Source organism: Urocampus carinirostris, chromosome 13 (genome assembly GCF_059441175.1).
Source record: "Urocampus carinirostris isolate Australia breed hairy pipefish chromosome 13, RoL_Ucar_1.0, whole genome shotgun sequence".
In the NCBI taxonomy this organism is placed as follows: domain Eukaryota; kingdom Metazoa; phylum Chordata; class Actinopteri; order Syngnathiformes; family Syngnathidae; genus Urocampus; species Urocampus carinirostris.
In genome coordinates, this window is record NC_142361.1 from 20,936,121 (window position 1) to 21,006,175 (window position 70,055).

General features: G+C 38.4%; 1 protein-coding gene across 2 annotated transcripts; it reads right to left on the minus strand.

Annotated features, from left to right (window-relative positions):
- Positions 1-13,355: 13,355 nt before the first annotated feature.
- Positions 13,356-48,442, minus strand: fam204a (family with sequence similarity 204 member A). Of its 2 annotated transcripts, none has more exons than XM_088351861.1 (7): positions 48,257-48,442; positions 47,960-48,050; positions 46,446-46,509; positions 45,476-45,575; positions 42,661-42,750; positions 18,900-19,009; positions 13,356-15,671 (listed from the first exon to the last, which is right to left on the minus strand). In XM_088351861.1, the coding sequence occupies exons 1-7, from the start codon at positions 48,347-48,349 to the stop codon at positions 15,620-15,622; spliced, it is 600 nt and encodes a 199-aa protein (XP_088207987.1). In that variant the 5' UTR covers positions 48,350-48,442; the 3' UTR covers positions 13,356-15,619. The 2 variants fall into 2 exon arrangements, with proteins under 2 accessions (XP_088207987.1, XP_088207986.1); XM_088351860.1 differs by having other exon boundaries at positions 48,167-48,442.
- Positions 48,443-70,055: the final 21,613 nt, after the last annotated feature.

Below are 70,055 nucleotides of genomic sequence, written 5' to 3' on the forward strand. Positions count from 1 at the left end.
CACATGCAAATTGTTTCGCAAAGTTGCTATCGGGACAGTTTTGGTAATACCCTATCTCGCAACATGATGATTAAGACTCAACAGAAGGTTCTGCTCTTTAAGAAATTCAGTAAATAAAAATATTGCTATTCGTTAAACAGGGTTGGGTAGGGTTACTTTAACTTGATTACTTTCAATTACTTTTGAATTACTCCATTACCAAATATGCTAATAAAAGACAAAAGAAACTAAATATGAATACAATTATGGCTCACAACACGTGGTAAGCTATCTCTCCTGGCTTTGATTACTTTGATCTCCGGCAAAACTAACATAAAATGCGACAGAAACAAAATGAAAACAAATCCAAACAGCTTGCCAACATCATTTTTGCCGTTCCATGTATTCCGTTACTCCCCAAGCCTGCACAAAATTTAGTAATTTTGTTCATATTTAGTTTATTTTGTCTTTTATTAGCATATTTGGTATTGGAGTAATCCAAAAGTAATTGAAAGTAATCAAGTTAAAGTAACCCTACCCAACCCTGTCGTTAAAATGCTACATTTTGAGAACTTCATTTACTGTGCACAGTTGAAGCTTATTTATAAATGCTTGCATCAACAGGCCCCTCAGGGTCTTAGTGAGAGCATAGTTCCCCTCAGGGCTCTAGGCTCCAGAACCAGAGGAGCTCGGAGTGGGAACTGACAAGTCCCGAGGCGGAAAATTACTTTTGAAAAATAGCTTTTACTATACAATGCACTAAAGCCTGGAACTGTTAACCCACTGAACTAAACACATAATCAAAATGGGTCCTTTTTTTTTTTAAAGAAACTCAAATATTTTTTAATCTGAGGTCAGATATGTGACCACCTGTAGCCTCTGCATTTGTGCTGCTTCATAAAATTGTGTATTTTATCCATGTTTTTTTCTGTTAAAGCCCTTCTGGGGACAGACATTGAGAATTAGCTGTGGCTAAAATGTTATAGTATGTGACATAGGTTTATGGAGCATACCTGTCCCTTTTCTAGAAAACTAAACCTGAAACTTGCTGCTCTGGAGTTGCATCAATGATTTGCAGTCACATGTTGCGTAACATCGTTGTATACCGTCAAGAACAGGATCAGGACTCAAATGCATGACGTTTCTTACACAAGCTTTTATTTTACAGGAAATGGGGAATCATGCACGTTAGGCAGCGGTCTGGCGTGGAAAGACAGGAAGCCAGACGAGATCGATAACATTTGGCCGAGCAGATATCGGAAAGATGGGTTCGATGTCGTACAGGACGGGACAGACAGGATTGATATTGAAACAGGATATTGAAATTAAACAGAAAAAAATAAACGGGAACGAAACTGGAAACAGATATTAAACATCCATCCATCCATCCATTATCTGCACCGCTTATCCTCAGTAGAGTCGCAGGGATGCTGGAGCCCATCCCAGCTATCTTCGGGAAGTGGGCAGGGGACACCCTAAACTGGTTTCCAGCCAGTCGCAGGGCACACAGAGACAACTCACTCGCTCATTCACACCCAGGGACAATTTGGACCGGCCAATTGACATAACATGCATGTTTTTGGAATGTGGGAGGAAAACGGAGTGCCCACGCAAGCGCGGAGAGAACATGCAAACTCCACACTGCGCCGCCGTGCTGTCCGATATTAAACATGACAAAACAAAAAGGGGACAATACCCGACAGGAAATACCAACAGGAAACAGGATGGAGTCAGAACCCACGTCTTGCGGGGCAGAGTTTCGTTGATGAACTGACAAAGGTTGCGTGAGAGCACTGAGCTTAAATAGAAGGAAAGCCTATCTATCAACGAGCCGCAGCTGGCGCCACATGGGCGGGGCCAACTGGGCGCCATGGCAACCGTGACAATACACCATGTCCTATTCCGAAGTACACCTGCCAATGTTCACAAAAACGCTAACTATCTCCTTTTCGTAAAGCTTTTATAAAAGGCCGATATCTTGTCCAATAGAATTTGAACCTCTTACTGTACTTAGCTTTCAACTTTTTCTGTTCTGGTGTCATCCTGCAGAGTGCGTTCACTTGTGTGCGATCATATCAACATTACAACGTGTGTTTCTTTGAAACCAGATGTGGCGAACTTTTAGCAAAACAGAATCTAATCCAATGTTTGAAGGTTTGTTCCACGCAAAGACTTAGTTTCACTTCAAGATTAAGTAGCCGCAGACTAAAATGCTGGTCTCTTTGTCTCATCTCAACTCATCTCATTAGCCATACCGCTTATCCTCATTAGGGTCGCGGGGGGGCTGGAGCCCATCCCAGCCATCTCCGGGCAGTGGGCAGGGGACACCCTGAACTGGTTGCCAGCCAGTCGCAGGGCACACAGGGACAGACAGCTCATTCGCTCATTCACACCTAGGGACAATTCGGACCGGCCAATCCACCTGAAATGCATGTCTTTGGAATGTGGGAGGAAACCGGAGTGCCCGGAGGAAACCCACGCAAGCACGGGGAGAACATACAAACTCCGCACAGGAAGTCTGGAGCTGGATTTGAACCCACGACAGGTTCCCGAGACATGAACTGTGCCGCACAAGCGCTAACCACTGCGCCGCCGTGCTTGGTCTCTTTGTTGTTGTGTGAATTTGAAAAAACTACAAAAAAATGGCTTTTTAGGGGAGAAGAGAGGAACTCTAACCCATTAAATGGGAGTGATGGTGAATATGCAGTTCCCGCCTAAAGCAAACTCAAAGGACCGAATAAGAGATAAGAGAGGGCCACACAACCCATCGCCGACTTAAATGACAATCCGCTGTCACAAGGCAAAGACAGTGAAGTGCTGGTGATAAAACACAGGCATAATTTAAGCAGTGCTAAGTGGGCTATTGTCATTCAAATGACGAATTATACTTGGCAGAGGTTTTAGCATCACTTTTACAAAGCGCCTCCATTGTTTGTGTCGACGAAAGGTACTGAGTCTGAATGGAGGGAATTACTTGCAAGAGTTTGGAGTTCCTTGGGGTTTGCACTCAAATTAGTTCCTCGCTCAACTGGCCTGAGAGTCAGATGAGCCTCAACCAATGCAGCATAAGAGCTTACAATGGACCACAGTGCTACTGTTATTTCTGTTAAGAATTAGCAGGATCAAAACAGAAATAACGAGTTTCTTCTGCATTTTAATTAAGACACCACTATATAATTGCCTGCTTAACACTAGGCAAGTGGACTAAATTTTGGCACGCGGCAATTCATTTCCACATGAGCTAGTCTTTGCAGGGATAAACCAAGAAAACATGGTCTATTCCTCATGCATACACAAATACATCACACTTTGCTACAATTATAAACATGTTTGTAAACTCTAGTTGAAAATACAAACTTTCCTGATAGTATTTCATAATTGGTACTACTGTTAGGATCCAGCACTACACGTCTGCCAGAGAGCATCAACTGGCAGACAAGCTGGAGGACCCCACACTTGTTTCTCACCCGCAGCTGAGTCTAATCAGAAACCCAATATTTAAGGACTGTGCAAAGAGCAAAAGTTGTTGGATTGTTGTTTGTCCTTGATATGCCTGATCTTCTGTTTGAGTATACTTTTTGTCAATTGATTCTGAGTTTTGCCAGCCATTACTGTTTTCAGGACTGAGTGTTACCCGTTTTCTCCCCCTTCTATATGCCAAGCGCCCCTAAAATAACCTCTGGTCATTCAGCTCGTGTGTCTGCAATTGAGTCTGCCCCACCAAATCATAACAAATATAAATAAAGTTTTACATTCCAATGCTACTCTTGGCTAACACAAGAGAAGCAATTCTCGCATTTTAAGGCTGAGCATGTGATGATATATACAGATAATATACGGTACCATCACATAGGCCTGGGTGATATCGCCCCAAAGTAAAATCCTCATTGAATCAGTCTTGCTTGGTATTTACCATTATAATGAATGAATGAATGAAAACTTTATTTCGAACATAAAAATAAAAACAGGACAAAAACAATGAGTCAACAACGAAATAATGTCACACAACATGTTCGAAAAGGGGTAGTCAGAAGCAGATGCTTATTTTTCCTACCCCTTTATCTTCCCTATTAAATACATTTTATAGATAGCTCCTCTTGTGTCCAATACAACTAAATCTCATGGATATACTTATTACATAGGTCATAATTGATTTTAAACTATAATTCAAACTATAATTTCAAACACCACACATTTATTCAAAGTATGTTTGTTCAATTAGAAAACTACAACCTTTGCAAAAAGAACAATTTATTTCTTATATGATTTAAAAGCTTTAACACTTGAGTTAACAACTATCCATCCATCCATCCATTATCTGCAACTCTTATCCTCAGAAGGATCGCGGGGGTGCTGGAGTCCATCCCAGCCATCTTCGGGCAGTGGGCAAGGAACACCCTGAACTGGTTGCCAGACAATCGCAGGGCAAACAGAGACAGACAACTCACTCGCTCATTCACACCAAAAAAAAATTTGGACCGGCCAATTTACCTGACATGCATGTTTTGGGGACATGCAGGCACGGGGAGAACATGCAATCTCCACACGGGGAGGCTGCAGTAGCTGAACTTGAATCCTGAACCTTCGCACCGTGGGGCAGCGCGCTAACCACCCAGAAATCAGAGTTAAAAATCTTAAATTGCTATTCTTAATTCATGATTTAGCAGATTTTCAATGTTTCGATTTTTTTTAAACTACAAATATAGTCATATTAATTTGATGAATTGGGCAGCCCTGTTACCACAATACAATATATACAGTATGATAGTTATTTTGGAGCGGCAGTGGCTCAGGAGGTAGAGCGCTCGTCTTGGGATCAAGAGATCGCAGTTCGTATCCCGGCTCCTCCGTGTTACATGTCGAAGTGTCCTTGGGTAAGACACTGAACCCCAAATACCCCCAATAAGCAATTAGCGCCTTACATGGCTGCACGGCCGCTATTGGGAAATGTGAAGCACTCTGTAAAGCGCTTTGGGAAGTCTTGACTTGAAAAGCGCTATATAAATGCAGATCATTTCATTTCATTAAAATATTGTGCCAAGCAGAGTAATAACTAGGGCCTCCTATAGTGGTTTAAATACATTAATTCATTAAAAATATGTACTAATATATATTGATTTTAGTAATGATCCAAAATACTTGTTTTTAGGTCAACAAATTAGCATGTATTTTGCGTAACATGAACCTTACCTAGCAGCACGGCCGTGCAGTGGCTAGCGCGTGTGCGGCACAGTTCTGAGGTCATGAGATCGAACCTTCCCGTGTGGAGTTTGCATGTTCTCCCCGTGCTTGTGTGGGTTTCCTCCGACATTCCAAAAACATGCATATCAGGTTAATTGGCCGATCTATATTGTCCTTAGGTGTGAATGAGCGAGTGAGTTGTATGTCTCTGTGTGCCCTGCGACTGGCTGGCAACCAGTTCAGGGTGTCCCCCTCCCCACTGCCCGAAGGCGGCTGGGATGGGCTCCAGCACCCCCGCGATCCTACTGAGGATAAGCGGTGCAGATAATGGATGGATGGATGAACCTTACCTGGAGGGAACTGGGATAATTGTTCACCATCTATCCAAAAACCTCAAATAGGCTCGGTAAAAAATGGTATGATTTGCTCACTTTGAGTCTACATAGTTTGTATTCTTCCTTGTGCTTTTAATTTTTCGCTTTTGCTTGCACTACACTATACAGTGACATCTGGTGATCAGAAAATACACTCTTTCCCTTTTGTTATGATGTATATGTTATATGTTATGATAATAAAAACAACAATCACAATATTATGGTTTTAAATAGTAGGTTACCTAGTAGTTATGTTTTAAATGCTGATTATTATAAATATATTGTTGCAATAGTACAGGTGTCATTAACCTCAACAGAGATAATCAATGTCATTAATTACATTCATCATTGAGTCACTTGCTAATGCATGGTTAGCATTATGAATCGAGTCAATTTGTTATGACCTACTGCATCTGGAACAAGTGTGTCTTAAATGTAGTTGACCAAAACATTCCTATTTAAAACTGTACTGTAATAGTAAATGGACCACCAAAATTCAAATAAACCAAGACATGTTTTAATACTAAGACACATAAACAATAGAGTGGTGAACATTTTAATTGTGATGCGGTCTTATTCTAAAATACAGTTCTAGCTGATCACACAGTTATATTTTAAGGTCAAGATATTTGTGTTCCCAAATTGTTTATTACCATACGCAGAAAGATACGACTTCAGAAGCGAGCTTGGTACAAAGTACTTTTCAGCTGTGTAGCACTTCTCAAAATGTGATTACCTCTATTGGAACTATTAAATGGTTCCATAAAGAAAAAAATGAAAGATTAATTAACTATAATAATTCATCTGATGAATTGCAATATACGGTCTGAGACTAGAATATGAGTGCATGCTCAGCATATTCGATCATTGAACTGCTTTTTGTCCATGAGAGCAAAGAAAATAATTAATTAAAAGTTGGTTTTAATTTTGTCTGTTCTTGGAAGACACCATACGATAAAACCGATGCTTTCCAAGCAATTTCTAACAAATGCAATCTAATATATGGGTGACTTTAAGTATAAACTCAAGGATTTTCTTTTAATTAGAGATCACGTAAATGTTTGATTTGACCTAGTTTCACAGTTTGCAGGAATTAAATGCCATTTTGCTCAGGACTTTATCATTTCAACTTGGAGCCATACATTCACTTTACAAAACAGCAGAATGAAACGTAATGAGCTTAACCAGGAATGAAAATATCTATGATTCTCCAGATGTCAAATCAAAGATAGTCAGTCAATATTGCTACAGTTACCACCGCGGTACTCGTGTTTAGCATCGCAAGAGACGTATTGCTCATACAAAACACTGACAAACTAATTTACGCACAGCGCGGCGGTTCCTTTTTGGCTTTCACATGATCCGGTCTTTTCTGTAATTATCAGTTGTGACACCCATAATTACTGTAAGACTGCTGCATTGCATGAATGACACATCTTTTGTGTGATAATTTTGTGCATCTTGACAAACAGGACCCACTAAACAACCCTGTGGCCTTTTCTCGAGCGGTGATTACGCTAATTAAACCTGCAAAACATTAGAGAGCCGCAGACGTGCCAGAATTAAACGGGTCATTAAATCAGCCGGGTATGTCAACATCCACACATCTTGTCACTTCTCCAATTTGCTATCGCCAGGAGAAGGAATCGTATTTTATATGACACACAAAATTGAAGAGCCAACCAATCCCGTGTCAACATACACAAAAAGTGTCTGTGAGTATTTGAGCAGCGAATCAATTTGCCAGACTGCTCTTATCCATCCATCTATTATTTTCACTGCTTATCCTCACTAGGGTCGCGGGGTGCTGGAGCCCATCCCTGCAATCTTCGGGCAGTGGGCAGGGGACACCCTGAACTGGTTGCCAGCCAGTCGCAGGGCACACAGAGACAAAGAACTCACTCGCTCAATCACAGCTAGGGACAATTTTAACCTGACATGATGGGTTCTCAATTTTAAATAATTTTCCAGGCATTCACTACAGCCTCTTTCAGTTCGTTAAAGTTTGAGGATGGCTCTACATATGATTCTCCCTGCCCATCCTGGAAGACATTCTCAGCTCTCTGTGCCTAAGCAGTGCTAAACACATCCTGAAAGACTCCTTACACCCCAGCAATCACCTTTTCAAACTGTTACCATCGAGCCAACGGTTCAGGTCCCCCAACGCCCGATCGACAAGACTGAAGAATAGCTTTGTCATGTCCTGCACAGTCGTCATGGCACCCAGCTGGCCCCGCCCCTTGACACCTGCTGAGACGCATTGAATTGATTGCTTGTGGAGTACTTAAACGCTCCTTTTGGGACTGCCCGTTGCCAGACCATTGCTTAACTTTGAGGAAAACCTGTTCATGCCTGTTTGTTCTGAGTAAATGTCTAGTTTGTAATTTTGATTGCCTTTAAGCCTGTTTTGTTTTGTCTTTGGTCCGTTTGTGTTGGACAACTTTTCTTTCCTAAATTAAAGTGACGGATCGTTTACACATTGTAGTTCACACTTCCTGCTTCCTGGCCTGTTACTTGTCAAGCTTCTTCAACAGAGCTATTAACACACTAAACCAGTTTTGGAACACAGTCTTGAGTGCAATATCCCAGTTTTAAGTGCAATATCAGTTTTAAGTGCTGCAATATCCTGGTCTCAAGGGTAGATTTTGGCGGCAGTAGCTCAGGAAATAAAGTGCTCGTTTTGGGATCAAGAGGTAGATTCAATTCCTGACGCTTTATATGTCAAAGTGTCCTTGAGCAAGAGCCTGAATCCTTAATGCCACCGATTAGCAGGTAGTTGCCTTGCATGGCTGACACCTGCTATCAGTGTGTGAGTGTGTGTGAATGGGTAAGTGTGAAGCACTATGTAAAGCGCTTTGGGAGGTCTTCAAAGGGGTTATTTAAATGCAGACATTTACATTTGAATACTTTATACTTATCTTTCAATTTATTGTTCTGTAAAACTGGAGTGCAACACTAATTTCATTATAGCAACATAATTAAAAATGTGATTCTAATTCTCACCTCAATGTTTCTTCAGAAGGTAATACGCGTAGTCTGTTGGGTTAAATTCTGGTAACTGACCGGGGCAATCACAGGCATTTTATCAGATTTACTCACCAGACAAAACCTAAAATCGAATGGTAATGTTTAGTTTTTTTTTTAAATGACAAAAGGAAACCTAGTTGGATGACTACTGAATTCAATTTGCTCCAACATTGATGATGTATGCTACCAATAATGCAGTTTCTAAGCAATCTGAACAAGGGGGCAAGCACAAGCGACGTCATTACACAAACCGAGGGTCAGCCGTTTTTGAGTTGCGGGCCGCATTGGTTCGAAAAAATTTGCAAAGGAGCTGAGCCAAAGAAAAAAATTGCTGATTTATGTGTATATACTGATAGACAGTCTTAAATCGGATACCTTGGCAATACATGAGGACAGTAGATAACATAAGCCAATCCATTTTTTTCTTGTTTACTTTTATCTGCACAAGTTGTGAATGATTGCCTTTTTGTTTATAAAGGGAACCTTCAATCCAATTGGTTTTGTGACACACAAAAAACAAATAATTATATTCATTTATCAAAAAAACAACAACTCTATATTAAGAGCAATAGCAAAGTAATATCTGCGTTTCTTTAAACACTAAATTTGATCATTTGCATTGAAAAACATGCAAGAGAAGTGTTTTAGTGCATGCTTCTCTCAGCATCATGGGCCGGATTGAATCTGCGGTCCTGGTACAACCCGCAAGCCGTAGTTTGGTGACCCCTCACACGAATAGACGTCATCTCTGTATTTATCTTCTGACTTTAAATTAAGGATGATTTATTTACGTCAATCACAAAAATCAACAAAGTATTTTGCACTCAAATGCTGCGTAACGTCCCGTCTCTGTACAAGTTTTGCTCATGCGTGGCTTGCCAGAAGCATAAGCTTACACTATATATGGATGGATGCAACTGGGTTATCAACGATATACTCTGTGAATCTGTACGACTGGCAATTTCGCTGTTGCCGTGGGAAGAAAGTTCAATGGAAATGACTAAAAAAAACTAATACACATTAGGCTTTTTTAGCGAGTATGTTTAAGTTTGTGTAGCCTAAAATTTGTCTGTGTACAACAAGGTCAGAGTTCTTTGCGGCTCAATATTATAATGGATGATGAATATTCTAATACGAGTAAACTTATAGGGTTATGCCATAATACAGGGGTCTCCAGCATGGAACCCCCTGAGAACCCCTGAGTAACCAGCGGACGGGTTCTGAAAATAGCCCCCCAGTGGTGAGTCATTGTAATTTTCTAGTAAATATTGTTTATAACTGATATGTCTTTGTGGTTGGCTTAACTGGGCATGCTCACTATGAGATTTGAGAATTGCAACGGCGGATACTGCGCTGCCAATTACAGACATGAATTCTGGGATATGTGCCTTGTATGAATTCTGGGATTTGTGTCCTGTCTCCTGCATCTTTTCACTGGCAGCGCCGTCTATTTTTAATACTTGGGCATTTGTGAGTTCTACTCCTCTGTATGTTCTCTCTCTCCAGCTCTCTTGCTCGACCTTACTTTATTTGATCACTTACTTCCCTGGGCTGATTTCTTCACAGCTATTGGCACTTGTTTTGATTTGTTTGTTCCCTTTATTAGTACTTTGTTCCCTTTGGTTCCTTGCTAGTTTGATGTCTTCTATGTCATGTACCTAGCACTGGTGTCACAGCCTTTTGTTATTGAAGTGTACCTATACTTGCCCGCCCTTCCGAATCTTAAGTGAGACCTGACGAAGACTTGAATTGCCGTCTTCGCTATTTAAAATTACTGGAACCGACCCCTCACCTGCCTCTTGTATTTCAATTTTGACTCGCTGCCTGACTTCCTGCGGAAAGAAACCTGGTAGAATAAAAGACTGTTCTGTGTTTCAACACTTTGCTTCAAAACCAAGATGCACTGTGGTACAAAACACGAAATGGCGAGGGATTGTAGTATTTTGAAATACAACAGATTTATTTACCTTGCGTTTTCACGCTTACTCAGTCTGGTCCGTGTAATGTGTTCGCATTTACGGTAATCCGTATTCGACGTCCTGAATAAATAGTATCTTCACGTAGAGCAGGATCAGATGCCCACCGCATTTATATTCCCACTGATTTAACACTTTCCTCTTGCAGGTTTGCGCTCCACTTTGTGTGAGGTGTTTGGCGACCCAACGATATCTTTGACATCTTCCCTATGAGTTAATCCTATTCCAGCTGCTGATAGCAGCAAACGATAGCGCCGATGTCTTATTATCACCGACATATGTTCCCCTTTCATACCAGAGAAGCCTCCCAACCATTTAATAGGATTGTTGTTGTTTTCTTTTCCTCTGCACCGCACAACAAACACGTTTCCCTCGAAGACGTACTACAAGGATTTTTTCTCGACAAATCAGCCTAGGTCAGGGGCTAAGATTGGCCTCCAGTTAAAGACTACAGAAAACATCTCCTCCACATGACAAGGGAGAAAAGTGGATTTTCCAGCTTAAAAGCAGAATCATCTCTGCTCAAGGCATTATCTTGTGTTCAAAGAGATTAATAACGAGTGATGCTATGGATAGGGGGTGGCACGCTGTTCTTGAATCGGCGGTCATAGTTCCCCGCAAAACACTGCTTTGAATAGTACATAGCAGGCTTATTTTTAATGTATACCTTTTCAGTTAGAAACAAAAAACAATGTTTTGTGTTACATGGTACACGCTTCGACAATGGAATTAGCAGGTGTAAAATGATTTAAATAATCAGATTACAAATTGTATCTGTTCCATGACTCTCCACTACATTACAGATCAGAATTTGCACTCCTTTATGCCGCAATTTTTCAACTTTTTGACATGTTTTATGATAATATCTCCAACAAAAAGATGTTTGTGCCAACAAAGTGAGAAGCGTATCTGTGAGTGTATTAGGTTTAAACTTTAGTAGATGCTCAAAATAAGGCGCAAAGACATTAATGGATTTTGAACTTGCAAGGACTGAGAGAAGCGCTCTCAGATAAGAAACATTCCATCCCTTCCTAAAGCTCTCCTCTGAGTTTGCTCTTTTTATTAAATCCTCATGGTTACAAAAAACAGACCAAGCCTTGAGGTTGTGGTAAACAAGGAACAGCAACACGATTGGCTAATAGCGCCAAGAATGAAATAGTGAGAACGAGTCCAAATAAGGAACTGGCTTACCAAGAATTCTCCTTTGCACTCGTCCAATAGTAACAAACCTTTCAGAGTGATAAATATAACTTGTACAGTAAATCAGTTGAAAACAAGTCAAACATGGTCACACTTTTTGTTTGTTTAGGCATGTCTGAGCACAAATAAACATTTCTTAGAAATTTCCAAGCTTTTAGTGGTTTATCCCAGTGATACTGTCCTTTTTTCAAATTATTATTGTTTTTATTGTTGGTGATAGGATAGAATTTGTTCTAATTTGAAGGATACCATTCTATTTTTAAGTCATGATAAAAGACATTTTTGGGCCGTGGACATGAGTAAAAAAATCTTTATTAAAAACAAATATGGCTTGCATGTTTCACTTGTCCTCAGAGAACAATTGTGTTAAGTAGTTAATAGCAATTAATGGTTTTTGGGTTTCAATTTTTTTAGTTTTTTTTTGATAATTGCTGAATTTTCACATTATATTATGAATATTATTATTAAAATTAGTATGTAACAAATTTCTGTGCTGAGCGTCTGCATGTGCTCATTGAGGCATGCAATTCTCTTGCCTCATGGCAGAGTGCGATAGTGAGACAAAAGATTCCGATTTAGCTCAGTGCAAAACAAGAAGTAATGACAGTTTTTGTAAGCTAGCAACAAAGTTAAGCCATCCAGTAATGGTTTTCTAATTGCAGGGACTTTTTCATAATGAAGGATTACATATTTATCGATACTTTTATTCAAAAGGAGCAGCGTCTAGACTTCATTTATAAGTCAAACGATAAAATGTTTTTTTTCTATTCTACAATTTAGATTGCTTTCTTGCTTAGCCAATTAAATGATGAATAAAATGTAGGTTTATTTGTAAATGTGACTTCATTAGACAGAACCTCGCTGCATGTGGTCATAATCCAAATCCAGCATTCGGACACTTTTGTAAAAAAAATGTTAAAAATAAGCTCTAGCTTTGCTTGATTCAAAAATCAACTGTCAAATTATTTCTCCTATTTCAACAAAAGGTTCAAATTTGAATTAATTGAATATGATGCTTAACCGTACCCTAAATATGAAAATAAATGGTACACATGAAATAAAGAAGCATTGCTGTGGGTTTGTATGTCGCCCAAAATTGAATTGAGTCTCCGTACTTCCTTTAATTGAAATTCATCCAATGGAGTCAATTCAGCCCTGATCCATAACTTTTGAAGTCTTGAAAACTGAGCGCTGAGCTGCCTCACTTCTAGTTTTTTTTAAGCTAGTCATCAAAGTGAAGAAATCCCATGTTGTACTTTGATGTGCTTAGCAAGAGTTTTGACTCGCGTCTCATTACAGAGATAATTAATAGTTTAATTAGCACACATTCAAAGCAATTCGCAGCATCGCACCCACGCACACCCAAAAAAAAAATTAACGAGATTCTCTTGAATTATCAAATCGATTCAGCGTAATTCAGTTCTAAAGACCTGATGGATCATCATCAAAAGCCACAAAACTGCTGATGTTCTGTTCCGAACCACTCTTAGTGATTGAGCTAACGCAGCATTGCACTTAAAGACGCAATGGCAAATATGTGGAAATTGCAATTACATAGCGAAATTCATTTAATTTCCTTAAACCTAAGGGACAGTGTGTATTATTTGACCAGTAGATGTCACTGTATGGTGCAGTGCAGAGGTCGGTTACCTATTGGAAGCGGAGAAGTTATTTTTGTTACTAATTCGATAGATAGGTAGATACTTTATTCATTACTTTATTTAATTAGCACGAAAGGCTACCAGTTGGCTATGCATTACTAAAATTGCATGTTATTACTATGTTAGTACTATGTTATTACTATGTTATTACCGGGTTGTCATTATTAGAAGTTGAACAAAGCTCAGTCAACCACAATACATCATGTGAGTTAGAAATCAAATTTCCAAGAAAATCACAATGACCCATGACATATTTTCTAGGACCAGTCTTCAAGATACTCATGTGCCCCTGGGCAAAATCAAACTGTTTTCTATTTGTTCTCTCTCTCTCTCTCAGTCAGTAAGTCTGCAAGTCCGCTCTAATGAAGGCTGCCAAAAACAAGAGGGAAAAAAAAAGGTTTCACGTTTCGCAGGTGGTCCTGGGACCCAATAACTGCATAAACCAAAAGACCTCTGTACGTTCATTTCTTAGACGCCATCCAACAAACTTCTTTATCTTCTCTCATTTTTAAGCAGGCTTATTTTATCTTTCTTCGTTTGAGGCGAGGTCTATCAAGTCGGACTACCCAAAAACATTGCAACAATTGCAAGCATTAACAAGCACTTCATGTAAAATTCAAGCATTTTTCAAACGTTGAAAAAGCAACATTGAAATTCAAGCATTTTCAAGGATTTTAGGCAGCCATACAAATCCTATGCAGAAGTGGAAATATTTTCTTGATTTGAGTTGCTGCTTGTAATTAAGGCGTGATGGTGGGTCCTATAGGCAGACGCTCCTCTAATTACAAGCACCGGCACATACGAACATTTTTTTGGGATGCCGAAAAAAATCTGGACATTGCAAGTTAGATTTCACATTGTACACCTTTTTCCGAGTACAGGACAGTACTGAAGTGCTTTTTTCCGCCGCTACCGGCATGTGAAGCTGTGAGAGGTCACCCAGCATCCACCCCGAAGAAGAAATCAGGCTTTCTCTTCCTAGTTCATGTGTAAACATTCTATCCTGTATCTCCAGCGCACTAAGAACTTTGACATTATTATTGTTTCATATCTCGTGCATACATTCAATATGGTTGGTGTAAAGTGTAAAGAAGAGGCGAGCCGTTTCATTTGAAATTAAAGTGGAATAAGGAAGTTTGATGCGGTTGAGAAAATGGTTGGATCGCTTTTTTTCGGCCACTTTCTACCACAGAGGAGGAAGTCGCCTCACTGTTAAAGCTCATCTTCCAAAAGTAAGTTAAACTTAACTTTTTATCTTTATGGAGCATATTATTTTATCAAATGTTTATTTTTTTGTACAAAACAATACAGGTTGCTTATACAAGCCTTAAGAATCCTTGTGTAAACCTTAAACGTACAGAATATAGCACCGAAGCAACTTACGAACAAATTCAAATCGTTTGTAAGTAGGGGAGTGTCTGTACTGTCTTAAAGCAAGCAATTGTTCCCAGTGGTTAGAGAAAAAAAAACCACATTAGCATTATGAAGACAAGCAATTATCACCCCAAAGCTGTTCAGCATTTCCATCCGGCAGAATCTGAGGGATCGTTTAAAAGCGGCTTCGTAGGCGAAAGCGTTAAGACAGAAGATCAAAGTCTTGGAATGTTTAACACGCTGAAGAGTGGAAGCTTCGAACCGATGCCTGTTGTTCTTATCCTGAAACAATAGTATGTCTTTCAGCATGGGAGACGGCCAACAGCAAAGTAAAGCCTCTGTTTCATGCCCCCACCTCCTCCTTCTCACTCAGCCGCTCTCTCAACTTGCAGTTTTATGTTCGCGAACAACAATTTACAGCAGGCAAATTTCATTTCCCTCACGCAAATCCGATCGCCTGTTATCCTGTACATTGCATTAGGGGCCTAATCTTTCTTTTCTCTTCCCCGGGAGAAGAAAGGAGCGCCTTCATGATTAACCCACTTTACAGCAATAAATAAACGCATCATCCCGTAATGTACAGCAGATTTAATTTGAAGGCCAGAACGCTCAAATCGCTGAAATGTAATGGAAAACTAACACAATGCCGACTCCGACGGACGCCTCGGGATTTAATTTGAATGCACCGGGTTTTTTTTTTTCTTCTCGTCTTTTAGATGGATTTTTTCCCCAATTCGCCCTCAGAAAACACACGAAAAGTGAAAACTAAACCATATCAGTTTGTGCTAATGGAAAAGAATAGTTTGATTTAATTAGCATAAAAAACATCCCTTTTGTACTAGCTTGGTCACATGTAGCCCATGTTGCTTTTGGTTTCCCAGCGTTGTTTTGCTTCGAACCTGAAAAACAGACACAAATGAAAATACATTTCAAAACAAACAATTTGCAGATTCAATGGAAATATCAGACAGAGCAGGGCGGTATAGTTCCCCCCAAAATCTTGATATTTATCAGCCAGTCTAGGTAATTACGATGTATTACTGCTGTATACAATACTGTTTATTAAAAAACAAACACACAATCACAATTTTTAATTAAATGCCACAAGTGAATTCCCTCCCTAAATTTTACGAATTAGCAAATTTTCAAAATAATGAATTAATCGTAGTGTCGCGAGGCTGCTGCAGCCCATCCCAGCCATCCCAGGCAGTGGGCAGGGGACACCCTGAACTGGTTGCCAGCCAGTTGCAGGGCACACAGGGACAGACAACTCACTCATTCACACCTAGGGGCAATTTGGACCAGCCAATTTACCTGCCATGCATGTTTTTGGAAAGTGGGAGGAAAACGGAGTGCCCGGAGGAAACCCACGTAAGCACAAGGAGAACATGCAAACTCCACACAGGAAGGTTCAATATCATGACCTCAGAATTGCGCTGTACACAAGCTAACCACTGCCCCGCCATGCTGCTAAATTAATCATATTAATTAGATTAATTGAGGACCCCTACAAACTCATTATATACTCAAACACCACAAAAACTGGTTAAAATGAATGAAATTAAAATCCAAAATTCTTAGCCCAAATTTCACAATTCAGAAGATTTTCAACTTGACATTTTTTAGATTCATTGCGAAGCCCCACTGTCATTTATAATTAGATTTAACATAAAGTTGTGCAGCTACCCATAACTTGTATTTATTTAACTGTATTTACCTGACTAAAAGGCACATTGTTATATCTTAGATGCAGCTTATAGTCTGGAAAATATGGAAAATATATTCCAATGATCTTGCTAAAATAGAGATTAATGTTCTGTGAAATGAAAGAGTTGATCACTTATGTAAATAAGATAATTCTGTGTTGTTGCTTGAATTTTCAAAAATTTAAGACATTAATTCCTACACTGAATTTTCCATTTTTTTAAAATGTTCAAATTGACACTTATTAAAATGATAAATTAATTTTATTAGATGATTCAGAGCCCTCATTTTGATCTGTTTTAATGGACATGCTGTACTACTCAGCCACACTTTGATTGAATAAGTATTTGAACACCGTGCTATTTCTCCCACATAAAAATCATGGAGGGGTCTGAAATTGTCATCATAGGTGCATGTCCACTGTGAGAGAGATAAACTAAAAAGAAACATCCAGAAATCACAATGCATGATTTTTTTAACGATTTGTTGTCATGTCCTGCACGGTTGTATTGGCGCCCAGATGGCCCCACCCCTTGACACCGGCTGACCTGCATTTCCTGACTACTCCTATGGGTACTTTGGAACTGCCCTTTGCCAGATCGTTGTTTACCCTTGTTGAAAACCTGTTCATGCCTGTTTGATACCTGTTTATTCTTGTTGTGCTTCTTGGACTTTGTTGCACTTCAGTGTAACATTCTGAGAGATTCCTGCAAGTTCTGTTTAATCCCGTTAAATGCCTATTCTGTAGTTTTGCCCGCATTTGAGCCTGCTTTGTTTTGTTTTTGGTCCGTTTGTGTGTTTGACAACTTTTCTTTCTCAATTAAAGTGACAGATCGTCTACGCAAATGAGTTCCTACTTCCTGCTTCCCGACCCGCTTCGTGACAGTCCCGTTCCGTTTCATGACATTTGTTTGTGTGATACAGCTGCAAATAAGTATTCAAACACCTGTGGATCATTTAGAATTCTAACCCTGAAAGACCTGTTAGTCCGCCCATTAGAAGTCCACGTGCACTCCATGTATCATTCTGAAACAGATGCACCTGTTTGAGGTTGTTACAATCAGTACAATCCGTAAGACTTTAGCTTGTAACATGGCGGAGACCAAAGAGCTGCCCAAAGACACCAGAGACAAAATTGTACACCTCCACAAGGCTGGAAAGGGTTACGGAGCAATTGCCAAATAGCTTGGTGAAAAAAGGTCCACTGTTGGAGCAATTATTATAAAATGGAAGAAGCTAAACAAGACGGTCAATCTCAATCGGGCTGGAGCCCCATGCGAGATTTCACCTCTTGGGGTCTCAATGATTCTAAGAAATGAGAGGAATTAGCCCGGAACTATATGACAGGAGAGGGTCACTGACTTGAAAAGAGCTGGGACCACCGTTTCCAGGGTTACCATAGGTAGTACGCTAAAACGTCATGATTTAAAAGCATGCATGTCACGAAGAAGTGGCTCTGTGAGAAGCATATTAGGGTTCTAGCACGGCCCAGCCAGTCTCCAGAACTGAACCCAATTGAAAACCTTTGCAAGGATCTTAAACTCTGTGTTTCTCAGCGACAGCCCATAAACCTGACTGATCTAGAGAAGATCTGTGTGGAGGAGTGGGCTAAGATCCCTTCTGCATTGTGTGCAAACCTAGTGAAATACTACAGGAAACGTTTGACCTCTGTAATAACAAACAAAGGCTGCTGTACCAAATAATAACATTCATTTTCTCAGGTGTCCAAATACTTATTTACAGCTATATCACACAAATAAATCGTTAGAAAATTATGCATTGTGATTTCTGGATTTTTCTTTTTAGTTTATCTCTCTTACAGTGGACATGCATCCACGATAAAAACTTTAGACCCCTCCATGATTTTTAAGTGGGACAAATAGCAAAAAAAGCAGGGTGTTCAAATTCTTAGCTATATATATATATATATATATATATATATATATATATATATATATATATATATATATATATACATACATACAGTATATTACCTCCCATTTCTAAACACAAGGACGTGGGGGCATCACAGATGTGTGGAAAATGATCTGATCAAAGCCACTCCTGCCATCTAGGAGGGATTTTTTAAACTGAAATCATTCACCAAGGCGTGATACTTTCCGATGACCCGTGCCAAATCCTTTACAATAGGTTTTTAAAATAAAACACATTTTGACACTGAGGGACAACCCTTCCGAAGACGTATTTATACATTATGGCATTGATGAATTAAGCAAATTTACAAATTGATGATTTTAAATGAATAAAATGTAATTTATTTATTTTCCAGCCATACTGTCAGCCTATACATGACAGTGACAAATGACTCAAAGGATCCTAACTTCGGCAACTTCCCCCTAACTGCACTTGACACCATAAAAGATGTGATGGCAGACACAAAGACGAGGACAGCTAAGTCGTACCCCCAAGCGATCTGCTTCTTCCTTTTCTTCGCAGCCCTCAAAGCGTCCTCTTCCTGTTTGTGCTGCACATAGTCACGGCAATCAGTGGCTCCGGCAATTTTCACAGCCAGCTAGATAGAAACAGAGGAGAGGCCTGTTGGAGAATCATTCGAAAATAAAAGATGTCTGACTGGAAACTTGCATGTCGCGGTCTCTGCTGCCTCTTCCATTTAGTGGCAGGTTTTGGCATCCACACAGAAAACAGTAGCTTGAGTAACACAAACAGACTGAAATATTGCATCAAATGCAAATGCACAGTTTTCGAGCATTTCCTTTTCTTTTCGAGGATTAATTTGCGTTTAAAATACTCTTAGTTTTGAATGGTTCGTTCCTCAAAGTTTTTTGGTTTAGTCTGGTATACATTCCATTTTAAAAAAAATCATTCAAGCGAGAGTTTTTTTTCAGCTTTTAAATGGACTGTTTGTAAAATGTGGCCAGTAGATGTCCCTATATTGTTTAGTAAGCACACTGTAAAGCGCTTTGGGAAGTCTCGACTTGAAAAGCGCTATATAAATGCAGATCATTTCATTTCATTTCATTACAACCAAAAACGAGTTCTACAAAGCACAAAGAAGAAATACAACTACTGAGACTCAAGGTGATCAAACTACACCACTTTTTGACTTCTCACTTACTTGCCCAGGCTGGTCTGAATTCTCCAGCACGTAAGAAGAATGTTTTGGGGTTTTTGGGTACCTGTAGTAGAAATATTTCAGACAATCATATCAGCTCCCTTGAGGTGAGGCTCATGTTAAGTAAAATAAATACAAATTGCCAAACCTACGAGTATTTATCTACAAATCATGCTTACATGGCAGTGTATGTAGTTTTGCTTGTTATTCAATTTAGCATTGTTTTTTTTTTTTACTACTGGGAGGCACTTAATAATACCAACTGTGCCATTAAGCATACAACTTTCATCAAAAGTTTGTATTTCCTTGTAAATATGGCAGACATGGGACCAAGTCACACATGTGCAAGTCTCAAGTAAGTCTCAAGTCTTCACCTTCAAGTCCCAAGTAAGTCCCAAGTATTTTTTTCTTGGGCAAGTCAAGTCACAAGTCAAGTCCCGAGTCTTAGATTGCCAAGTCCAAGTCAAGTCACAAGTCATAAAAACAGCGACTCGAGTCGACTCGAGTCCAAGTCACTAAGTCTCAAGTCCCCATGTCTGAAATATGGTGCATATTCCTCCAAAAACTATAGAAGTAAATATGGGGGTTCGCTAAAGTTCAGTTCTAGGCCCACTCCATTTGTGACTTTACATGCTTGCTCTTAAGGACATCACCAGGAGACACTGTCAGTTCCCATGGTTGCAATAAAGATACAATGTTGTAAACTGCTTGGTCCCCTGTCTACACAGGGCAAGAAACAAGCACTTTGCTTCTTTCACTATAGAAAAATGAAATAAAAATGTTTGCCTATTTTTTTTAAACAGTTTAGGCGCAACAAGTACCGTATTTTCCGAACTATAAGGCGCACCTAAAAGCCTTTATTTTTTTCAAAAGCTGACCATGCGCCTTATAATACAGAGCGCCTTATATATGGATCAATATTAAGTCGCAAAGTCTTGCAACTAAAGCAAGCAGCCGCCGACTAGATTTTCCCCGATTTATATACCGGCGTTTCATTTCCTAACCAATGTGTCAATCATAATTTGAATCAGTCACTATTGGCTAAAGTTATTCGGAGGTAAAGGGGGCGGATCCTTTTTATCATTTACAGGCTCGCATAGGCTAAAGGGGCGAAACAAAGCCTGCAATTGGCCGAAAAAGATGAATGTATATCACAAGTTGGGTTGCACTATGGCATAGAGAAAACATTTTTTTACTATTCTGTATTTGTAAATATTTTACTCTCCTGGATTTACGACACTCACGGTTGTAAGAAGACCATGGTTACGTATCATTATTGAACGTGATGGCTGCAAGAGAACTTAGGTGAGCTATGCGGCTTTATATTTTCCCGGTATCTTGTTTTAGAACGATCTTGATGTTTCTGTGATGAGTCTGTTTTTAAACTACTGTATTTTCCGCACTATAAGGCGCACCGTGTGATAAGGCGCACCTTCAATGAATAATATATTTTAAAACTTTTTCCATACATAAGGCGCACCACATTATAAGGCGCTACAGTAGAGGCTGTAGTTACGTTATGCAACCATTAGATGGTGCCGCGCTTAAGGGAATGTCAACAAAACAGTCAGATAGGTCAGTCAAACTTCATTAATAGATAACAAACAAGCTTTCCACAACTCCATTCACTCCCAAAATGAATAAACAGCTGTTTTATTATTTTCTCTGAGGTAAAGCATTTTCGTCACGCATCTTTAACATCTTTGAACAACAGCAAGGCATAACATTTTACTTTTCCTCCATTTAGTCAACACGCAAAAAAACGTCTGATACTGGTATGGTAAATTAAACGTTAGTGCAATCGCAATGTAGTGACACTCGTAATGTGCAAAAACAATAACAAGTGCAAAACAATAACGATAAAGCAATAACATAATCAACCATCGATTCATTAATGTTAAACTCTCTTGCTGCTGCTCTATTTCCGTGTTCTACTGCGTGACTGATCGCCTTGAGTTTAAACTCTGCGTTGTAAGCGTGTCTCTTAATAGGAGCCATTTCAGGGTCTTTATACAAACGCACAAATAAAAGAGAATCGTTGTTTAATATTTCCCAGTATGCACAGCGCACTTCTTCTACGCGAAAAATTGAGTCGGTGGCTGCTTACCGTAAGTTGCGAGACCTGTAGCGGCTAAATATTGATCCATATATAAGGCGCACCGGATTATAAGGCGCATAGTCAGCTTTTTTTTTTAAAAGACCGATTTTAGGTGCGCCTTATAGTGCGGAAAATACGGTAAATTCAATTCAAAGTGTTTATTGTCATATGCACAGTAAATAATCCCGTTTCCCTGCACAATTAAATTCTTACTTTGCTGTCCACACAGTTGCCAGCAAAAAATAAAATGGAAACTAAGAAACGTTTGGCATTTCTTGAATCCCAAGACTTTAACCTTCCGAATGATATTTGGAACGATGCATTTGAGTTATTGGTGACATCGTACAGACACCGTTTCCGTACATGTCTGAGACACGTATTTGCTTCTTTGCAAGCTTTCGGAATGTTAAGGGGGTAAAAAGTTTGACTGAAATATCTGACTGTTTTGTCGACGTTCCCATTGTAGCGCCTTATAATCTGGTGCGCCTTATGTATGGAAAATATAGGACCAAAAACTATTTTTTGGGGGTGCGCCCTATAACCCGGTGCCCCTTATAGTGCGGAAAATACGGTAATAAAAATGTCTTGATTTTTTTCTTCAATAGTTATCTACCGTATATACTCACATGTAAGCAGAATTTTGAACTCAGTTTAGAAGCAGTATTACTGGGTCAGCTTAAACTGTATCTGATGCGAGTATATACTGTAACTGATGTACCATTTTAAAATACATGGCTTTAAACAAAAACATATATAGTATATCCAATTAATCGCCAAAAAGTAAAAAAGATATTAGTTCATATCTATAGTATATGTTGGTTGTGACCTAACAGATGAGATTAAGCAAGGGTCTTGTCAATCAGCGCAAGAAACCACTTCTCTGTTTGACATAGGTGAGGCAGTCCCTGAAAACAGAAGTGAAGAGAAGGACCCTGACGGCAAGAGGCAAACATTCAAATCCCAGGGAAGACACGAGTGCATTGTGAAGCAGAATAATCCCAATAACCCCCGTCACACACAGGCATCGGAAACAAAGGGTAAATCCTCCCTCTTCTCTCACTCCTGAGATAGGTTTATTATTCAAGCAGAGGCAAACTTTGATAAACAACTTGGAACTATTTCACCAAACATTGGGGTAATTCTCTGTTAATAGTACCGCACAATCAAACAGGAAAGAAAGTCTTGAGGTAATAAGGAAATGTGCCACCGCAGCACTGCACAAAAAAAAAGGGACATTGAAGGAAAAAAGAAGGAATGTTTCAATTATAATTAAGTGGGATAAACTTTATTAGAAAGACTGAAAGTAAAATATCTCCTAATGCATACTGGGATTAAGCAGGTCAGAGCGAGCAGGCAGGAAAAATTAAACTCTAAAGGCTTTTTATCACTATATTTCAGGAACCAAGGGTGTAAAATGTTCTAATTTGGGATACATTAAAAGCCATAAAGGTCTTTCAAAAAGATTAATGGTACTTTGCTTGGATTTAAGATAAGGGCTGCGGCTGGCTGCGAGTGCTGGGGCTGTGGCGGGGCCCTCAAGGCATTCATCTTTACAGCCACTACAAGATTGGTGAAAATGGCTCAAGGACCTAAGGCGTGAGTACGATGACAGTCCTTTGCCATTTTATAACTTTAAATTCTCCAAATGATGCTTTCTACACTTGCAACCCCAGTTAATTGGCCCTCTTATTAATGATTCCGTTTCCCATTATTAAGCAAGAATATACCTTACAGACACATGCAGCATGTATTTATTGACGGCAAAACAGACGATGTATAATCCGGCACCATTTTATCAATCTAAGACACAGGTGTGAAACAGACGGCCCGCGGGCCTGATTTGGCAACACTCAGAGAAGCGCAAGAGAAAAACAAGCTGCAGGTTTAAATATGTCAACTTGATGTTGCCAAAGCCAGGTGCCTCTCACAAAGACACTGTACTTGAATTTATTTTTCTCTCTCTCTATCTCTCTCTTTTTCTTTTTCACTCCTTTTCTTCCACTCTTTCACTCTCTGTGTCTCTCTTTTTCTCTTCCTTTGTTGCTCTTTGTCTCTTTCTCTCTCTGTGTCTTTTAACCTCTTTTGCTCTAACTTCCTTTTTTTCTTTTCTCTCTTTTCTCTTTCTCTCTTCATACCCTTTGCGCTTTCTTTTCTCTTTTCTCTCCTTCTGTCTTTATGTTTCTCTTTGGATTTCTTTTTTCCTCTCCCTTTCTTTTCCTCCTCTCTCACGACTTTTTATCTTTTGTTTCTCACGCTCTCTCCCTCTCTCTCTTTTTCTTTCTTTGTCCCACCCTCTCTCCTTTTCCCTCCCTCTTTCTATTATTTCTTTATCTATTTTTCTTTCCCTTTAATCTAAAAGTCCCGCCCCCGACAGAAGGATTGTTCTATCGTGTGGACCCCGAGTTAAAATGAGTTTGACACCCCTGATCTAAGAAGACGTCTGCTACCAATTACTAAAACGTTTTGGATTACAGCCAAAATGGGAAAAATAAGATTGGTCTAACAAAAAACAGGTTTTTATTATTGTATTTTTCCTCTACACAAATTGTTATATGGCGTAAACAATTTGAATTGATCAAAAAACATAAAATATGGGGAAAACTGTCAGGACCAGAACGGAAACAGGACCCAATTGCTTAGTTTTATTAAGGGAAGGGGAAAGGCTGCGCCCACAATCCGGTGTTCGCTGGACGGGGGCAGCACGTCGCTCTCGTACTCGGATTGTGATCCTAACACAGAAGTGGATCTTCCGTAGCAAGCAATGGCGGTGTCAGGGACGGAAAAACTGGTCGGTAGCCGGGACTGGGAGAGTAGACGTAGTCGGGGACAAAACAGGTCGTAGCCGGAGACAGACGGGAGCCAAAACGGGACTGGTGGGAGTCAGGGTCGAAAAAGGCTTGCCTAGTATGCGCTGAGGTTCGCAGACGGACTGACAACAGGGGACAGACAGGACTGGGTTCAAATTGTGTTACGGAGCCAATCAGAACCCGCGGCGGTTGACGCCAAATGAGCGGGCACACCTGAGTCACATCAGTAATCATGACAAACACGTATAAATTGACAGGTATGCTCTTGCCCTCTTGTTACTGCCATAGATTTGCAAAAAGATGATCTTTTCTTTGATCTTTGTTGGAGTGGCTTCGAAGTGGCAGGGAGATTATATGCGCGCACGCATTTATTAAATTACCGTGTTGACAAATCCAACATCAATACTGGGGCTGTGAAGTGTCATTGTTGGAGTACGATACAAGGATTTAGCATGAAACAAATAAGGTTTCTGTAGAAATACCTTTAAACTACAGACCATACATTTTTTACCATATTTTTACCATATTATTTCTGTATAAATTAAGGAACGTCCTTGCTGGATTGTTAACAGTTTTATACTATACATTTTTGAGTACACATCAGCAAAATATGTACTTTTTACAGCAATAAAGTGTTAATTTTAGTGGGATTACATATGTGAGAACATAGTATTTCCCTGTTAATTTTACCAAAGCATTACTATTATTTTCCACAGTAAAATCATGTGTTTTTTACATACTTTTATACTGGAAATCAAATTTCTGAACCGTTTGGTAATTTAGGCTAATTCTATGTATCTACTACACCGATATACTGGTTTTGATTTTACAGCTTTTTACTGTTGGTAGGTTTTTTTACTGTCAATTAGACAAATATTCCTTACAGTGCAGGAGGACTACAAACGGTTATGTGTAGTGTATTTTCCAGACGATAAGGCGACCTTAAAATTACAGAATTTTCAAGGAATTCAAAAGTGCTCTTTAAAATTTCGTGTGCATTATAGAACAAAACATACGATACATTAGTTCGGAAATGCATAATGACGATTAACTACTTCTACCAGGGTTCGTACACCTTTTTCAAGGTACACTTTTTAAGGACTTTCTAAGCGAATTATCAAATTTCTCTCAGTGGCTTCGCTTTGCCATTGCATTTTTCTTCCCTCATATTTAACGGCAGCTGGCATGAGTTTGTACCGCATTTTCCAATGAAGTGTCATCTCCCCCTACGGGATGCGCTCACGAGGATGGGTGCAAGCTACACCTAAAGAGAGCACTTTGAAATAGGCTTAAGTGCCAAAAATGTGTATCCATTATGGACATTTGTTATGAGCCATGCACTAATAAAGTAGTTTTTTCCAGTGGTAAATTGTAGTAAGAATAATGTCCTCCATATTGCTGTCATTTTCACTAATCACCTATCACAGGAGAGATTAGTCTGAAAAACAAATACAGTGGCTTCCAAAATTTTTGGGCCCCATTGAACTTTTCGACCTTTTGCCACATTTCAGACTTTGAACATCAAGATATAAAACTGTAATTTGTGAAGAATCACAAATAAGTGGAACACACTTTAATGGATATTTTAAACTTTTTTAACAAATAAAAAACAAAAGTGGGTGTGCAAAATTATACAGCCCCTTTACTTTCAGTGCAGCAAACTGTGTCCAGAAGTTCAGTGAGGATCTCTGAATGATTCAATGTTGATCTAAATGACTAACAATGATAAATGGAATCCACCTGTGTGTAATCAAGTCTCTGTATCAATGCACCTGTACTGTAATAGTCTTAGATGTCTGTTCAAAGCACAGAGAGCATTATGAAGAACGAAGAACACACCAGGCAGGTCCGAGATACTGTTGTGGAGAAGTTTAAAGCTGGATTTGGATACAAAAATATTTCCCAAGCTTTAACATCCCAAGGAACACTGTGCAAGCAATAATATTGAAAGGGAAGGAGTATCAGACCACTGCAAATCTACCAAGATCGGGCCGTCCCCCTAAACCTTCAGCTCATCGAAGAAGAAAACTGATCAGAGATACAGCCAAGAGGCCCATGATCACTCTGGATGAAGTGCAGAGGTCTACAGCTGAGGTGGGAGAATCTGTCCATAAGACAACAATCAGTCGTATACTGCACAAATCTGGCCTTTATTGAAGAGTGGTAAGAAAGAAGTCATTTCTTAAAAATATCCACGATAATGTGTCGTTTAAAGTTTGCCACAAGCCACCTGGGAGACACACCAAACATGTGGACGAAGGTGCTCTTGTCAGATGAGACCAAAATTGAACCTTTTGGCAACAATGCAAGACATTATCTTTGGCGTAAAATCAGCACAGCTCTTCACCCTCAACACACTATTCACACAGTCAAACATGGTGGTGGCAGCATCATGGTTTGGGCCTGATTTTCTTCAACAGGGACAGGGAAGATCGTTAAAATTGACAGGACCATTCTGGGAGAAAACCTGATGGAGTCCGCAAAAGACCTGAGACTGGGACAGGGATTTGTCTTCCAACAAGACAATGATCCAAAACATAAAGCAAAAGCTACAATGGAATGGTTCACCAAAACATATCAAGGTGTTAGAAAGGCCAAGTCAAAGTCTAGACCTCAATCCAGATAATCACTGAGCTCGAGCTGTTTTGCAAGGAGGAATGAGCAAAAATATCAGTATCTTGATGTGCAAAACTGAGACATACCCCAGGCAAATTGTAGCTGTAATCGCAGCAAAGGGTGGTGCTGCAAATAATTAACTCAATGGGGCTGAATAATTCTGCACACCCACTTTTTTTGTTTTTTTATTTGTTAAAAAAGTTTAAAATATCCAATAAAGTGTGTTCCACTTCATTATTGTGTCCCACTTGTTGTTAATTCAAGAAATGACAGTTTTATATCTTTATGTTTGAAGTCTGAAATGTAGCAAAAGGTCACAAAGTTCAAGGTGGGCAAATAGCTTTGCAAGCCATTGTATATTCACAATTTGCTCAAGATCTAAATATATTATATCTTGATCAATACGCATGCAAGATTAGAAATCACATACAGGTATGTCAATTGTAGACCTTGTTTGTGGCTCTGCAAACACATGATTCACAATGGATATTTTTTTCTTTCAATGGTACTGGAGAAATAAAAACAATGGCTTTGAAATTCCTTAAAAAAATGCTTGAATTTGGCCTTGAAAATGGTGTATGGTGTAATAGGTAACTATAATTAGTATTCTCTTTTATCCTTCAAAAACGTGCAATTAATACACAGGTTATGATATCGGGATCATATTTATATTTTGTTCCTGCAGTCCAAATTATTAAAATTGGATAATTTATTGCTATTTATGGTCAACAAAAACATAGTGCCAGAAAACATCCAGAAATTATTCACTTCGAAAGAGGGAAGTTATACCTTAACGGGCGGTAGTAAATTCAAAATCCCACAGGTGAGAACCACCAGGAAAAGTATGTGTGTGTCTGTGTGTGGAGTCAAACTTTGGAACAATTTACAAGACGAGATCAAACAATGTCCAACTATTGATGTGTTCAAATTTAAATACAAAAAAACATTACTGGCAGAATAAAGAGATGAAGAAAATGGGGTATGAGATTATACCAGAGATTGGAAATTCTGCGTTTACAACTATAGTTAACCTTGTTGTTATTGTTACTATTATTATATCATAACTGTTGTTATTGCTATTGTTGTTATTATCAGTTGTGTCACAATGATATTTAGTGACTAGTAGCATTATAACATTAATAGATGGGTACTACAATGATTAGTGTATAAAATATGTGACTATTGTTATTATTATAATTATTTATATCTGACCTATGTAATAGCAGCTCCCGTGTTATTTTCGATTGTTCTCAGTTATTTTCGATTGTTCTCAGCTTAGGGATGCTGCTGGAAAAGTGAATTTCCCTTCGGGGATGAATAAAGTATCTATCTATCTATCTATGTATATCAGTGATATTTTGTTATATTTAGACACAAAAGAGGAGCTATCTGTAAAATGTAATTAATAGGGAAGATGAAGGGGTAGGGAAGATAAATGTCTGCTTCTTACTACCCCTTTTCGAACATGTTATGTTAAAGTTATTTTTGTTGTGGAGTCATTGTTTTTGTCCTGTTTTTATTAAATAATGTTCGAAATAAAGTTTTCATTCATTCATCCAATCTTTTGGATGGAGAGTTGGCAAGGAAACATTTTCCGAAAAACAAATGAGATAGATAAATTAAACATTACAATAAACTACTGCTCGAGTACTATTCCCTGCTCACGTGAAAGCCTGCGAAACCCATTTTGGTATTAAACATATATAGCATATGACATTTTCAAAAGCAAAAGGTTCACAATTGTTTTGTGTAAGCACTTTGTGTATGCTAACGCTCAACATTAATGTCAACCGAGTTACCTAGGAGACAGAACAGTTCAAAGAAACAAAAAAAAAAACCTCAAATGTCTGACTAATCAAGCCTGCAAACAGCTTATTTCCTTCAGCCTGCATGCAAGTATGAAAATGAGATTCCGAGAGCAGTACATTGTGCAGATTTGTTCATTCTTATCTGAACAAAGCCAGCGGCAGCTTATTTCATGGATCACTGGCACTGTCAGCGCTGTGGCGCCGAGCAGGTGACGGCTCCTCTTTCGGCGGCGAGAACAAAATTAGCAAAAAGTCGGCGCAAATTAGCCTCTCATGCTTTCCGTAATATGACATTATTTTTCATTTACTTTTTTGATCCACTTTGCAGGATTTTTCTCCCCCCTCCCTCAAACTTGGAGCATCTTAGTGCCAAATCCTCTCACATCAGACGCAAGTGCAAATAAGAATAGAGGTACATAGCTGGAACAAAGACACAAGACAAGAAACCTCCCGCGGTCTATGTTTATGTGGCCCTTAGAGGCCGCTCTTCCCACTGCCATGCATTTTAATACACGATTAAGTGCCTGTCATCATCGTGTTCCTGTTCCGTAGTTTCTCTCTATTGTGCACAGCCCTGTTAAAACTAAGGTTTATTTTAAGGATTAATACTCTGACCTTTGCTAGATTTGAATGCAAATAAAGAGAAAAAACATCATTGTACTCAATGCGGCCAATGCAGCTTAAGGCCACGATGAGGGTTAAGTCAATAGTACCGACTCATTCAAGTTTGGGTCGTCATGGAGATTGAAATGGCGGCTCAAACATGGAACCCCATCGAGAATTCGATTTTTTTTGCTTTTTTTAAAACCTGCCTAGTGCACTGCCTATCACACTAGTGAAGTTATAATTGCTAAAACTCTTTAAAAAAAACATGAATAAAACAGCTACAAAACCAGAGTACAGTATAGCGGGTTACAAAGGAAGGTGTGCCTGAAAAACAATTGATTTTCTTGGTAACGAGTACTGTAACGCATTATGAAATACATTTTGGAACTCAACTGTCATTACAACATGGTGTGTTACTTTTCCTGCTACTTATAAAAGCGTGCATTACAATGTCTTCTTTGACAGCAACGCTGAACACAGCAACTAAATTTGGTGTACCTCCAAAATACAACTGAGTACAGCACATATTAAGGAAGCATGTAATTTCTCCCTATTGATACTCTGATATTCTTCCTATCATATATACTTGTATCCAAGTCCTATTTACAACAATAAAATGAAATACTGAAATCTGACGGTCAAATTAAGTGCGTATCTGGTCATGTGTCACCAGTAGCCAATGACAGGCAGCAAATGGGAAGGGGTTGCGGCTTATACAGGAACAATAAAATCAATGGAGCGAACTTGAGCAACGAATTTACAGTAAGATTGCTGAAAACATTTTGTACATTCCTCAGAAACAGAGAAGGAAATCGTCGAGGGGTGTGAAGACAAAACGGAATATGGGGTGTTTCGGCTGTGTTAGTTTCCAAGTTCTTAAGATTGCAAAAGCCAAGAAACATGTTGGCTGCACAACTCTCATATGTTTTTGTATCTGTGTTTTTCAATTTATTTTATTATGTGGCTATTTTTAAGCAGTTTTAAGGGGTAGGCTTCAATGCTATTGCATACGATAATTTGCAACTAGATAATTACTTTCAGAATAACGCGTTACTTTTGGGTGATAGTAATTTGGGGGTAACACAATTACTTTTAAAATAAAGTAACTTGTAACTGTAACAAATTACTTTTTTATTTTTCCAGTTAAGTGCCCAACACTATATAAAAAACAATTCCTCAATTAAAATCGAAAAATGCATCTCCGTGTGGATAAACTACAAAAGCTTTTTTTTTAACAATATCAAATAAATGATGGCTTTAAGGACGAAATTGCCTTAAAGCCATTCATATATTTCCTATCCAGGACGACTCTTCCAATTAAAACGTGTGAGAGGTGGATTAACGGCTATATGGCTTTGCCTGACTAAATCACCTCCCCGAGCTGCTCTGCTGCATTTGACGTGTAAACGATTAATGACCGGCCTAATTCCCTTATCATGCTACCTTAATGCCTAAATAATGTGGCCTTAGTCAACCTTGGCAAGAAGGCCGATATAAGAAAGGAATAATCATCAGATTAGGCGCTGTGTGGGGATGTGTGTGTTTGTGTGTGTTACTCTGGCATCATTGCTTAAAACGAAGATTTTTTTGTCGGAGCAACATTGGAAAGGTCAAAGGATGAACAGATCAATGGACACCACCCATATCGCGGAGACCCCGTGTCAGTTTCGAGTCCCACAAAAGACAGACCAAGTAAGATTAAATCATCTGAATCACCGAATGGCCACCTATACCATTGGTCACCCGACAGCTCCCTGGGAGTTCTTTTTTTGTGTGAATCTAGATTCACACAAAACTGGACACATGCTTTGGACGCCAGGGTTGTTCGTTATTTCGACTATTATGCACTATTTACATCATTGTCACTATTGGCCATCAATGTTATTGTTCTTTGATATCCACACCCTTTGGGGCAGATATACCTTCAGTAACCTAGGAGATTTAATAAAAAGAAACGGCTCAGGGGAGGACCTTTAGAACAGGTTCTCCTGTTCTACTCGCAAGTTCTAAATTAATTGTCTTCTCTCCTTAATTTTACTGTCTATTTAACCAAACAATTGTCATAAATACTGTCAGAGGTGTATTGTGTTTAATCTGCATTCTGTTCACACATTGGTATAATGTTGATGATAACAATTATTACAAATAATAAGTCAGAATAAGTCTGAAACGTTAAACGATATATTACTGCTCCTGGGGACCAACACTGATAGACAACTTTTTCAAAACAAAATCCATTATAAATTTAGGAATGGCAATGAAACACACTAGGTCTATATAAAATGAGATGTGGTCCCTTACAAAAACAATCAAGATGGTGCTGACACAGCACTGCCGTGAGCTATTTGGTAACTTGGGTGACTATGCCTGTCTTGTGTACATTTTGTTTTGTGCACATATAAGTCGACCCCCTGATTTCAGTATTGCGATTTATACTTCTAAATTTGGCTTATCTGTAACCTTAAACGGTACTTTTTATACCACCGTATGACACCATCATGACAAACTTGAAACTAAGATTGTTTCCTGTTATAATACTAAACCCAAATGCACATCTCAGTGGGCAGCCTCACAAAACTTTTGTAATCTCGCCACCACTTTGACAAACACAATTACACGGCGGGCGGAAAGAAAAAAACTCCAGGGAGGACAAAGCAAAGAACAGCATCGTCTCCATTTTCTCTCAAAGTAATCTGATTTGAGATACACGTGACGTGTCGTCATTAGGGAACACACACAAAAAAAGTTGACTTGCTCGTGTACAATCCATTATCTCGCCTATTCTGAGTGGGGTGGGCTTATTAGCAGGCTTTGAACTCACACTTAGAATAATATGCCATCAACAGTTTTATAAGCTAATTAGACAAAACACTATAATTAATGGGTGACTAGCAATAAAATACCAGGGTGCTAAGCTTTCGCTACCACCAATTAAGGCGTAATTACAAACAAATTATATATGTGTTTTGCTGTGGGCTCCAATTTAAAAATGACTTTAATTAAAAGGGAAAACACGCTAATTAATTAAACAGCACACAAATCTACATTGAAAAGTATGCTTTGTCTCTCGAGTAATTAATGAAATACAATAATCCAAATGAGATTTCCCAGGCATTTGATAAAAGCTTTGTCCCCATTTTTGAAATCCAAAATTAACGGCAGGAATTTAATGCGAGTCACCCAAAGATACAATAAAAGTTCATTCCCTGATAAATTGCTTATGATGAAAGGGAAGAGAACAAAGAAGAGAGTTGGACTAAACTCTCGGCACGGTGGCCCGAGGGATGTTGCGCAGGGACGGTCTGCCTAATTCTCTGACGCTGCTGAGGAAAAAGTCCAAATCTGATAAAGTCGGGCTTCCATTAATGCGCCGCTCATTATTAATTTTGATGACAATAGGGTAAAGGTGGCAGGATAGTGGGGGGGAGCTTATTAATATCACAGAACACCTTTAGTTTGGTTCTTAGTTTTAGCCAACTTGACACGATGGTATAGATCTTTTGTTCAGAAGCTATTGAAAAGGCACCGAGCAACATTTGACCACAAGACGTCGCTGTATTATGTAGTGCATTGGTAGGCAACCACTGGCCTGGGACCGGTACCAGGCCACACAAAGAGAAAAATACGTTCCATTATTTTTTACATATTGCATTGTCTTAAATAATGTCTGCCTGGACACCCGGGGCGTGCATTTTTTACGTCGGGTGTACAACTTATAAAACGTCTCTGCCCCTGCGGCCGACAACTTTTTCAAGGAGAAAAAAAACTTTTTTTTATCAAATAAAACGTTTTATTCCGATTTCGAAATTTTCGTTCGTATTGGAAATGTCAAAATTTTGGTTTGTTTGGAAATTTCGGAATTTTGGTTCCTTTCGCAATTTTAATACGCCCAATCAGAAGCCTGCATCGAATAAATTTGTGCTTCCGGACGTTCTCGAGCGTTATAAAGTCGCACATTTGCATATCATTTTCCAAAGTAGATGCACAAAAAACACAAGAAAAATGGATAAGTGGTTAGGAATTGTTAAGATTTGTCAATTTACTAGCGCTCTTACTTGTGGTAATGCGGTAAGACTTTTTCCATTGTGTGACGTCATTACGCACGCACCATTTTTCGATTTGCTGATTTTTGATCGCCATGTTATATTGAATGGAGCCGTGTTGTGGTTTGCTTGCTGTTGAGGAATAAATATGCTTAAGGGCTGCTTATCTTCTCACGCATGAGGAAACTGCACACTCTGACATATCCTTACCAGGAATCAAGCCAAAACCTCAGCCCCAGAAGAAAGATTCAAAAGAAGCTAACAAAATTTATGACGCTACAAAACGTAAACGTACATTAAAAGCATAATTGAAAGAGGAGCTCACGTGGCTTGTAGCAGACGACGCAACACAAATATTGCATGAAAGAAGATGAGTAAATACAGGTACATAATGATGGCAGATGGAAAACAGCGATGTCATATACATGCAATGAATGTTATAAGTAGAAATATAAAAAACTTATTTTTAAAGTGTTGTTCTGTTATATATTCTGATTATCAATGCTTAATACTTTGCAACAATGGGTTTTTTGCGATTAGTTGGGCAGGCAACTTTATGGCTGGGCAGGCAACTTTTCAGAGTTGTCTGTTTTGGTGTCCGGTAACTTTTTATCATGAGTTTCAGACACTGCTTATTGTTGTTTTACTGACACTGCTACATTTGAATAAAATCATAGTGGTTCGCACAGGTCGTGTAAATGTCATGTCGAAACAAGGAGTCGTGCGCTCCGACGATACAGTGTGGGATGAATCAAACCAACATTTGCGCATATAGCCAATCAGTGTAGAGACTGGTCAACTACGTGATGCTAAATCGTAAACTGGTGATATGACAGCGCCAAAATATTTAAATTTGGTGACATGTTCTAGCTCACTGCGGTTGATGGTGATGTTTGTGGTGATACCTTGGGGATTGTTGGTCATTGTTTTTTTTTTATTGAAAGATTTGTTTTAGTAACCACTAGAAGGCGGTAAGATATACACATGATCCCTATTGAGACCGTGTTTACATGTAATTCATTCATCTTATTTACTAAATTATTTTTCCGATCCATATTCTCCCCGTGACTGCGGGTTTCCTACGGGCACTCCGGTTTTCTCCCACATTCCAAAAACATGCATGTCAAGTTCATTGGCCGGTCCAAATTGTCCCTATGTGTAAAATGAGTTAGTGTGTTGTTTGTTTTTGTGTGCCCTGCGATTGGCTAGCAACCAGTTCAGGGTGTCCTCTGCCCACTGCTTGAAGATGGCTGGAATGGGCTCCAGCACCCCCGCAACCCTACTGAGGATAAGCAGTGCAGATAACGCATGGATGGACGGATGTTAATTAGGAGCAAGAGATACAATTAATTGCAAATCAAACGGCAGTAATGCTAATGTGGCTGGTTCTGCTGACACCCCCGCTGGCATTTGCATCATTAGTTGCTATTGCTAACTGCTTTTATTGAGTTAACATTTTTAGTGAACTTTGGCTACATTTTGAACCCTAAAATGCACTTTTGAGGGGAAGCTTGTGAGACTTTAACCACCTGGCAGTGGAATCCAAAGGTTGTTTTTTTTAATAAAAAAAAAAAGAATATAATGAATCGTAATAATTTTTAACAATGGAAAAGAGTATAAAGGTTTTTTTGGGATTGTTTATGAAAATGTATTATAACCACTTGACAACATTTGAACAAATCAATATTTGTTAACTAGTTTTGCCCCATGACGTGCCAGAAAATACAAACATGTTTATATCTTTTTAACAAACAATTGAATTTAAAGTCATAAAAATACATACTTTCTCCAAACCGTGTTCATCCGGCAGTTGTTCAAATGCAATTGTTTTCCTGGCTTGTTGTGCTCAAATTTCTTGTTTTAGGTTTAGTTTATTATTTACATGCTATCTTAAGTTATTACAGGGAGCCAGGCAATTATCAATTTCAATATCGTCAGGTTCTATGTATGAAATACAAAATGATAAAGTCACTTGGCCCACAACAGAAGAAAAATGGGCCAAAGTCCACCTCTGTTATGGAGAATATTTTCTAGTACCGTGTGTTATTGTTTTTCATTGCTCCTGGCTCCTGCAGTCATGAAAGACGTACTCAACATTATAGCAGACTGAATGGAGTTTCTGTTTTGAAGTGGTAATGCCTCGCTAATAGTTGAGATGAATGCTACAGGGAGACTACACTTTAACATAGCGTGACAGTCTTTTGTCAGAAAATAAACGCACTTCCTCCGCATAAAGAAAAGCCTCAATTTCAAAAGACCTCACTTGCACTGCTATTTAAAAAATGAGGAAATTGAGTTATTATTCAGGTTGAATGAAACACAATAAGCGAGAGCTGATAAGTGAAACAATATTGCTGAGTTCAAAGTCAGGTTTGGTTTGACTTTGTAATTGTTCTGTTACATTCAGAAATAATGAAAATACGCTTGATGCTAAACTAGGAATTATGCATAAGGTGTAAAGTTGTTTTTTTAAGTTTTAGCGAGAATTTTGATGTGGTCATACACAGGATCAAAATCCACGCAAGACGTAGTAAATGTTTAGTTTATCAAGGTTCAATCATAGAACCTTTGCTTTTTCTAATTCATGTCTAAGATGGAGAGTCTGTTATATAAGCACAATATTTTTTTCACAGTCCATATTGGCCTGGAGAGGGATTGGCGCCACCAGGCTGTACTTGCCCAAGAGACACCACAGGAAATGGTGCCCCTACAAGCCTAGTGGTAGAGGGATTCAACCACCCATCAAACCACTTACAGACCAATGTTGATAAGTCCACGATGTTATGTTTTGGTTTGAAGTTTCTGAATTTTAGGTGCTGTGCTCTGGAATATAAACAGCTCATTAGGGTGTAGTAACGATCGTCTCTCTTATGGTGCATAGCACTCCTCCGGCAGGCTTAACTTCACTTTTGACTCTAAGGCCAGGCAGCTTTGTAGGTCTAATTTTGTTATCAACTCCCTGCACTGACTCATTTAGCTGAAATAGCTGCAAAATCAATCTGTCAATTGTGAGTTTCTGGACGCTATCGCATCTACTGACAGAGCTTGGGGCTATGCGACGTGTCAGTCACTCAATGTTATGCTAATTACAGAATTAATTAGCCTGCATGAAACTTATAAGTGCAAAATTATGTGCATTTATCAAAAGACACACAACATGTCTGGTTAATTGGAGGATTTGGACCATGGACTATACAGCCGCATGTACAAAGTTTCATTTTTTTCTACATTTCCGAAAAAAAGCCTTTTTACGAAGATGCATTCAAGTCTTTGTTATTAGGGATCCATCAAAATAAATATCTTAGGCAAAAAATGAAAAATGAAAATTTTGCTTAGCCGATGCAAAAAAAGCAACACCAAAATAAATTATGAAAATATTTGTAATAAATATTTTGCACTGTCTTGCTGTTAAGTCATAATATGGTAAATAACTAAGAGTGGCATATTTCTAGCAGCTGTTTTTTATTACTTTTATCAAATTCTCACAAAATAAAATAATTTAATGGCTTTAAAGAAATGACTGTCTCAAAACAAAGTGCAGTAAATTAAGTACATTTTCTGCGACAGCTAAAAACAATGCTCATTGAACTGCAGTTCTTTAAGTAAAGGGTCTGGTTTTGTTAAAACTAGAAACGTCTCTTTTGTTATAAATTTATTATTCCTCATTTTGGGGGCTATTTAGCTTTTACTGGACATGAGAGTAAATAGTGAAAAGAAAACGAGAGAAGCTGGGCAATTATGACGTAACAAATGAGCATATTCCCCACAGTAAAATAATAATAATAGCAAATTAAATTCTCCTTGACATAGCGGCCCGCCAACCAATCGATTTCAGGAAGAAACAGGCACAAAAAGTACATGTTTCTGAATTAAAACTGCTCAACTGCATCAAATTGGCACTGTAGTGTTAGTACCAGTATGTAAACATGAACCAAAGACTGGCCAACAAAAACACAGAAGCAAAAGCACAAACAAACTCCGAGAAATATCTTGTGGTAAAAGCTTGGCAATCTCGCATTTTGACAACACCTCCTTCCTTTTCGGGTGAAAAATGAAATAGAGTGCCAATTCATGCACAGCTCGCCTCATTTTTGACATACCTAATCATAACATTGCTCTTTTGGGAGCAATTGGTTTCTTTTGGTGCTGTAAATTGAAAAACTCATAGTTATTATGATGAGAACCAACTTAAAGCGCGCCAATTTGAGGGATGCATTAGGGCTGTTTGGACAAGCAACACTTTAGATGGTTTCTTACACTTAAGGTAATGTGAATTTTTGGGAAAATAATAGACGCCAGGATTAAATACATATATATATACATATACACATACATATAGACATATACATATACAAAAACACACATTATATATATATATATATATATATATATATATATATATATATATATATATATATATATATATATATATATATATATATATATATATACCGTAAATTCCAAGTAATCCAAGGAAAAAAAATGTATATTTCCAAAGGTAAGGGTGGGAAAATATATATATCCACTATTGTCGGCCGCGTCCACAAACTTGTCTCACCTTTACTCCACTTCCCATCAGCCCGCGTTTGCCCCGCCCCTTCTTTCTTATTTGCTTGAACAAAACATATCAGAATAAGTTTCTAAAATAAATACATTACAAAAATATACAGTTGCAAATACATATTACACATGGTTACACGTATTTACAAAGAAAGACGGTACACCGAGAAAGTAATAATAATTTAAATAATAAAATGGTTGAATAATAATATTATGACTTTCATCCCAAACCGTGCCTGTGAAGGGTAGCAAAACGCTACTAGAAACACGCTCTCAACACAGTAAACAACTCTGTTAAAAAAACATAACGTGCTTGTCCTAAGCACGGTAAACCGTCCTCATCTTCCTCCTTATAACCGACGTCATCAAAGTCGTCTTCCTTCAGTATGGGAAAGTGACTTTGTCACATAGACGTCGTCCCACGCTCCCATATCTAAAAAAATGCTAGCATCACGCTCGCTAAGTAAAGTTTATGTGCGGTAACTCTGTTTCCTTCTATATCGGACTGCTCGATTGCGTTTAACTTGAAAGTTGCGTCATGTGCCTTTTTTATTGCAATTTGCATGATGAGGATATGTCTACGCTAATTTAATTTGTGCACAAGCTAAGAAGTTGCAGTCTAAATCTTACCTTTTGTACTCGACCGCCGCTGGCGGGCGTTAGAAAAATTACATAAATTGGCCGCATCACTGAATAAGCCGCAAGGTTAAAAAAGTAGCGGCTTATAGTCCGGAATTTACGGTACATACACACATATATATATATATATATATATATATATATATATATATATATATATATATATACATATATAAATAAATTTTCTTTTTCCAAAAGGGCAAGCCAGTTTCAACTGGACTTAAAAACGTACATTTAAACATAAAAAACAAAACAAAAAAAACATGGTAAAACCACCACAAAAGACGTATTTATTTATTTAACTCAATACATATTCCAAAAATACAGGTTTGAGGCTTACAGAATGTTGTAAAAATGTTTGATTGTACACTTAGCTTAAAACAGCCTTTGTCGTCATACACAACATATACGTATAGCTTAGCAAGAACTAACCATGACTTAAATAATCCTAATTTATGTTGTGTATGTGAGCATTAGGAATGAGCTGTAAATTCCATTCGAGCATAGAATTGTAACTTAAAAAGTTAACTAAAATCATGAGATGATGTGAGTTCAAGGTACTTATGTTTCCCCTACTTTGTTTCAGATTGTCGTTAACTGTTCCGTTTTTTTGCTTTACTTGTGCAAAGCACCTTGTGTATGAAATGTGAGATACAAATAAAACAACCTTGGCTTGCAGCTCAGGCTGGTAACAAATGCTAATGCTGACAGCCAGCTGTCTGCTCCCTTCTATTTCTCCCCCAAAAATCAAGCAATCTATAAGGCAAAGCATTTTCTTTACAAAACAATGCCTAGAGGGACAAACAGGCCTCTTTAGTTCTGCACAGCTGTCAAAATGCTTTTGCATTTTGGAAAACCTGTTCATTTTGCCTCTGAAAAAAAATAAACAACAATCGCATCTCGGTGTTACAGCGATCAACAAATTGAAAATCTAAGCCCTTGCGTACCAAATTATCTACTCAACTAAAACCTTGAAATTGATTGACTATTGATCACTGAATATTTGTCACAGATTCCATGTCAGAAGTGGTTGGGATTACTAAAAACAATAAGTTCATCTGGCTTGAAATCATCATCACAAGCTGCCGAGAGAGTCCAAATTCATCAATTTTCTTTACAATTGCAACTTATTCATTTTTTGAGGAACTTCTTTTCTTGTTTGTATAGATTTGAGTTTTCCTGTCAGTTCATTGGGATTGCACCTCATTTAGACTAAGTTGCCGGGAACTCTAATTGGTCAGTTCAGTTCTCTCTTGGATTTAAATAATGGATGCTAAACAAAGAGAGGAGAATGCCAGCCTGCTGTCAAGTCTCATCATCATTCTGGCAAAAAACAGAGCAGGTGCCAGGGAGGGAAGAACCTCAGCTCAGACTAAAACCACCATCCAGCCCTCTAAGAGGCTTTTTCAAAGTACAATGCTGGTGCCAGTCACAATTACTTTTTCTTCAAGTCCTCAAATGTGCCTAGTTCGCCCAAACTTTGCCTGGTAACATGATTGACTGCACCAATGATGGCCTTTGACACCACTAAACACTATTTCCTTTTATCCTTCAACAGGACCTTTGTTTTATAGGTCTAAGGCCAACGTCTACATTTTATATTCTGTTTAACATTTCCTGTGGTCTGAAACCAAAATGTGCCATTTGTTAACTATTTTACAGTGGTACCTTGGTCCTCAACCATAATGCGTTCCTGGTTGTTGGTTGAGTACAGAATTTTGTTTTCCCATAGGAAACAACGGTTAGTATTTTAATCCGTTCCACCCATAAAAAAATACCTAAAATATTAAGGAATGTGTATCCAAACAACATTAGAGACCATAAGTGAGTACATAATATATAATAAACATAAAAAGAAGAAATATAAACTATTTTGTCTCGGTCACATACCTTTGAACAGTGGTGTGATGGCATACAGGAATGGGTGTGGGAAGGTTACTGCTTAGCCTTCCTCTTCTCTCTTAATAAGAAACCTGTCCATTGTCAGCTGCTTCTTTCTCTTTTGCAGTATTATTCTAAAGTGTGACATGACGATGTCATTAAAAATGTTCCTTCCATTTATCGCTGTTGTTCTTGGGACCGATGTTCAAAAGCAACGCAAAAGCACAAACTAAGAAAAAAATAAATTCAAAAATGGCATACCCCTTGACTAATTGACGGTCCAGATAGAAGTGGCGCTAAAGCTAGGCTAACTCGCGCCGCCGAGTGTATCTCGGCTCCACACGACTCCACTCCTTAAGCGCCAAATCTCATTCGATTCCACTATTTTCGGGTATTTTGATTCTGCTATTTTCGGTTGGGCACCGAATTCCGTGTCGAGCACAGAAACATTTTTGCGCACATTTTTTGCTCAAAACCGATTTGGTTGAGCATTAAGGCGGTTGAGGACCGGGGTACCAAATTAAACTGATTTTAGCACTGGACCCTTTGTAGTGAAAAAGGAGTGCACAATTTTTAAAGCATTAAGACATCGTGTGAATCATTATTATGAGCTGAATGTTTACAAGCAAAAAAGATTGTTTTTGCAAATTTGGTAACGAACGCATGAAAAAAAAATTATAACCCATGTGATGACAAGAACCTATAACAGTTCAAAATGCAGTGACGTGCAGACAAGGAAGGCACCCCACCTGTCATCATGTAAAATGCAAAATAAAAATTGTATTAAATGGTTGTATTTATTCAGTAGATACATTTATTATTAATAACTTCAAGATCTTTGGGTTTCGTTTTTTAAAATTGCTCAATTTTCACATTATGATTATTATTTATACTATTAGAATGTAAAATATTACTGTGCTGAGTGTCTGCAGATGCAGAGTGAGGCATGCATTTCTCTTGCCACATGGAAGCGTGCAAAAGTGAGACCATGGATTCTGATTTGGCACACACCTCAGCCCCATACAAAATATTTAGAGATAGTATTAGCAAAGTAACACCAAGTCAAGTCATCCAATGTATTTTTTCTCATCACGTGGACTTTTTTTTTTAATCATAAAAGAGGATTATCCATCTATTAATGCTTTCATTTAAAAGGATCAGCACATATACTTCATAATGAGTTAAGGTAAGGCAATATATTGTTTTTCTTTTTATGCTACAGTTTAGATATTGCTTTCTTGATCTGCTAATCAAATAATAATATGTCGGTTCATTTATTTGCAAATCTGACTGAGCCTCACCAGACTCGAACTTCACCCCATGCCACTGCTTCGATGTCATCTAACATGATAAAGTCAAGGAACATATGTGACTAAACAAATCATTCATACTATTTTGCACATGGGCATTTAATGATATTGTTATGGTATAATACGTACTTTGAAAATAAATCAAACAAAATTTCCTACAGCAACCATGTTTGCAACAGTGGCAGAAATGCACAACTGCCAACGCTCCAAGCAAAATACATCAAGAAATAAATAACTCTTATTTCAAGACTCAACTTAAAGCAAAGCCAGGTAAACCCCTGTAACATCGCTGCTGTGTTTCTTTTTAAACACAATTACATGTTCGGAGGCTACACTTGATGCTAAATTACTTTCCAACCACTTGATCCTTGATGCCGACCTACCAAGGCGGGCGAGTTCCAAACTTCAGGCGTTGCATTCAGGGACACGAACACTTCAAAGGTACGAAATTCATACCTGCGGAATTATTTAAGACTTGGCTTGAAAGCAATGTGGCCTTCATTAAAAAGCACAGCCAAAAGTCTTTTAAAAACTGCAGCACTTCAAAACTAAGGGGAGGGCTTTCCATTAACTCAATGGGGAAAAGGGCTGGAGGACTGAATGGTGGCTGTCTGCCTGTGTTTATGTTCCTCTATGTCTTTGCCGGAAAAACGGCCACGGATCCATTATCCTGATTTGTCACAGCGCGAGCACCCCAAAGATCTCTTATCAGCACAATGTACCTCTCGAGTGGCGAGTCTGTCGCTCATCTCCTCCGCCTTTGCAGTGTCCCCTTCAGCGATGGCCTTCTCCATGCTCTTTTCTAGGCCGGACTGCATGAACAGCAAGAGAGGAAAAAAAATCAGCCTTTTTGGGGGAGAAATAAGGGTACAGTGAGAGAGGGGAGAAAAAAAATCAAAGAGTAACTTCAGAAGTCCCCAGGGCCGTATTTTTAATATGATTGCCATTACTACAAATATGTAGATTTCCTCCTCACGAATGAAAACCTTTTTTTGATTGGATATTAGTGGGGAAATCTCAAAAATGCTACAGGAGATTACCAAATATAAATGTCACTTTAATTACAAATTTCCATTACGGGACGAAGCTGAGCTTTGTGATTGCAAGGCAGTTCTGCTGTGATGAGCCTATCTATGGAAGCAGATTTCTTCGGCCCAAAAAATATCATCACATTAAAATAAAATACAGAGTGAAGGAGGTTGCGAAACTGAGGAAATATCGATAGACTTCAACTCAGAATATTACCTGAGGAAAGTACATCCACAACACAGTGTCTTTAATTTACATAACTTGTGTTGACTTGTAATATTGTCTGAAAGTTGTATTATGCCCAGTAAATATCAAAGGCCTTTTTTTTCCGGATAATTCAATGTACAATAATGATAGAAAACATTCTTTCTCACAACGTAATATCCCAGAATATCAAATACTGTACACATAGACACACACAAACACAGAAAAGGATAAACAAACAAATAAATAAAGACAGAAAGAACAATAGGATATGGTTGATTCGTGCAGAGCTCTGATTTGCATGGTTTAATTTGACGAACATATTTTTTTATACAAAACTAGCATACATCACGATGCAAATAAGGTAATATATTTATAATTTAATCCCCCATTTTTTTTATTTCTTAACACAAACAAGAATTCATGTAATTTGTTTAAAGCTATTGCTTTTCCCTTCAGAAACACTGCAAGCCTCTAGTCAGTACAGTACAGAAACTACAGTATTCCATCACTTAAGTGCAAATCTTCATGGAGCACACAAGATCTTAAACTGAATGAAGAAAAAGGCATTGTGGGAGGGAGTTTTTTAGCTAATAGCATATAAGCATTTTCATAAGGCCATGGTGGAAACCAATTAAATAAAACAAAGTAAAGCAGGGATGTCCAATTTAATAGAGCAGCCACTAGGATAATTAAAAAATACATGTTGAAAAACCTGTGCCACCACTACAAATATATCAATGTATCTATTGTAGTTTCCATACATATGCAAAAATCCAAATATATTATTTAGGACTAAAATAATGCTATATATTATTAAAGTGGCAGATACAAATTATACACGTGTAAAGGCAACAATGATATATTTTGTTTTCTTTTCTCTGTTAAGGTCTGATCCATTGTTATCAATTATTTTATATTATTATAAATCACTCATCATAGAATATGTCATTCATTTTGCTTTGGATCTCAATTGAAAACCGGGACAGTAATTACATATTAAATAACAACATACAGAAAGGATAAATCCAGAAAAAAATCTTTATGTTATCACATTGGACGGAAAATCTTTGAGAGTTTATTCGGTTAAGAAAATTTTAGGATTTTTTTTGTCTGTGTTAAATAATAGCTTGATTTTTATGTGGGGTTGTAAATTCCAATTAAAAATTACAAAGGGACCTTTATATTTCTTCACATGAAGCCTTCAAAAGAAAAAAAATTAAATAAAAGATCAAAGTCCGATCCATTAATATCAAATATTCTAATTTAGGTTAAATCACTCAACTTGTATATTTTTCGTCTTACTTTGGTTCTAAAGATATTTTGGTTCTAGATATGTCCTTCTTTGGTTTAAATAATCATTGTTTTAATACAAAATAAATAAATTTGAAGTAATTTAGATGGGAGACATAAATTCTTAATTTATCAGGAAAAACGTTTTCTAAGAATGAAACGGGCCTCGTAAATATATCAAATATACAAAATTAAGGATACAATTACCGTAGCTCCCATCCATTTTTTGCAAGACACCTTTTAAAAATAATAATTTTTATATTCCATCCATTATCTGCACCCCTTGTCCTCAGTAGGGTTGCGGGGGTGCTGGAGCCCATCTCAGCTATCTTCGGGCAGGGGCAGGGAACACAGAGACGGACAGAGACGGACAGAGACAGACAACTCACTCGCTCATTCACACCTAGGGACAATTTGGACCGGCCAATTAACTGGACATGCAAAATACAGTTCTACATTAAATGAAACATGAATATACATTAATTGATTACACAATGATTTTAATAAAATGGCAGATTTTATTTTCTGGTTCGGTTATAATGCTTATTAATCCTGGGCATATTTGACCTCATTTGCAGTTTTACGACTCTATGATGAAAAATGCACAACCTGTGAGGCGTCCTGCAGAATATATGCTTTTTTCCACAGCCAGAATAAGTACTTACTCAAACTCTTGTTCCTCTTGCTAAGCAAAATTTTGATTTTTTTTTTAACAAGGATTTGCACAGAGAAGGAGAACCCTACATCTGACTTTAATCTCACTCACACAAGAAAGGAGCGTGCTTCTAATCTTATCGCTAAATGCAGCTGAACATAATCTTTAATATTGTACTCAATGTCAGGTTGAGTTTCCAGGAGGATTTTTCTAATCCAGATGTCATATCATATGAAACAATGAAAGAACATGGTGGCATGGAAACACAAAGGATGTGACAGTGTTACGAACAGCAACGACAGATGCCACCTTAAACCTCACTCGCAGATAAGATGGAAGACAGAGGGTTTTATTACCTTTGGAGGTGGGTTGGAACATGAAGGGGGGTGAAATCGATCGTTTACACCGAAATATTGCTTAAGCCCATCCCAGTGCTTCTCCAGCTCCTGCTGACAACTTTTGCAGAGAAGAAATAGTAAGATATACAACAGTATCTCATTGCATCTTAATAATATATTTGAGAATCAATATAAAAATGTGTATTATCAGTGTCTGAAACTCATGACAAAAAGTTACCGGACACCAGGGCAAACAACTCTGAAAAGTTGCCTGCCCAGCCATAAAGTTACCTGCCCCATTTTTCCACACTTGAAACACGATAAGACGACTAATCGTAAAAAACAAAGTTGCAAAGTATTAAGGATTGATAATCAGAATATATAACAGAACAACTCTTTGAAATGAAGTTTATTATGAATCTACTTATAACATTCATTGCGTGGATATGACATCGCTGTTTTCCATCTGCCATCAGTATGTACCTGTATTCACTTATCTTCGGTCATGCAATGTTTGCGTTGTGTCTTCCGCTACAAGACACACGAACTCCTCTTTCCACGATGCTTTTAATGTACGTTTACGTTTTGTAGCGTCATAAATTATGTTGGCTTCTTTTGAATCTTTCCTCTGGGGCTGAGGTTTTGGCTCGATTCATAACCACTTATCCATTTTCTTGTGTTGTCTGTCCGTCTACTTTGGAAAATAATATGCAAATGCACGACCGTATAAGGCTTGGGAAAGTCCGGAAGCACGAAGTTATTCGATGCAGGCTTCTGATTGGCTGCCGAGTATACAACTTGCAAAACAAACCGAAATTCAAAAATTTCCAAACCGAAAGAATTTTCCCTTGAAAAAGTTGTCGGCCTCCGGGCGGAGACATTTTGTAAGTTGTACGCTAGACGGAAAAGATGCACGCCCTGGGCGTCCGGGCAGACGTTATTTAAGACACTGGTATTATACTGTAAGAACATAAGGACAATTTGTTACCTTGTCACTGCTGACTCCTTAATCCTTTTTTCAGTTGTGTCTGTTGTCTCCCTCCTCTCTGTTTCTGTTTGGTAGCATGAAATATTGTTAAAACAGATTCTTTCTAATTTTCATGCTAAGTACTTTGCTTTTTTAAGTGTGCACAACCTGATGTGCAGAATTCTATTCAAAATACAGTTTTGGGAAGATATTTAATTAGCGTGATGCTGTCTTCACATTAGATACTACACTACAGTTATGCATAACATAGAACAGTGGCCTCTATGTCACAGAAATATGTGTACATAAATTGTTTATATTTTCCATTTGGAAAACAAGTGCTTCTTAACAAATAAAGGCAAACCATTTCTCATCTCCATAAGAAAAGTGTTCTCCCATTCGGGTTTCTGACCGCTATCGTAGCATTGTATGAATAAATAATCATTTTGCAGTAAGCCTTCATGACATGTTTTGACAATTGTATTTCCCTTATATTGATGTTTGTTTTGTAGTATCATAGTTATGGAACCCTGCAACCATAGAAAGGATAAGTGGTGCATAAAATGGATGGATGGTTATGGAAGGAAAACGTGTGGGAAATATTGGAGCAGAGCCAACAACATTATAAGCGACTCCTCTCACTAAACTGATAGGCACTACAGGTCTACAAGGCTCTGAGACCGTTTCTTCTGGGTATTGAATGGGTATTCTTATATTGAGCAATTTACTCAGAAAATGTACTGCTGTTAAATGTGATCGCAATATTTTTTTATTGCAATAATGTTACGATGCATTGTTTTATCTCGCACCATTGGACAATTTAAAAAATAACTAATATGTTCAATAATATCTTGACAATGTATAGATAAATGGATATCATATTATGTTAATAGTCTTATTTTGGAATGTTGTTGCTGCTAAATATGATTGAATGATTGTTATGATGCAAGGCGACTGAGTGGTTAGCGCGTCAACCTCACGGTGTGGAGATCCAGTGTTTATGTCCATCTACCGGCCTCCCCGTGCGGAGTTTGCATGTTGTTGTTATAATTGTTTTATCCCAGTGCCTGCGTGGGTTTCCTCCGGGCAGTTCGGTTCCCTCCCGCATTCCAAAAACACGCATGGCAGCTTGATTCGCATTTCCAAATTGTCCCCAAGTATGAATGAGTGTGTAAAAGGTTTTCTGTTTCTGTGTGCCCTGTGACTGGCTGACAACCAGTTCAGGGTGCCCCCTGCTCACTGGCCGGAATGCCTGGGATGAGCTCCAGCACAACCCCCCGCCCCCCTACTGAGGATAAGCGGTGCAGAAAATGGATGGATGAATGTTATGATGCACTTCCTACTTATGCCAGTCTCCAGCTACGACCTTGTAAATATTTTTATCCTGACTTTCTTTTTATATTATGTCATCGTCTATACAATGTTCAGTACGTTCTTATCAATGACAATAAAAACAATTCTAATTGTCTTAAAAACATGGCAACTAAGAAGAAATGCAGTACTGTATTTACAGTAGCATAGATTGCTCTTAATACCTTTGTTGCACTGTCGTCTTTTTCTTCTTCTTTTCCTCGGGATTTTTGTCATCTTTATCTCGTCTTTCTTCTTACGCAGCTCGTTAAATTTCTGGAAGAGGACATTAAAATGACATCGTTTAGTGTTTCTGCTTACAAGATTGACATCCACACGACAAAATATTCAGTGGTGCACTTGCATAAAATAAAATATTTTGTGCAACATACTTGCCACGTTTCTTGAGATATACCAGGCAAACAGCACGAGGGATCATTTGTGCTATTGATAACTGCAGGAACTGTAGGAGTCTTCAATACCTGAGTATCGACTTCTCTTTCATTCTCCTCTTCCTGGTCATCCGTACTCAGGTCGTCTTCGGTTAAACCTTTGGGAAGTAGACCGCTGTACATATCGATGACGTTTTGTTTCAATTCACGTATTTTATGCCATAAAACGGACCGACTTGACGATAAAGTCCATAATTCATCAGCAACGGTGTAGGAGCTCAAACTTCCGGGTAAACAAAAGGTGACGTCACGAGAACCAGCACAGCTATTGGCTGACACTCTATCATGTGACGTAAATAACCCTATCAAAATTTGAGCTGCAACGCCGGAGCCAAAATTCTTATTATTAGAATTAGTATTATTAATATTGTTATTATTATCATTAATAGTAGTAGTTGTAGTAGTAGTAGTGTTTTTATTATTATTATTATTATTTATTATTATTATTATTATTATTATTATTATTATTATTATTACATTAAAAAAGTATACGAATAATAATATTAATAACAAAAATAATAATAATGAATACTTAATAATGAATCTCATGATTAATGCTAAAGAGAGAATATTATGTTCAGTTCATTTTCGAGTTTGTTTGCACCATTTGATATATAATTATTACTACATTAATACCATGCCTTTACAGAGAGCTTGTAGCACGTAAGACTGTACTGTATTTTCCCTTACAAAATGCAAAAAAATCTTACACCATATTTTTTTTTCAAACGTGTTTATTTATGTAGTTTAACATGTTATATTGTACATGTGTTTCGTTATATCATGTATATTGTTAATTAACATTTTGCTGTGAGACACTGAGTTACTCGACATGAATGAGGTTTATTGTAAAAAAAAAGTTCAAAAATGAAGTAGCTTGGACGTTCACTGTAGAAGGGAAAAATACATGCAAATATAATTAATTAGAATAATACATTTTCTTATTCAAATTATTAATTCATTTTCTGCTTTAAATTATTGTTGGTAATATACTGATTAAAGGGATAACCACAAACCTGTCTTTTTTATTTTCTCCTTTTATACTTCCTTTTTTTCTTAACTTCTTTATACAACATCATAATTCATAATATAATGCGTCAAAACAAGTGAGCCGTTTGAGAGCCAGCTCTCTTTAATGAGTTGAGCTGAAAAAGCCGGTTCTCTAATAAGATACGGACTTCCTTTCACTACACAACTTGAGCTCGTTTGACTTGATTGATTCGCCGTTTCGTGATAGTCGGTGTATACCGGATGGTACCCATAACTGACAAATTTGCATTTTTCCGTACGGATTTTCTTGTACGTCGTACACGTCTTAAAATGCATAATAAACTTGCTTTGTACGGCAAAAACGTACAGGTTGACAGATATGACTTCACCAAAGAAAAATTGCAGTGTTTTAGATAACTTAAATTCCATTATTGCTCTGGACCTACATCGCTAACATTTTTTCTTTTTATTCTTTAAATCCTATGTGCTCGACAGACTTTGAATATCTTTTAAGCAATGAGTTGAATACAATAACATGATTGGTTTATTTTATTCATTTTCTTTTCAATGTGCTTTCCTTTAACCACTAGGGTAGTAGGGGCATAATTTCTTGTGGTGTGTCTTGGGCTAGTACGGCCTGGCGGCGCCCATCCGTCTCCAGGCCAACAAATGTTTCCACCCGGTCTCGAACCAAGAACCTTTCACGCATTAGACGAATGTCCTAACCACTGCAATACAGAAAGTGATTTCCCCTCAATAAAATCTTAAAGGCACAGTGTGTAGTATGTAGTACCTTCTCGTGCAGAGGTGGCCAACGCAGTCCTTGAGAGCTGCTTATTCTTCATGTTTTGGAAGTTTCTCTTCTCCAGCTCAGGTAATGCAAATTTTCAGCTTGTTAGCAAGCTTTGTGTGAGATTGATAATGATCCAGGTAACCAGAATCAGAATTGGAGCGAAAATTAAAAACTTGCAAAACTTGTGGCTCTCGAGGACAGGTTGACCACTCCTGCCTTAGTGGTGCAAAAAACATTCATTAGGTTAAGAAAAACAAATAAACAAACGTTGATCTGAAGCAAAATATATTAACTCTCATTCCAATGTGACATAGTGAAATCCCTACCTGGAAGTCGCCATGTTTGTCTGTCATTTTGCTGCTATGCTGTACTCCTGGCACAAGTTTACCAAGTATTAGAAAATACAATAACATCTAGTGGGTAAATATTACACACTGGGGCTCTAAAATCCAGTACAGTAATCCCTCTTTTATCGCGGGGGTTACATTCTATGAAGTACCCGTGATAGGCGAAATCCGTGAAATAGAACCCCTTTCTTCTTTACAATTTTAATACAATTAAATAGTACACTGAAACCATTCTACAGGGTTAAGTATTTGTTGAACAAATAAAAGAACTGCATAAACGTTTTTTTTTTTTTTACAAATAACTACTGTTCTATGAAATAATTGGTTAAACAGTTTCCTTGCCTATCAAAATGCAGAACACTATGCTGATTTTAATTGTGGAGTAGTAAAACTGTGAACCGTGGGGAAAAAAAAAACACTAAAACATTCATTCAAATAATATTAGCACTACTACTAATACTATTATGACCACTAGAAGTACTGGTGTAGTAGTATTACCATTTGCTACTATTACAACTACTTCTACTTTTAATGCTATCTGCTTTGCGTTTAAGTAGGTTGTAGCGATGCACTGCTAAATGAGGTGAAGTGCATAAATTGCCTTCAAATGTTAACCTATTTTTGTGCCATATTCCTGGTGAGATAAGCTTCCTTCTTTGGCCGTCCTTGCTTTGGGCATTACATTATTATTAGGATGATTAGCATGCAAATCGCATATAACCTAGAGGGCTGGCACACGCAAATCTAGCCTTAAATTGCTCTTTCACACTCGTTCCCATTAAGTTTTCTTTCGGTAACATAATATTGTAAAGCTGCAATAAGACTTTGTTTTGTGACTCATAAAGCAGACATAAAAGATTATTTTTATTTGTATTATGATGTATAAAATAATATGTGTAATATATTTACATTCAGAATATGGTGCTTTCAAAAGGACATTCAGTGTATTGAGCCGTATAATGGTTGTCTGAAGGCGGACAGCACGGCGGCGCAGTGGTTAGCACGTGTGCAGCACAGTTCTGAGATGATGAGATTGAACCTTCCTGTGTGGAGTTTGCATGTTCTCCCTGTGCTTGCGTGGATTTGCTCCGGGCACTCCGATTTCGTCCCACATTTCAAAAACATGCATGTCAGGTTAATTGGCCGGTCCAAATTGTCCCTAGGTGTGAATGAGCAAGTGAGTTGTCTGTCTCTGTGTGCCATGGCTACTGCCCAAAGAAAGCTGGGATGGACTCCAGCACCTCCGCGACCCTACTGGGGATAAATGGTACAAATTATGGATGAATGGATGGAGTCTGAAGGCAGCATTGCAAAATTCCATAAGGGACATTTTATTTCTTTATTTCTATTTCTTATATCTGCTATCCAATATAAAAGTGCCATTACTTCAACACATTTCAATCTCCTAACAAAAAAGAGGTTACTATGAAATAGAGATGTAACGTAAACTGTAAATGTGATATTGCGATTCATAAAACTGCTTAATTATTGTTGTCATGTCACAGTGCCAAAAAGAGCCAAGCCTAAATGTTTTTGATTGTGCAGTTCCAGCTCCTTCTGGTTCTTAGCTATTTAGTGCAGTTCAATATTATACAGTCAAGTTTTGGCCATTTACTGTGCCTTCAAGTGTGTGATATGCTTAACCCTCCTGTTGTCCTCAGGACAAAATGACCCGTCGGTGTTGTTAAGAACACACAAAAAAATGCCCTAAATTAGATTTTATTCATCTTTGAATATCCCAACAGCAGAAGAAACAAAATACTGTTTGAACTCACAATTCCACGTAAGCTGTATAAAAAAAGTACAGAACTGGTCCTTAAAATGAGGACATGTTCGATAGCAAGTAATATGCTCCATATAAAGTGTTATTTATAATTTTAGATCTATTATGTGTCATTTGAACCTAATGTAATATTGTAAATAAATGTCTGCTGATAAGCATTGTATACACAAGACATTGTGAATAAAGTATTAGGTGAAATGTACTTCTTTAACAAAAACACAGTACAATTTCATCATTCTTTTCAGTGTCAGTTTTTATACTATTTATATTCATACTTCGTTTTTTTTTTTTTTACTATCACTGACGCCCTCCTGTTATTGAGATAATTATATTGAGAATCGTGAGAGAGAAAGAGAGAGGGATAGAGAGAGAAATGCATAGGTAAAGAGAGACAAAAAGAGAGCTGGAGAGAGAAATATATTGAGAGGGAAAGATAAATAGAGAGAGGAAGAGACAGAGGGAAATAGAGAGAGGGAGAGACAGGGAGAGAGAGAGAGAGAGAAAGAGAGAGAGGGAGAGAGAGAGAGATTGAGAGAAAGAGAGAGAGAGAGAGAGAGAGAGAGAGAGAGAGAGAGAGAGAGAGAGAGAGAGAGAGAGAGAGAGAGAGAGAGAGAGATGAAAGCGATTAAGAAAGAAAGAAAGGCAGAAAAAAGGCAGGAATAAAAATAAAAAAGGTGAAAATAAAGAAACACAGGACTAGAGAAAAAAGAAAGAAAGAAAAAAAATTAAGGAAGAAAGAACCAAAGGGAGAAAGAACAAAAGAAAGAAAGAAAGAAAGAAAGAAAGGAAGAAAGAAAGATCCAAAGAAAGAACCAAAGAAAGAAACAAAGAAAGAAACAAAGAAAGAACCAAAAAAAGAAAGAAAGAAAGAACCAGAGAAAGAACCAAAGAAAAATGAGAGTGAGAATAAAGAAAAATGAGAGTGAGAAACAAAGAGAGAAAAACAAAGAAAGAAAATTAAGAGATGGACAGAGAGGAATGGAGAAAGGTAGATAGACCATTAAGAAAGAACAACAGAAAGAGGAAAAGCCACTGAAAGATAGAGGAAGAGAGATAGAGAGAGAGAGTGAGACAGAGAGATAGAAAGAAAGAGAGAAATTAAGAAAGAGTGACAGAAAGAGATAGAAAAAGAAAGAGTGAAGGAAGGAAACAAAGAAACAATAAAAGAGACCGAGAGAGAAAAAAGAAATATGAAAAAAAGAAATAACAAGAAGAAAGGATGAAGGTTGAGAGAGAGATAGACAGAGAGAACGAAAGAAACCCAGGGACCTTCTAGTGTCCTTGACCTCCTGAGACAGTATATGAAAGATGAGTTGGTGTCCACACTTAACAGTGGCGGTAAGCCTTGTGCCATATTAAACATCATCTTCAACATAAAATTCCAAACCCGTCCACCAAAACCGTGCAACTATTAACTGCTATCACTCACTCAGCATTAGGAGAACTTATATGACGCGTGTGACTAGTTAATGAGCACAGTCGCATCTGAGACGAAATTATACCGCTAAGATCACACTAATGCAACGTTATATTTATTTTTTTACTACTGCAAGTACTTATTGATCACCCAGCTTTAGGCTTTAATACATACTCGGAAAAAAAAACGTCATGAAGATTTCCCGCCAGCGACCTCTCCCTCGCTTGCACCAGTTCATCATTTCCGTCATTTCTTGGTAATTTGGAGTCAACTCTTCAAAAGTTGGGAGTTTCTTATTAAGTTTTTGGCCACGGTGGATAAGAGTCGGGCCCGTACGAGCTCGGAGATAAACTAATCATCTTAAAACCCTAATTATTAGTATCTTACTGCGACAGACTGTGTTTTTTTTTTGCGAGCCCACCAAATTGAGGCTCAAATGAGGTCAGGCAAATCTGCGGAAGTGGTAATAATTTAAAGTCGTTTTCGATCTGGCGTGCTGCGGCAGAATTCATTAGGGCAGATTAGCGCTGTGTGTACAAAGTAAATTAGATATCTAATAGCAAACACGGAGGTCCTCGCCAATAGGAGAGAAGATGCAAAGAGGTGATATTTTAACACTTGGGCTGTCTAGGCTGATCTAGGACAAAAGCTTTGTTAAACAAGTGTATTTCAACCGGTGTGCCAGAGCACACTAGTTTTATTCATCTATTTTTTTATGTTTTGAGGTGTTTCATGTGACTTTGTCTAGTGTACCGCAGGATATCGCAAAAAGCATGCCATTGTTCAGTATGTGTGTTTTTGTTCAGTGATCAAACAAGTAACTTTAAGATTCATCCATATCAGTAGGTGGCAGCAGATTACAATGTATTTTACCTTTAGAAATACACTCTCAAAAAACTGGTGTTAATTTAAGGACCATATATTGACTGCTGTAGTGTTAAATGGGTACCAAGACTGAGTTCACTTAAGTAACCAGTGTTAGATTAATACTTAAAAAGTAAACCTTTAACAACGCCTTAGCTGACATGCAGTCCTTTTATACGAGTGTTAAATTAACACAGGAATTTTGGGGTAAGGTAAATATTTGCTGAGCTGGCAATATTTAAAAAACTTGTTCTGCTTAATGAAGCTGTTGAAAAATATATACAATTGTCACGATTACCCATTGCCCGCTCGTTTGGCGCCAGCTGTTGCTCGTTGCCGTATTGGTTCCCCTCCTATTTAAACTCAACGCTTTCGTACACTCTTTGTCAGTCCGTCAGCGAACCTCCGCACTTGCAAGGCAAGCACTTTTGTCTCTAGCTCCCGTCTGTTCCGTCCTTACCTGTATTCTGCTCGTCTGCCCCTGGCTTCCCGAACGTCTCCGACTCCCTGACTTTTTCCTCCCTTCAAGCACGCTCCAATTTCCCGCCAGGGCTACTCGACCCGTGTTTGCCCATCAACCATGCTCCGATCGCCTGTCCCGACCACTTAACTCGTTCCTGCCTTCCGACCACACTCCGATCTCGTGAACTTCCTGTTCCTTCTGCCCAGTGATCGCCGGATTGCTGGCGCTTGCTTTCCCAAACCTGACTTCTCAGCTTCCGCAAAAATGTTTGTTGTGAAACGTTACGCGTTTGGGTCTACCATCTGTTCTGTTTCTGACATATAATATAATAAATGAAATAAAAGTATTGCAAATAGGCTTTATTTATGATTTTGTTTCCCCCCAAAAAAGTGAAAATATAGTAACAAATATTTTGTTACCCCAGCAAATACAATTCACAACCAATAATTCTGTTTTCATTTTTGATTTTTCTGGAAAAAAAGGACAAAAATAGAGCAAAACAGGTTAAAAATAGAGTCAAATCCCTAATTACTCCTAATTGTTATCCATAATAAATAATACAATGACAAGGGCAACATGATAGACTAAACTTGAAGAAAAACATGAAACTAATGCCACTAATTATTATAACTTTTGAGGGACAGTATGTCTCAATAGTTTTTTTAAAGAGACATTGTGGTTAAAAAAAAGAAAGAAAAAAACACAACACAAAAATGCCATATTAATCTGAAAGATGAGCAAAAACACATGAACTATCAAATAAACGTCCTGTTTTAAAAACGTGTAAGTCGAGACATTTAACATAGCCTGAAGCTCACCCGGAGGAATATGACTTTATGGTCCAGCATCTTGCTGCTACGGGTACCCCAATAAGCCAAAAAGGCTGGGCAAAATGGTGAAAAGAAAAATGGTGCCGTTTGGTCACTTTCAGTCTCTGTAGGATGTATTCTCCCTTGCGCTTAGCAGCACTCGTTTTCGGTTTCACTACACAATACAGCGACATCTAGTGGTCAAAAATGCCGACGCCGTGTCCCTTTAATGAAAAAGAGGGTGCCTTGGCTCAATAAAGTTTGAGAAACCCTGTTTATTTATTTGTTACAGTACAAAGTTAAATAGGTATTGAGTGTTGAGGGTAAGCGTCTAAACATTACAATTAAAAGAAGTAGTACTATGATATAATTACACCAAAATCGGGTGCACACTATTGTAAAATACATGTATTGCCTGACCCTGGTTAGCCGGTGAAATAAATCCTCCTTCTATAGCCTTTGTTAATTTGCTTTTATCATCTCCAAGTGGTGTTTGTGCAGGCAGTTTAATTTGCATGTGTAATTCCACTGTGCAAATTGACAACAAGTAGATAATTCGAGGAAATAGGCTAGTTGCAGGTCCCCCGCTATCTTCCCGAGCCTGTTCATTTTGAGGAAGCGCTGAGGCATGAAACTCATACATCAACTATTTCCTGACAACGCTCTGGCTTATTGTCCCCTAAAATGTCATTACAGTCATTATTTATGAAGCTAATTCATTTATTAAACCATATTTACTCGGACAGAATTTGTCACATTCTGACCGTTTTCTGAGCATGGTTTCGAGACAATGTCCCTGGAAAAGAACATTGGGCACCCTCGCAACTGTATTTGTCACACACGAAGAGGAATTTTCTGCAGTTATTCAGAGTTTGCTGTTTTATCACTGAACTCTTTGGGAATTTTCACAGTTTAATTCCGTACCTTTTGTGGTAAAAGTTCATTACCCAGCATGCGTCCATCCTATTTTACCTAACAAAGCTGAGCAATCATAATCAAGTGTAGTGAACCTATTTTAGGAGCACTGATAAGCACTGCTTTTTGTGGGGCTGTGTTTATTTTGATCAATTGATATCAATTTTGAGTTTTGTATTTTTCCTTGCCATGGCATGTTGTAATGGTGATCTGTGCAGCCCTTTGGGAACTTGTGAGGGCTGTACCCGAGGTTGGCAAAATAAAATGTTAAAAAAGCCATGCTATAAAACCAATATTAGTTCAATCCATACAATAATTTCAGGTGTCATTTTAAAAATATGAGAAAATTTAACGGCCAAACACGTAGAGCCTGTCTTTTGTAACTAAAGTTGAACAAGATTGTTTAAACAGAGACAACAAAGAACAATGACGGGTGGATGATGATAAAAAAAAGATAGGCAGCAAGAGAGAATCTCTGTCCAACCTGACCCGAACGTTATGATTGTTATTTTAGGTCTGACCTGGCCCAAACTTCTAATTGGGTCGGACTTTGGCTCTGGCTTGATATTCTACCTCTAGGCTAAAAGTGGCAGATAAAACCTTGTTTGCTTTTGAGTTGCCCTACCTTTCGCTACTAAATCAACAGTATATTTCATTGTTCAGCTTAGCATCTTCAAGTTTAATGGCTTTTGGCGCTGTCGCTTTGGTTAATTACAGCCCTTTAGCCAATCATAGTTTATGAAACCAGTGACATTTCTCAAGGTGCTTAGATGCCAGCTTTCTTTAAGACTCACGTCACAGTGCACGGCCTTCAGATTTTTTTGTGAAGGTCTTCGAGTAGATTGCTGAGCCAAGCAACAACTAATGGCTGAAATCGGTTAAATGGTTAAATCTGAAAGCACACATTTGAAGCAGCGCAACCAGAGAGAAATAATGAAGGTAAACTGTGAAACAATTTGGAAATATTTTATAAGTATTGATGTACAAAATATAATTAACATCACATGATGTTCACAGATATTTTTTAGACAGCAGAGAAAGCCTTACAGGCCCTGGCATCCCAAAAATGGTATCTTAGCAAGTTCAATCCTCCCGCTTCATGACAGTGTGTATAAATTGCGATTGTGTCTATGAAGTAACATTTTGTGCCTTTCACCGGTAATTCAATCACGTATCTCCTTTGAAGTTACCTGTCAACCCCCCAAAAACACTTACCGCATCAGTTGGGTTAAAACTGTTTTACGATACTGATTTGTAGGCATGACATTTGAATTATTATGGGGGGGTTAGCTGTCATATAGGCAATCAGTCTTCCTTGGTTCCAATAGGTGACAGGCGGGGTGGGGTTACTGATGATAAGACCGTAGTATTTAGTGTGAAAAGGGATCAATTTGTTGGGGGGACGACGGGGAGGGGACATGAGTTGGTGAAAGAAAAAGCTCACTGTATTTGTGTCAAGGTCTATTTTGCATTGGATAACACAAATCTTGGAGACAGCGTAGCCAAGGTACTGTGGCTAAAAGAACCAGCAAGAGGCCACACGACGACAGAGGACCGTGAGAGAAAATGAGCTAACTTTGTAGCAGTCCATTGAGCGCAAGTAAGCTTTTAGGGCTTAGCAAACATAAACACATTGAACTGATGAGATTCATCAGCACTCTTGTGTCAAATCCACTGTGCCCACAGGCAGAGCTCAGCGCCAACCAACTGTACAGGGGAGGGAAAGTGCAGCTGCATCCTCCTTGGAATTCCTTTTTAATATGTGATCTGAAATGACAAAATGGAATGCTGGAAAACAGATTGAATGGGGCAGGGTTAAATCATTGTTACAACGATGTAAATGTTACTATAGAGGTGAAAAGTCACCATCTCCCTCTAGCAACTAAAGTTAGCTAGTGAGGACTGGTGAAGCTCAATCATATTTACAGGTAAACTAACCTTCATAACCATTTGGTTGACAGAGCCAGAAAGCATTATTAAACTGTAGCTCGGAAAAAAAGGTGTTATTGTCTTAAATAACGAATTAAGGTATGCACTGCTCATTCCGAATAAAAATATCAATAGGCTTCAGCCTACTCCCTTTTGGCACATGCGTATGTGTGCAAATAGTTTATTTTTCCCTTTTCCTAATTAATAATAGATGTTTTTTGTGCTATGCCTGAATAAAAAACACTGTTAAAGACGAACAAAAATAGATAGGCATCCTCCATGATGAAAAAAGGCAATGCAATGAGAAAATAAATTCTGGATGGCTTGACTTTCTGTGAGCTTGCTGACTATAATAATTGTTGTGTTTCGGGCAAGAACATTGGGTGCCTCACTCCGCATCTGCAGAGCCTCAGCACAGTAATATATAATACTAATTGTATTAATAACATTCATAATATTGTGTGAAAATTCAGTGATTTTGAGTTAAATGAGAAAGAACTTCAACACCAAACACATCTATTTAATGAATTATTAATTTTAGTTTTACATGCCAATGCAGGTTAACTAAAATCGGAGCAATGTGATCAAACTTTCTTGTCTTAGGGCCCGGTCACACAGCCTTTCACGGGCGTATCGAGGCTGAATCACGGCCAGAAATTTCTGCCCGTGAAGCAGACCCTGTTGGACGCTTTGAGATCGCGATACAGACGAGATACAGCCGTGCTTTACACGCGGCAAGAAATTCACACGCGGCTGGCCGCGCGAAAAAGTTTTGCGCTGCTCAAAACTTTAGACCACGGGTAACCGCGGGCGGCACACGTGGTACACACGAGGTAATGACGCGGTACTGACGCGGAACGACGTGTTACGGCCGCGGCCGGGGCGTGGTTACACGCGGGTAGGACGCGAAATTTTAGCGGGTAATCGCGGGTGGAGCACGGTCATAGCACGTTTGTTCTGCGCCTGTATCGCGGTGTCATCACGTGAATTAGCGTGTGTAATGCGTGTGACGGTCAAACGCCTTTCTCAGCGTATATACAGCGCGATTTGTCGAGCACACGTCAGTTGTGCTCGAGACGTCAAGGGGTGAACTTGGATCCCCGTCACCGTAGTGACCATGTCTTAATCCATTTTTATTTCTTGACATTTCTTTTCATTTCATAACAAGACAATAAAATAAAAATGAAAAACTATTACAATAATAACATATTGGCTTCTTCTTCGGTGCCATAGCTTGAAATCTTGATCTTCACGGGACTGTGTCCTGAGCGGTTATGATTTCTACAGCCGGGCTCGGCAGCTTTTATACCCGTGGTCCACACGCGGAACTGACGCGATGAGGAAGCGGAACAGTCGCCGGCGTCTGTTTTGCGGGCATACCACGGATAAACAGCGGGTTGGCCAATTTTGCGCATTTTCTACCGCGGGCAACCACGGGCAAAAAAAAAAATCGCAAAATTTTACCCGCGATACAGACGCAAACGGCTGTGACCGGGCCCTTAGTTAAAAGCCTTGTTGCAACATTTTGTACCAGCTGCAATACAGTACTTTAAGTGTCAATTTATTACCTAAAAAGTACTTCCATCCATCCATTATCTCACCGCTTATCCTCAGTAGGGGCAGTGGGCAGGGGACACCTTGAACTGGTTGACGGCCAATCGCAGGGCACACAAAGACAGACAACGCACTCGCTCATTCACACTTACGGACAATTTGGGCCGACCAATTAACCTGAAATGCATGTTTTTGGAATGTGGGAGGAAACCAGAGTGCCCAGAGGAAACCCACACAAGCACAGGGAGAACATGCAAAATCCACACAGGAAGGTTCGATTTCACCACCTCAGAACTGTGCCTCAGACGCGCTATCCACTGCTCCGCTGTGCTGCCCTGAAAAGTACTTTACAATTTTTATTTTATTTTGTTTGAAGAAAAATTCAGAAAAATAGCCCGAAAAAATAGAACGTTTTGTTTTATTGTCATATTCTTAAATATGATGTTGCGCCATGTAAAAAGATCTCTTATTTTTCAGATGCTACGGTATGAAGATGAGCTCTTTCAAGATGATTTCTACGTGTATATGTGGTCTCCGTCTTCCCAAACCATTACACTCACTTTGCTTTCTGTGTAGTTTCACTTGATCCATCCAGATCGGCATGAAATTAGCCCGGGTTGAATCTTGATTCGGTCCAATCAGATGAGCCATGAGCGCAGATTTAATCTGGACTAGCGTGCCCCACCAGACTCTGACCTACTAGATCAAATAAAATACATATTCATAGGTTCACGTGTATGCTTGATTATAGCTGAGGATTGAAGGTGCAAGCTTTACTTTGCATCTGTGAGAGACAATGATGTGATGAATATAACTCATTTTCACTGAAGAACTGTGAATCAGTTGATGTAGTTTCCCTCAGGTAACCTTTTAAATTTGTAAAATATTACCCAATTTTTTAATTATAATAACAACCAAAAATGTAAAAAAAAAAAATCACTCCCAAAAGCCTTGTAAATACATCAAAATGTTAAATATTATGCAGGCTGTACAAGGAACCCAATATCCATATTACCGTCATTACAGAACAGACTGCATTGACAAAGAAAAGAAATAAATCATTCAGAGCATTTAATCGAACAAAGTAACAATTAATTAAATACACGTGCAAGGCTGGCAAGAGTAAAAGGTTATAATTTATAACCACCAAATTTGTTTTCAGATTAAAGCCGCGGAAGCAATTTTATTTGAATGTCGCAATTGATTGTCTCTGGAAAAATTGCCTTAACGAATAAAAAAATTAGAAGCCAGCAAAGTAATAGAAAATGCTATAATGTAATACATCAAATGGATTAATACATTTGAAGCAAGCAGAGATAATTTGAAAGATAGTCATGTTAATTTCTTTTCCTATTACTGTTAATTTGGCTCTCCGTGATTACATTACATACCTGTAAATCAAAGTCCTACCACAGGGTGGCAATGTAGGAAAAGACTTCAAAGTTCACGGTTGAAGAATCTCTTAACTGCCAGGTTTGTCAGGAAGTGGTGTGTCTTGGGCAAGTACAGCCCGGCGGCCCTCATCCCTCTCAAGGCTGTTTTTTGGGATAAGGGTTTTCTCTCCGACATGAAACAGATTGTACTTGTTTCCATGGTTACATAGTAACAAGGCTCCTGATCCGACTCAGATACAACACCTTCCTCATCTGGTCATGCCATCCCGCTCTTCAGAGAAGACCTAGACCTTGGTATTGATGGAAAGCGGGACGTGACAAAACTAATATTAGATCCTAAATAACTAGGATTTTTTTTTTTTCGGGAATTTTGAGTATCTACGAAAGCATATTAAGATTTTTGACATACTGTAAATTCCGGACTATAAGCTGCTACTTTTTTCCCAAATGTTCATCCCTGCGGCTTATACAGTGAAGCGGCTAATTTATGGAATTTTTCTGACGGCCACCAGCGGCGCTGGAGTAAAGAAGGTAAGATTAAGACCAGTAGAACATGTGCGCCAAGAAAGACTGTAACCTCTAAGTCTAAGCATATACTTTATGTAAAGTCAAGATATGTTCCGATAGTGAGGAAGATGCTCTTGATAGCTGAACTTATGAGGAGGAAGTTGCAGACGATCTGCCGCGAACTTCTCAATTATGCGATGCTTTAATTTCTCAGGAATGTTTGATACGTAGCGAGCGTGATCCTACTAGCGTGTTGGTACCTTTCAAAGGCATGGTTTGGGATGAAAGTTATATTAGTATTATTAAAGCTTTGAAAACTCTCTCGGTGTACTGTCTTTCTTCGTAAATATGTGTAACCATGTATAATATGTATTTGCAACTGTATATTTTTGTAATGTATTTAGTTTAGAGATTTATTCTGTTATGTGTTCCACGGACGAATCAAAACGAAGGGGCGGAGCACACGCGGGCTGATGGGAAATGTGGTAAAGCTGAGTTACCAGTAGATCTGTCTGTTGTCGCAGCGGACAATAGTGGATATATATTTTTCCCATCCTTAACTTTGGAAATATACAATTTGTTTCCTTGGATTACTTTCAACGAGACCTGGACTTTACAAGTCTGCATCATACCATAAGTACGGGTATCATTAACTATTTCAGATGTCAACTGTGGTTCTAGGGTTGTGAAGTTATAATTGTGGAACTTACAGCATGGTCTGGGTCAAGCTTGTGACTGAATCGCAAGCTTTGGTGCGAGCGCATGCGGTTTATACAAGGGTGCGGCTTGTATGAGTACAAAAGTGGCAAACCACTCAAAAAGTGATGGGTACGGCTAATAATCAATTTACGGTAATCCCTTTACGTCTTTAACAGATATGTAAAAGACTGTAAAGTTAACTTTTTTATTTACTAGGCTGGACTTTGATCTTGCTAGACTAGAACTAGGTTATCTCGATGAGATACGTTATGTTATGTGTGCTACGTTTGCATGCCAATCTTGCCAAAAGATCCAACAAGGGTCTACAATATCATCTTTAAAAAAAAATATTCAAAAAGAAACCAGTCCAGATAACATAAATATAGATCATAGATTTTACACTTTCTTTTGTTGTAATATGTATTTTTCTTCCACTGCATGTTCAATTGATTTTGGGTAGCTAGAACGTAGGTTATCAAATTTAAGGCTGGAGATGATGGGCAGTGCCTTTGAAGGTTTTATTCGCAGAATATTCCGAGCACAAACGACGTGAGAACAACTGCTGCAGCAATTCACAAGTGCAGAGATGAAAAGGGATTTTTATACTAAGAGAAGGGGGTGCCGGAGCCGAAGCGAAACAGAAAAGAGAATTCGTCCCAAAATGCAACTGAAAGTACTTGTACAGAAAACCTTTTCTTTAAACCGGTTATAGCATGTAATTATATGACGCTCAAGCCACTTCTGGTTACAGAATAAAGCACAACTGAAAAAATGGAGAAATTGTATATAGCAAGGCTTTAGGGCTAGGACCTTAGCTTGGCCTTTTGGCTGAGAGTAAGTGTCCCGGCTCCTAGGCTTTGTAGCGTATTATGAACTGACCGATAACGGATAATGGATAATGAATAACGAAGATAGATCAAAAACCCTTAAAAACCCCAAAACCCCATAACAACTAAATAAATGAAGTTATATAATCATGAATGAACAAATAAAGATGTAATAAATGAAAAAATTATACAATCATGACTAAAAATAGGCAGTGATGTATTGTAATAATATGGCGCAGTGTATATGTTAAGAAGTGTCAACCGGCCATCGAAAATTTTTAAAAATGAATTCTTAACTATAATTTCATGTTTTTTTTCTTAAAGTTTAAATGATCATGTTGCCTTCATTGACAGGATTAAGTATGAGCTAGTTTTTTTCTAATCATTTGTGATCACTTTGGCTCAGGAGCTGATACAGCTTATTTACTTTGGTTGATAATTTGTTGGGCGTCACCAGGCTGTAGTTGCTCAAGACACAGGAAATGGGGTCCCTAGGACCCGAGTGGTTAAGGGATCCAACCAACCAACCAACATGTTCTAACCATGTTCTAACTAAGTCCATGGTTTCTTTTGCTAATTATTCAAAACAATATTGTTTTTCAATGAATAAGGTTTTTTTATTTTACAACTAAGGGACTGTCACGACCAGAACAGAAGTAGGACCCAGATGCTTAGCATTAGTCACAAGTTTAATGAAATGTAGAGGAAAGGCAGTGCCAGAGATCCGGTGCTCGCTGGGACGCGGGAAGCAAGCAATTCACGGGATTGGAGCGTGTTCCGAATGTGGAAGTGGATCTTCCGGAGTGGGAGATCGTAAATGAAATGAAATGAAATGATCTGCATTTATATAGCGCTTTTCAAGTTAATGAAGACTTCCCAAAGCGCTTTACAATGTGCTTCACATTTACCCATTCACACACACTCACACACCAATAGCGGCCGTGCAGCCATGCAAGGCGCCAACCTGCTTATTGGAGGCATTAGGGGTTCAATGTCTTACCAAAGGACACTTCGACATGTAACACGGAGGAGCCAGGATTCGAACCTGCGATCTCTTGATCCCAAGGCCAGCGCTCTACCTCCTGGGTTAATGCTGCCCCCATAGCGTAGTTAGACAGACAAAAAACAGGTAGTTAGCTGGGACGAGAGATCAGAACGTGGTCGGGGTCAAGAAACTGGTCGTTGCAGGAGACAAACGGGGAAATCATGAAGGGACGAGTGGAAAACGGGTGACAAAACGGGACCGACAGGAGTCAGAGTCAAAAATGCTTACCTTGTGAAAACGGAAGTTCACTGATGGACTGACAACAGGCGAGTGAAAGGACTGAGCTTAAGCAGGACGGGGAACCAATCAGGTAACTGGCAGCAGCTGGCGCCAAACGAGCGAGCACAGGTGAGTGTAATGAGTAATCATGACAGGAGACACTAAATAATACACAATGTCCCTTTAACATTGCACAATTAGCGACTGAAAAGACAATTGATCATTCTTTTAACGTGACTTTCTAGAATCATCTTGTGATTTTTTTTACCCCTTCATTGCCACTGATGTCAATATACATTAAAGGTCCATTTATTGGGGTTACATGGAACTAATTGCAAAAATACTGAGATTCCATTCCCCTGCTTTTTCGAAACTCTGCTTATGACCTTCTTATTCTCTTTTCAAGTATTGTAAATTCACAGGTAAGCTCTTGTCACAGCACAGGAGCAGAATATTGCCAAAATATATATATTTTTTTTTAATGTCGAGAAAGTGAGGAGGAGAGAAAGTGAGTGCCTGCCTTCCTCATTACACTGCTGTCATTTACTCTTCATCCCCCGTACTCTTTAGTGGCATTAAGACGGGATGTAAATTTGACAGTTAATGCTGTTAGAAAATGGCTAGTTCAAGAAGGGCAGGAATTAGAGATGGGCATTAGGCGCTGATAAGCTCCTTTCCTCTGCCGCCGCGGCTGCTTAACATTCATGGGAAAGTCATCATCAAACAACGTTATCACGACTCTGTTGACGGCTGAGAAACATCATCACTATGATAATTTTTTTTTTTTTATAGCTGTGAGCCAAAAAAGCGCTCTTTTATTTCAGCGGTTTGTTAATGAGATAGGAGCTTGTTGGTGTGGGCAAATGCAAACTTGCCACTCTCTGCCGTTTTGTTTGAATCCCCCCAGCCTCCGTCGCTGTTTAATGTGGTAGGAGGTGCGAACGGGGGTAGGTGGATGGATTTTATATGCTCCTTTTCCAAGTGCTCTGTGTGCATTGCTGAAGGAGGGCCTTTATGTGTACCTTTGCAGATCAGGCGCTCAAAGAGGAGAAAACACGGTTATATCAACAAACGCTCCCTACTAACAGCCCCGGCAATGGCACCTGTCACTCACATGGGATTCGACTGCACATCTTGAATGAAGCAGACTCTTATGCTTATTCAGGCTAAGTAAACACCCAACATTAATTCGGCTATCATTGGTAAAAGAGCTCCTTCAAATGGATCTCGATCACTGTAATAATTACGGCTCTAAAGGGGGCGCATTGTTTCTTCGGGTAACGTAAAGTAGCTTGAGTCAAAGGGATCGTTTGCTGAACCAAATATGCACCAGATGCCAAAGCTAAGCAGCTTTCTAGTGGATAGCGATGCCAACTGCGGTTTGGAGATACCAAAATCTGATTTTGGCTTTATCAGTGTTTGAAGAGTAAGCTTTGAGAGATTCTATAGCCGGAAATCCTTACCAGGGGGAGCTGACGGTTCATTGGGATACTCTAATTACTTTTTCAACTTTTTGGTTTAGGAAACAGCCTGTTAGTTAAAAGGAGGGGCATCCTGTGATTTTAAGTTCATTCACAAAAAAACTATAACCAATAAGTAAATATATCTTAACCTCCTAAGACCTGGCGTCCACATGCATGGACATAAATGAACAGCAAATAAGAAGCTCGGGGTCTAAGAGACTAAACGTGCATTGTGTATTATCTAGTGCCTTCTTGAGGTTAACAAAATCTCAATTTATTCCAAAAACAGTATTGTATTTGATTAAGCAAAAATACATGAACTATCAGCAATGTGCATTTAAAAAAAACAAAAACCATAGGTCGAAAACTTTCTATTCATTTGACATAAAATAAGCCTCACCTGAGGTGAGCTGACTTGATTGTCCTCCATCATTCTGTTACAAGTACCCGGAAAGAAAAAAATCTTGTTATGGTGCAGTTTGGTCACTTTGAGTGTCTGTGTTTTACTTGGCTTAATCTTCTTCGGTTGCACTAAACAGCGAAACATAGTCTTCAAACATTACACAGTGTCCCTTCAAAGGGGAATAATCTTGTGATTGTAACTCTGTCTATTGTAATTACCCTTTTTAAGTTATCACAGATAAATGGCACATTTTTGGAGCTATAAAGGAAAGCTATTCTGTGCATTTGAGCAATCCCACCCAAAAGCTATATTAAATCGTATCTTTGAAGCAACAGTGATACCATCCATCCATCCATTATCTGCACCGCTTATCTTCAATAGGGTCGCGGTGGTGCTGGAGCCCATCCCAGTTATCTTCGGGCAGTGGGCAGGGGACACCCTCAACTGGTTGCCAGTCAGTCGCAGAGCACACAGGGAGAGACAATTCGCTCGCTCATTTACACCTGGGGACAATTCGGACCGGCAAATTAACCTGACATGCATGTTTTTGGAATGGGGGAGGAAACGCACGCAAACATGGGGAGAACATGCAAACTCCACACAGGAAGTTTGATCTTTCTCACACGCGCTAGCCACTGCGCCGCCGTGCTGCCCCCAGTGATGCCATATCTTATTAAAACATATTTTGAGCCATTCTCACCAGGAAGTAAAACACACAAAACGATGCCATACCTAGGCAAAACTAACAAACCGCATACTGAAAAGACGAGCAAACTAGTTTGATTTTTGTAATATTAAAAATACAAGGAAGAAATGCAATTTCTTCAGAGTGTTTTACTGGTTTTTTTACATCTTTGTACATTTTCAAAAATAGCCCAATCAATAATCAAATACAGTAAATATTTTATATAATCTGTAGACGTTATGATTCCAAAGAATTCAACACACTGAAGCTTATATATACATACAGCACATCTATCTTAAATTTAGAATACTGAAATAAAAATATTTTCTTTCTGTAATGCTATTAAAAAAAGAAAAATGTCATACATTATGGATTCATTACAAATCAACTCAAATACTGCCAATCTTTCACTGATTATTGCAAAAAAATCCAATATCCCATCTCAAAATGTTAGAATATCATGAAAATGTATTCTAGTAAGCTTTACAATTACAATTCATTGCAATTCGAATTTCATGGTCTTGTTTCAGACTGACCCACGGTGGTTTGTAAACCTATTGATGTTGTTTTAAACCTTCTGTGCTGTAAATAACTGCTCATAGAACCTCGCAATGTCAGAAATCTCCCCCGATGATATAAGGTCTGTACGAGTCAAAGCTTATCCTTGCGCAGAGGGAAAGTGCTGCTTCCGAGGATAACTGTCTCATTCTTCAAGTTTTCCATAACCAAGCCACTATTCGGCTCCCTGTATTTATGATAATGAAATGTAATTCTGGCCCGTATTGACACTTAGTAGTCATTTACCTCCTAAATTATTCCCATTTTCCACCCTGTTCCCATATTTAAATGTCAAAACCCCCTTTTCCTCTCATCAATCCCATATTGCATTTTGCTCTTGCCTTTGTAGTGTTATATAGGTCATTTTTTAGTGTTGCTGTTTATTTAGGCCCAACTGGATTCGTTTTTTACATTCTAATGTAGTGGACCCATTCAAGAAAAAAATATTGCCATCTACCTTTTTGATAACCGTTTATAATTTGTATTATTATAATTATGAAGACCAGGGTATTATCAGTAGAACAGTGGTCTATTCACCTGTGGGATCCTTGTAATGATTCAAATTCAACATTGTAAAACATTATGGATCTTTGTATAAGAATGTCAGTAAACCACATCAGTCTTTGTATTTATGACTTTCCATAGCCATTGCCTGCAGCTCATTTCTGCCCTGAATATTCTGTAAATAAAACATTGGAAGGAATTCCATGTATCTAGCTCATTTGACCCACCTTTTGTCTCAAAAACAAGAACAAACAGAAGAAGAATAGCTGCTCCTGAACAATCTAAATATGGGAAACCAAGAACAATGAGGAGGGTGAGTGTTCAAAATTACACGTTGGTGTAATTAACAAACGCAAAGAACAATATTAAGTAAGCAACACAATTGAGCAGAACAACAAAAACAAATCAAAAACAAAAGAAAGTAACCCTGAGTATCAAAATTAAAGAACTGGTGCAATTTGGGGCCTTAAACAGAACTGAAGACAAGCATGACACACATAACACGACAAAACCGACAGAAAACCAGGAAGAAAATACACACTTAATAACGAGACAAAAAAGAAACACTTGGACAATCCACACAAGGTAGACGCAAACCAGAAAGTCATCCGCTGCTCTCTTGAAGACGTTGCTCACTTGCGATACCCAACAGAGCCAACATTATAAAGGACTCCTTTCTCCCCGGTCACCATCTGCTGCCCTCAGGTAAGTGCTACAGCTCCTTTAAAACAAGAACTAACAAGCCCAGAGACCATTTCTTACCCAGGGCCATCACCACCCTAAACAAGCACACAATACTGTGGAAAAATATATATCTTGCCTATAGAAAAATGGGTATTCATATCTTATTTCCCTTCTTATTTTGGAAATATGTTGCTGCTAAATGTCTCCAAGCACTACCTTGTAAATATTTTTGTCTAGTTATCCTAAAATTATTTTAATCTTATTTTAATCTAAGAAGACATTAAGTGTTTATCTTAGTGTGCAATGTGTAAGCTTGTTGTAAACAATACTTGCAACGTTGTCATAAATGACAATAAAGGCAATTCTAATTGTAATACAAGTGAACGAGCCACAAAGACACACATGAACCCAAAACCCAAAATGAAACAACAGAGAACATGACATAATGACAATAATTTTATAATTGTTATGTTGTATAATAATTAATAGGTTTAATACAACAATATTGCAGTATGATAGTTCTGGAAACAAACCGTCTCTTTCCGTGCAATTCGAGCGGCCACTTCAAAGAAAGACAGCGAGGAAGCCAAAAGGATTGAAGCTAACGAAATACATTACACACTTATTAAAGTCATTTTCACTTTGCCTTCTAGACCCGGGCAAAAACACTCACTTTTCCATTGTACTCCAAGGTAGGCAGCGTGGGGCCCCTTTTTTTTCCCCCTTCTTCTTTTGTTAACTTTGAAGTTGTCTGAAAATGTATATAGGTAGACTAGGGTGCCATCAAATAATCAGGAACTTCAAAAAGCATGCCGCCACTTAACACTCCTAAAGCTAATGTCCCCAAGACATTCAGGATGGAAATTATTCAAACTCATTTAGCAGCAGCAAATTGGGCTAAGTTCAATCAGAAAACAGACTGACACTGAATAAGAAGTGCTGCCTAATTATACTTGTTTGTCAAATGAAATTTTCAT

What these genes read in the sequence shown, in the direction of transcription:
- fam204a (XM_088351860.1), bottom strand. Translation starts at nt 48,349, where the DNA reads ATGTACAGCGGTCTACTTCCCAAAGGTTTAACCGAAGACGACCTGAGT. An exon ending in TATCTCAAGAAACGTGGCAA is followed by an intron (nt 48,051 to 48,166) that starts GTATGTTGCACA and finishes GTCCTCTTCCAG; the next exon opens with AAATTTAACGAGCTGCGTAA. An exon ending in AAGACGACAGTGCAACAAAG is followed by an intron (nt 46,510 to 47,959) that starts GTATTAAGAGCA and finishes GCTACCAAACAG; the next exon opens with AAACAGAGAGGAGGGAGACA.